General features: G+C 36.9%; 1 protein-coding gene across 1 annotated transcript; it reads left to right on the plus strand.

Moving 5' to 3' along the window:
- Positions 1-25,169: 25,169 nt before the first annotated feature.
- Positions 25,170-28,263, plus strand: LOC101121879 (DNA endonuclease RBBP8-like). The gene is given in 5 exon segments (XM_060399256.1): positions 25,170-26,474; positions 26,476-27,078; positions 27,080-27,693; positions 27,726-27,800; positions 27,898-28,263. Coding segments are annotated over 5 exon segments (2,580 nt in total). The 5' UTR covers positions 25,170-25,433; the 3' UTR covers positions 28,145-28,263.
- The last annotated feature ends 43,826 nt before the right edge of the window (positions 28,264-72,089 follow it).

Here is a 72,089-nt window from a genome sequence, read left to right on the forward strand (position 1 = left end):
CAAGGTTTCCTGCATTGCAGGCAGATTCTAAACCATGAGCCACAATTGCTAAGATTGAATTAAGATTTTGAAATTGAGAGTCAAAATGAAAGGAGGAATAAAGAGTTAAAGATTACTCAGGAGAGGGACTTCCCTAGTGGTCCAGCTGTTAAGAATCCACCTTCCAATGCATGGATTCCTGTCCTTGGTTGGAAAACCAAGGTCCCATATGCTTCCAGACAGCTAAACCCACATGCTGCAACTAGAGAGCCCATGCAGTCTGGAGCTTGCGTGCCACAACTAGAGAGAAGTGTAACAGTAAAGATCCAGCAGGCCACAACTAAGACCCAAGACAGCAAAAAAAAAAAAAAAAAAGTACTCAGAGGAACTGAGTAAAGAAAGCAAAAGGGCAAAAGGTGTTGGTTCTATCTTATCTTTATGAATCAAAGTTGTAAATCATAGTTTCATCACTTTTGACTTTTGTTTTTTACATTGATAAGGGCTTCCCTGGTGGCTCAGATGGTAAAGAATCCTTCTGCAATGTGGGAGACCCAGGGTCAATCCCTGGGTCGGGAAGGTCCTCTGGAGAAGGGAATGGATACCCACTCCAGCATTCTTCCTGGAGACTCCCATCAACACAGGAGTCTGGCGGGCTATAGTCCAGACTCTAGGGTCACAAAGAATCAGACCTCACTGAGCCACTAACACTGTCACTTTCTCTTGTCTACTCTAAGATTCATTTTACTAATCTAAAATGTTGATGAAATATCTACCTAACAAGGTTGGTTGTAATGAGGATTGCATGAGTTAGATTTCCTAAATGGTATATTAAATCATCCACCGATTAATAATTATTCAATAGATGGTAGTTAAAATATTCTTGTCAAAAATTAGCAAGTGAGGGATTCAGGGAAGGAGGAAAAGGGGATGAAAGAGGATGAGATGGCTGGATGGCATCACTGACTCAATGGACATGAGTTTGAGTGAACTCTGGGAGATGGTGATGGACAGGGAAGCCTGGTGTGCTGTGATTCATGGGGTCACAAAGAGTCGGACATGACTGAGTGACTGAACTGAACTGAAGACAAATGTGTGTGTGCATGCCAAGTCACTTTAGTCATGTCTGACTCTTTGTGATGCTGTGGAATGCAGCCTGCTAGGCTTTGTCCATGGGAAGCTCCAGGCAAGAATACTGGAGTGCCCTCCTCCAGGAGATTTTCCCACCCGGAGCTTGGACCCGCATCTCTCAGTTCTCCTGCAGTAGCAGGAGGGTTCTTTACCACTAGCGCCACTTGAGAAACCCTAAGGCAAACAACTTTCCATGAAAGTAATGATTTGTTCATGCCTCATTCATTCTGAATAATATGAAGATTTTTGAGTTAGAATATAGAGCTTTCAATATACTTTAACATCTTAAAAGAGCTTAGTAATGTTATTTATTTTCAGACAATAAGTTACAAGTTATTAAAGCATGTTCAGTTCAGTTGCTCTGTCTTGTCCAACTCTTTGCAACCCTATAAATCGCAGCACGCCAGGCCTCCCTGTACATCATCAACTCCTGGGGTTCACTCAGACTCACGCCCATTGAGTCCGTGATGCCATCCAGCCATCTCATTCTCTGTCATCCCTTCTCCTGCCGTCAATCCCTCCCAGCATCAGTCTTTTCCAATGAGTCAACTCTTCGCATGAGGTGGCCAAAGTACTGGAGTTTCAGCTTTGGCATCATTCCTTCCAAAGAAATCCCAGGGCTGATCGCCTTCAGAATGGACTGGTTGGATCTCCTTGCAGTCCAAGGGACTCTCAAGAGTCTTCTCCAAAACCAAAGTTCAAAAGCATCAATTCCTTGGTGCTCAGCCTTCTTCACAGTCCACCTCTAACATCCATACATGACCACAGGAAAAACCATAGACTTGACTAGATGGACCTTAGTCAACAGAGTAATGTCTCTGCTTTTGAATATGCTATCTAGGTTGGTCATAACTTTTGTTACAAGGAGCAAGTGTCTTTTAATTTAATGGCTGCAATCAGCATCTCCAGCCATTTTTGAGCCCCCCAAAATAAAGTCTGACACACTGTTTCCACTGTTTCCCCAACTATTTCCCATGAAGTGATGGGAGCATATGCCATGACCTTCATTTTCTGAATGTTGAGCTTTAATCCAACTTTTCCACTCTCCACTTTGATAAGAGGCCTTTTAGTTCCTCTTCAGTCTCTGCCATAAGGGTAGTGGCATCTGCATATCTGAGGTTATTGATGTATCTCTTGGCAATTTTGATTCCAGCTTGTGTTTATTCCAGTCCAATGTTTCTCATGATGTACTCTGCATATAGGTTAAATATGCAGGGAGACAATGAACAGCCTTGACATACTCCTATGCCTATTTGAAACCAGTCTGTTGTTCCATGTCCAGTTCTAACTGTTGCTTCCTGACCTCATATAGGTTTCTCAAGAGGCAGGTCAGGTGGTCTGGTATTCCCATCTCTTTCAGAATTTTTCACAGTTTATTGTGATCCACACAGTCAAAAGCTTTGGCATAGTCAATATGGCAGAAATAGATGTTTTTCTGGAACTCTCTTGCTTTCTCCATGACCCAGCAGACGTTGGTAATTTGATCTCTGGTTCATCTGCCCTTTCTAGAACCATCTTGAACATCAGGAAGTTCACGGTTCACGTATTGCTCAAGCCTGGCTTGGAGAATTTTGAGTATTGCATTACTAGCATGTGAGATGAGTGCAACTGTGCAGTAGTGAGTGTGAGCATTCTTTGGCATTGTTTTTTTGGGGGGGTTGGAATGAAAACTGACCTTTTCCAGTCCTATGGCCATTGCTGAGTTTTCCAAATTTGCTGGCATATTGAGTGTAACATTTTCACAGCATCATCTTTCAGGATTTGAAATAGCTCAACTGGAATTCCATCACCTCCACTAGCCTTGTTCGTAGTGATGCTTTCTAAGGCCCACTTGACATCACATTCCAGGATGTCTGGCTCTAGGTGAGTGATGACACCATCGTGATTATCTGTGTTGTGAAACACTTTTTTGTACAGTTCCTCTGTGAATTCTCGCCACCTCTTTTCATATCTTCTGCTTCTGTTAGGTCCATTCTATTTCTGTACTTTATCGAGCCCATCTTTGCATGAAATGTTCCCTTGGCATCTCTAATTTTCTTGAAGAGATCTCTAGTCTTTCCCATTCTGTTGTTTTCCTCGATTTCTTTGCATTGATCACTGAAGAAGGCTTTCTTATCTCTTCTTGCTATTCTCTGGAACTCTGCATTCAGATGCTCGTATCTTTCCTTTTCTCCTTTGCTTTCACCTCTCATCTTTTCACAGCTATTTGTAAGGCCTCCCCAGACAGCCATTTTGCTTTTTTGCATTTCTTTTCCATGGGGATGGTCTTGATCCCTGTCTCTTATACAATGTCACGAACCTCATTCCATAGTTCATCAGGCACTCTATCTATCAGATCTAGGCCCTTAAATCTATTTCTGACTTCCCCTGTATAATCTTAAGGGATTTGATTTAGGTCCTACATGAAACATCTAGTGTTTTTCCCTACTTTCTTTAATTTAAGTCTGAATTTGGAAATAAGGAGTTCATGATCTGAGCCACAGTCAGCTCCTGGTCTGGTTTTTGTTGACTGTATAGAGCTTCTCCATCTTTGGCTGCATAGCATATAATGAATCTTATTTCAGTGTTGATCATCTGGTGATGTCCATGTATAGAGTCTTCTCTTGTGTTGTTGGAAGAGGGTGTTTGCTATGACCAGTGCATTTTCTTGGCAAAACTCAATAAATATTAGCCTTTGTCCTGCTTCATTCCGAATTCCAAGGCCAAATTTGCCTGTTACTCCAGGTGTTTCTTGATTTCCTACTTTCGCATTCCAGTCCCCTATAATGAAAAGGACATCTTTTTTGGGTGTTAGTTCTAAAAGTTGTTGTAGGTCTTCATAGACCCCTTCAACTTCAGCTTCTTCAGCGTTACTGGTGGGCATAGACTTGGATTATTCTGATATTAAATGGTTTGCCTTGGAGACGAACAGAGATCATTCTGTCGTCTTTGAGCTTGCATCCAAGTACTGCATTTCAGACTCTTCTGTTGACCATGACGGCTACTCCATTTCTTCTAAGGGATTCCTGCCCACAGTAGTAGATATAATGGTCATTTGAGTGAAATTCACCCATTCCAGTACATTTTAGTTCACTGATTCCTAGAATGTCGACGTTCACTCTTGCCATCTCTTGTTTGACCACTTCCAATTTGCCTTGATTCATGGACCTGACATTCCAGGTTCCTATGCAATATTGCTCTTTACAGCATCGGACCTTGCTTCTATCTCCAGTCACATCCACAGCTGGGTATTGTTTTTGCTTTGGCTCCATCCCTTCATTCTTTCTGGAGTTATTTCTCCACTGATCTCCAGTAACATATTGGGCACCTACTGACCTGGGGAGTTCCTTTTCAGTATCCTATCATTTTGCCTTTTCATATTGTTCATGGGGTTCTCAAGGCAAGAATACTGAAGTGTTTTGCCATTCCCTTCTCCAGCGGACCACATTCTGTCAGACCTCTCCACCATGTCCCGCCCCTCTTGGGTTGACCCATGGGCATGGACTAGTTTCACTGAGTTAGAAAAGGCTATGGTCCTAGTGTAATTAGATTGACTAGTTTTCCGTGAGTATGATTTCAGTGTGTCTACCCTCTGATGCCCTTTTGCAACACCTACCCTCTTACTTGGATTTCTTTTACCTTGGGCATGGTGTATCTCTTCACATCTACTCCAGCAAAGCACAGCTGCTGCTTCTTACCTTGGATGAAGAGTATCTCCTCACCACCACCCTTCCTTACCTTCAAAGTGGGATAGCTCCTCTAAGCCGTCCTGTGCCCACACAGCCACCACTCCTTCACAAGGACATATTAAAACTAATTTTAAGTGAGGTCAAACAAATAATCCAAATAAAAGCAATTACCCTGGGAGAGAAGTAAGTACCTTCAACAGAATATGTTAACATTGTCATCATTTATTTGTTTAAAGTAAAATTAAGACATATAAAGTAGTTTTTGAATTATTATATAATAGAGAACAAAGGAAAGCTTGAAAGTTATCATTAATGACTATTAACTTATCTATTAAAAGTAATTAATGTGAACGGCAAAATGATGAAAACAATGGATGACCTTTCCAAGTGTGACAAAAGTGAAATTTTGAAGCAACTGTTGCCATGGATACTGTGCTCTTACAAGTCTGCTATTTCTCTAGTACTCAAAAAAGTTGCAACATCTAAAGAGGAAATAGCACTTCAATTGTGACATTCATTACCTTACTCTTGAAATTAAACTTACACATACATGTTCCAAAGGAGAGTAAATATATTGGTTTTTAAAAATATAAATGTATTTATTTTAATTGGAAGCTAATTACTTTACAATATTGTATTGGTTTTGCCATACATCAACATGAATCTTTCATGGGTGTATTGTTTTAATCGCTTTTCCTCTGGGCAATTGAGAGTATTGTAAGAGGCCTAGAAACTGACACACATCTCTTTCAACAGGTAGTTAGCAACTGAAATTTCCTTTCACTACTGGCAATATACAGCTTATCAAGGGCACTTCAGACTTGGTTTCCAAAGAAATCATAAAAGGTATATTTGCTTTGCTTTGTCTTTTCTTAATGCTGAAATATTATATACAGCAAGTACAATAAGGAAGGAAAGTACATAGCTGCTATGTGTATGTGAGCACTTAGTCGCTCAGTGGTGTCCAACTGGGACCCCATAGACTGTAGCCTGCCAGGCTCCTCTGTCCAGGGGATTCTCCAGGCAGGAATATTGGAGGGAATTGCCATTTCCTTCTCCAAGGGATCTTCTCGACTCAGGAACCGAATCTTGATCTCCTGCATTTAACTTCCAATTAAAGTAGGTATTAGGTAGTATCTACAAACTAAGGTTGAGAAAATGTTCATCTATATTTACATATCTTTTACTAGAAGTAAGATCACATATATAATTTCAAAGAATTTTAAAGTATATGTTAACATAAATCAGGATTATTTGCTTTCAGACTAATTCAGATTAGGAAACACAATACAGAAAAGTAACTAGAGTACCATTTGGAAATATTGAAACTCATGCAAATATTCTCTACTGCATAAATGTCATGAGAAAAAATGACAAATATATTATCAATATACTTGTTGGAGTATATTGGATAAAATACCTATATATTTACCATTTATCTACCTATTTATCATCTATCCTTCTATTCACATCCATGTACTTTTTGTATGGGTGCACACAGACTTTCTGCATTGGCTGGAACCTCCAGTAAAATACTGAATGGAAGTATCCTTGCCTTGATCTTGGTCTTAGCAGTAGAATATACAATGTTTTACCACTAAATGTGATTCCAGTTCTAGGTTTTTTGTAGATCCCATTTATCAGGCTGAAGAAGTTGTTTTCTCTTCATAGTTTCCTTAAAGTTTTGTGTACAAAATAGATGTTGAATATTATCAAATGATATTCTACATCAATTCAAATGACTGAAACCATATAGTCAAATTTTAAAAATTTTGTAATAGGTGAATTACTTTGAATTTTTAATGTTAAACAAAATTTGCAAATTGTGGTGAACATTTGCCAATCATGCATTATAATTTTCCTATATTTTTGGATCCAATTTGCTGTCATTTTATTTTCTTCTTCTTCTCTCTCTCTTTTTTTTTTTTTTGAGGTATAGATGACTTACAATGTTTCTGGCATACAGCAAAGTGATTCTGCTTTACATGCATAAATATATAAATTTTATATGTATATATATAGTATACTTACATGTATATATATATATATATATATATATATATAGTAATATAGATATTCTTTGCAGATTCTTTTCCACTAGAGGTTATTAAAAGATATTGAATATATCTTGTTATATGTTAGGTTCCTATGCTATATGTTAGGTTCTTGTTGTCTATTTCATATATAGTAATGTATCTGTTAATATCAATTTCCTAATTTATCTCTGTCCTCCTTCCCCCTTGGTAAAAATAAGTTCTTTTTTTCCTATGTCTGTTAATCTATTTTTGTTTTGTAGTAAAGTTCATTTGTATCTTTTTCTTTAGGTTCCACATATAAGTGCTACTGTATCCTATTTGTCTTTTTCTGTCTGAGTTACTTCACTTAATATAATAATCTTTAGGTTCATCCATGCTGCTGCAGATAGTATTATTCTTTTCTATGTCTGGGTACTGTTCCATTGTATATATGTACTCCTGCTGCTGCTGCTAAGTCGCTTCAGTCATGTCCAACTCTGTGCAACCCCATAGACGGCAGCCCAACAGGCTACCCCATCCCTGGGATTCTCCAGGCAAGAACACTGGAGTAGGTTGCCATTTCCTTCTCCAATGCATAACAGTGAAAAGTGAAAGTGAAGTAACTCAGTCACATACTTCATATTCTTTATCTATTCATCTGTCAATGGACATTTATATTGCTTCCATGTATTGGCTACTGCAAATAACACTGCTGTGAATATTGGGGTCCATACATCCTTTAAAATTAGATTTTCATCTATCTGGACGTATGACCAAAAGTGAGATTTCCAGAGCACATGATAATTCTTGGTGTTTAGTCTCTAAGTCATGTCTGACTTTTTCCAACCCCATGGACTATAGCCCACCAGATTTCTCTTGGATTTCCCAGGCAAGAATACTGGAGTGGTTTGCCTTCCCTTCCTCAGGGGATCTTCCCACTTAGTGACTGAACCCAAGTCTCCAGCATTGGCAGATGTTTTCTTTACCACTGAGCAAACTGGGAACCTCCTGATAACTCTACTTACAGTTTTTAAGAAATTCTATATGCACCAATTACTGATGAGACTATTTTCACCATTGTATTGATATATTCTTGTTTCTATTGCCATAGCTTCATTGACAATAAGTATGTAGATTTACTTCTGGGATTTCTTTTTTTTTTTTCTTTAATCTATGAGTCTGTTTTGGGGGCCAATAAGCAGGAGGCCATAGAGGAGCTACTCCACATTCAAGGTCAGGAGGGGTGGCAGTGAGGAGATACCCCTCATCCAAGGTAAGGAGCAGCGGCTGCGCTTTGCAGGAGCAGCGGCTGCGCTTTGCAGGAGCAGCCATGAAGACATACCCCACGTCCAAGGTAAGAGAAACCCAAGTAAGATGGTAGGCATTGTGAAAGGGCATCGGGAGGCAGACACACTGAAACCATAATCACAGAAACCTAGTCAATCTAATTACACGGACCACAGCCTCGTCCAACTCAATAAAACTAAGCCATGCCCTTTGGGGCCACCCAAGACTGGCAGGTCATGATGGAGAGGTCTGACAGAATGTGATCCACTGGAGAAGGGAGTGGCAAATGACTTCATTATTCTTGCCTTGAGAACACCATGAACAGTATGAAAGTGTAAAATGATAAGATACTGAAAAAGGAACTCCCCTGGTTGGTAGATTCCCAATATGCTACTGGAGATCAGTGGAGAAATAACTCCAGAAAGAATGAAGGGATGGAGCCAAAGCAAAAACAATACCCTGCTATGGATGTGACTGGTGACAGAAGCAAGGTCCAATGCTGTAAAGTGCAATAGTGCTTAGGAACCTGGAATGTCAGGTCCATGAATCAAGGCAAATTGGAAGTAGTCAAACAGAAGATGGCAAGAGTGAATGTCGACATTCTAGGAATCAGTGAACTAAAATGGACTGGAATGGGTGAATTTAACTAGATGACCATTATATCTACTACTGCAGGCAGGAATCCCTCAGAAGGAATGGAGTAGCCATCATGGTCAACAAAAGAGTCTGAAATGCAGTACTTGGATGTAATCTCAAAAACAACAGAATGATCTCTGTTCGTTTCCAAGGCAAATCATTCAATATCACAGCAATCCAAGTCTATGCCCCAACCAGTAACGCTGAAGAAGCTGAAGTTGAAGGGGTCTATGAAGACCTACAAGACCTTTCAAACCCAAAAAAGATGTCCTTTTCATTATAGGGGACTGGAATGCAAAAGTAGGAAGTCAAGAAACACCTGGGGTAACAGGCAAATTTGACCTTGGAATACGAAATGAAGCAGGGCAACTTCTAATATAGTTTTGCCAAAAGAACGCACTGGTCAAAGCAAACACCCTCTTCCAAAAACACAAGAGAAGACTCTACACATGGATATCACCAGATGGTCTACACCAAAATCAGAGAGATTATATTCTTTGCAGCCAAAGATGGAGAAGCTCTATACAGTCAGCAAAAACAAGACCAGGAGCTGACTGTGGCTCAGATCATGAGCTCCTTATTGCCATATTCCGACTTAAGTTGAAGAAAGTAGGAAAACCACTAGACCATTCAGCTATGACATAAATTAAATCCCTTATGAGTATAGAGTGGAAGTGAGAAATAGATTTAAGGTGCTAGATCTGATAGATAGAGTGCCTGATGACCTATGGAATGAGGTTCGTGACATTGCACAGGAGACAGGGATCAAGACCATCCCCATGGAAAAGAAATGCAAGAAAGCAAAATGGCTGTCTGGGGAGGCCTTACAAGTAGCTGTGAAAAGAAGAGAAGTGAAAAGCAAAGGAGAAAAGGAAAGATTTAAGCATCTGAATACAGAGTTCCAAAGAATAGCAAGAAGAGATAAGAAAGCCTTCCTCAGTGATCAATGCAATGAGTAAACAACAGAATGGGAAAGACTAGAGATCTCTTCAAGAAAATTAGAGATACCAAGGGAATATTTCATGCAAAGATGGACACAATAAAGAACAAAATGCTATGGACCTAACAGAAGCAGAAGATATTAAGAAGAAGTGGCAAGGACACTCAGAAAAACTATGCCAGAAAGATCTTCATGAACCAGATAACCATGATGGTGAGATCATCACCTAGAGCCAGACTTCCTGGAATGTGATGTCAAGTGGGCCTTAGAAAGCATCACTACAAACAAAGCTAGTGGAGGTGATGGAATTCCAGTTGAGCTATTTCAAATTCTAGAAGATGATGCGGTGAAACTGCTGCACTCAATCTGGCAGCAGATTTGGAAAACTCAGCAGTGGCAACAGGACTGGAAAAGTTCAGTTTTCATTCCAATCCCAAAGAAAAGCAATGCCAAAGAATGCTCAAACTACCACACAATTGCACTCATTCCACAGGTTAGTAAAGTAATTCTCAAAATTCTCTAAGCCAGGCTTCAGCAATACATGAATTATGAACTTCCAGATGTTCAAGCTGGATTTAGAAAATGCAGAGGAACCAGAGATCAAATTGCCAACATCATCTGGATCATCGAAAAAGCAAGAGAGTTCCAGAAAAACGTTTGTTTCTTCTTTATTGACTATACCAAAGCTTTTGACTGAGTAGATAGCAATAAGCAGTGGAAAATTCTTAAAGGGATGGGAACGTCAGACCATGACCTGCCTTTTGAGAAACCTATATGCAGGACAGGAAGCAACAGTTAGAACTGGACATGGGACAACAAACTGGTTCCAAATAGGAAAAGGAGTACGTCAAGGCTGTATATTGTCACTCTGTTTGTTTAACTAACTTGCAGAGTACATCATGAAAAACGCTGGGCTGGAAGAAGCACAAGCTGGAATCAAGATTGCCGGGAGAAATATCAATAACCTCAGGTATGCAGATGACACCATTCTTATGGCAGAAAGTGAAGAGGAACTAAAAGGCCTCTTGATGAATGTGAAAGAGGAGAGTGAAAAAGTTGGCTTAAATCTCAACATTCAGAAAACTAAGATCATGGCATCTGGTCCCGTCATTTATGGAAAATATTTGGAGAAACAGTGGAAACTGTGTCAGACTTTATTTTGGGGGGCTCCAAAATCACTGCAGATGGTGACTGCAGCCATGAAATTAAAAGATGCTTACTCCTTGGAAGAAAGTTATGACCATCCTAGATAGCATATTCAAAAGCAGAGACATTACTTTGCCAGCAAAGGTCTGTCTAGTCAAGGCTATGTTTTTTTTCCAGTGGTCATGTATGGATGTGAGAGTTGGACTGTGAAGAAAGCTGAGCGCCGAAGAATTGATGCTTTTGAACTGTGGTGTTGGAGAAGACTCTTGAGAGTCCCTTGGACTACAAGGAGATCCAACCAGTCCATTCTGAAGGAGATCAGCCCTGGGTGTTCTTTGGAAGGAATGATGCTAAAGCTGAAACTCCATTACTTTGGCCACTTCCTGCGAAGAGTTGACTCTTTGGAAAAGACTCTGATGCTGGAAGGGATTGTGGGCAGGAGGAGAAGGGGACGCCAGAGGAGGAGATGGCTGGATGGCATCACTGACTGAATGGATGTGAGTTTAAGTGAACTCTGGGCGTTGGTGATGGACAGGGAGGCCTAGCATGCTGAAGTTCATGGGGTCACAGAATCAGACAATAGTGAGCGACTGTACTGAACTGATGTTTTATTTTCCTCTTTATTCAGTTCATAATATATTTTAATTTTTTTATAAATTTTATTTTTATATGTGGGTTATTTTAGAAGCATTTTATTTAGTTTGAAATATTTGGAAAATTTTCAAATAATTTTCTGTTACTAATTTCTAACCATAACTTTCTAATTATGGTCAAACAGCACACTTTGCAGGACTGAAATTATTTTAAATTTATTGAGACCCTTTTATAGTCAACCATATCCTGGGAAATGTTCTAAATGTTGAAGGGAATGTATACTTTATTGTTGTTGGGTGAAATATATTACAGATGATATTTAGTTCAGATTGATTGATAGTCTTATTCAAATTTACTATATACTTATTGATTTTCTCTTCACCTCTTCTATTACTTAGCTAGTAAAACGTGTTAAAGTATTTGATGAAAGTGGTAGATAAGACTCTTTTCCCTTAAATATTTAATGTTTCAACTTATCTTAAATCTCTGTTACTAGGTACATAGATATTCATGATTTTGTCCTTTAGATGAACTGACTCCAGCATCATATTTAAAAGACCTTTTTTTCCTTAGTAACGTTATTTTCTTTGAAATTCATTTTTTTTTTTAGTATCAATGTAGTCATTTCACTTTTCCTTTTGATTAGCATTTCCATGGCTAGTTTGTTTTCTTTCTTTTCCCTAATTTGTGTTTCTTTTTATATTTAAGTGAATTTCTACTGTCTTGATAGTTTGGCTTTGGATTTTTTGTTTTTGCTTTATAAAATGGAATTAGATTCTCTCTCTCCCATTTAATTATTAGGTCATGTATATATCCCTGGAGAAAGGGCAGACCCACTCCAGTATTCTTGCCTGGGAAATCCCATGGACAGAGGAGTTTGACAGGCTACAGTCCATGGAGTTGGAAGAATCAAACATGACTTAGTGACTAAACCACCACCACCACTGACTTACATTTAATGTTATTATTGATATGACTGAATTTAAATCTAATATATGATCTCATTTGCTTTCCATTAGCCCAATTCTTTGTCATTATGATTTTCTTCTTTGGATTTTGATTAAATGTTTGCTTTTGTAACATTATGTCATCTCATCTATTGGGTAATTGAGTTAAAACATTTGCTTTATTGATCCAGTGGTTCCTGAAGTGTTTCTAACAAACATCTTTAACTGAAAATCTACCATCAAGTAATATTATGCTACTTCACACATGGAGTAAGAATTTAAATAGTTTCATTTTTTATTTTAACTTTTATATTGAAGCATAATTGATTTATAATGTTAGTTTCAGGCATACAGCAAAGTAATTCAGTCATATAGGAAAAAGAATGTGTCAAGGCTGTATATTGCCACTCTACTTATTTAACTTATATGCAGAGTACATCATGAGAAACACTGGGCTAGAAGAAGCACAAGCTGGAATAAAGATTGCTGGGAGAAATATCAATAACCTCAGTTATGTGTATGACAGCACCCTTATGGCAGAAAGTGAAGAGGAACTAAAAGGTCTCTTGGTGAAAGTGAAAGAGGAGAGTGAAAAAGTTGGCTTAAAGCTCAACATTCAGAAAACGAAGATCATGGCATCTAGTCCCATCACTTCATGGGAAATAGATGGGGAAAGAGTGGAAACAGTGTCAGACTTAATTTTTCTGGGCTCCAAAATTACTGCAGGTGGTGACTGCAGCCATGAAATTAAAAGACGCTTACTCCTTGGAAGGAAAGTTGTGACCAACCTTGATAGCATATTCAAAAGCAGAGGCATTACTTTGCAAACAAAGGTCTGTCTAGTCAAGGCTATGGTTTTGTATGGATGTGAAGATGTATGCATGTGAGCGTTGGACTGTGAAGAGAGCTGAGCGCTGAAGAACTTATGCTTTTGAACTGTGGTGTTGGAGAAGACTCTTGAGAGTCCCTTGGACTGCAAAGTGATCCAACCAGTCCATTCTAAAGGAGATCAGCCCTGAGTGTTTTTTGGAAGGACTGAGGCTAAGGCTGAAACTCCAGTACTTTGGTCACTTCACGCGAAGAGTTGACTCACTGGAGAAAACTCTGATGCTGGGAGGGATTGGGGGCAGGAGGAGAAGGGGATGACAGAGGATGAGATGGCTGGATGGCATCAGCGACTTGATGTGAGTGAGTCTGAGTGAACTCCGGGAGTTGATGATGGACAGGGAGGCCTAGTGTGCTGCGATTCATGGGGTCACAAAGAGTCGGACACGACTGAGCGACTGAACTGAACTGATATATATATATATATATATATATATATATATATATATATATATATACACACACATATATATATACACACACATAAATAGTTTTATGTATGCATATATCCTTTGTTTCAGTGTTTTTTCCCTTATAGGCAATTACAGAATATTGGTTAGAATTTTCTATACCATACGGAATGGTATACCATAGGTCTTTGCTGATTATTCTAATATATACATATATATATATATATATAAAATATGTGTGTTTGTGTGTGTGTGTATATATATATATATATATATATAATAGTATGTATATATTTATCCCAGACTGCCAATTTCTCATTCTCCCCCACGTTTCCCCTGTGGTAGCCATACTTTTTTCTTAATTTTTATTGAGATATAGTTGTTTACAATTTTGTGATAATTCCAGGTTTACAGCAAAGTGGATCAGTTATAGGTGACATATATCCACTCTATTATTTTAAGATTCCCATAATGGCCATTACACAATATTAAGTAGAGCTCCCAGTGCTATACGTTAGGTTCTTATTGGTTATCTATTTTATATATAGCAAAGTGTATATGTCTTTCCCAATCTCCCAATTTATCCCCCTCCTCCTTATCCCTTGGTAACCAAATTCTGTTTTCTACATCAGTGATTCTACTTCTGCTTTGTAAAAAAATCATTTGTACCTTTTTTTTTTTTTTTTTAGATTCTGTATGTGGATGATATCATGAGACATGTTATTTTTCTCTATCTGACTTACCTCATTCAGTATGACAATCTCTATGTACATCCATGTTGTTTCAAATGGTATTATTTTGTTCTTTTCATGGATGAGTGATATTCCATTGTATTTATGTACTGTGTGCTGTGCTGTGTTTAGTTGCTCAGTTGTGTCCAACTCATTGTAACTCTACGGACTGCAGCCCACCAGGCTTCTCTGTCCATGGGGATTCTCCAGGCAAGAATACGGGAGTGGGTTGCCATGCCCTCCTTCAGGGGATCTTACCAACCTAGGGATGGAACTCAGGCCTCCTGCACTGCAGCAGGATTTTTTACCATGTAAGCCATGAGGGAAGCCCAAGAATACTGAACTGAGTAGCCTATTCCTTCTCCAAGGGAATGTCACAACCCAGGAATTAAACTGGGGTCTCCTGCATTGCAGGTGGATTCCTTACCAACTGAGCCACCCAGGAAACCCCATATATATACTACATCTTCTTTATCTATTCCCCTGTTGAAGGACATATAGGTTGCTTCCACATCTTGGTTATTGTAAATAGTGCCACAATAAACACTAGAGTGCATGTATCTTTTGGAATTATGATTTTCTCCAGGTATATGCTCAGAAGTGGGATTTCTGGGTCATATGGTAGTTGTATTTTTGTTTTGTAAGAAACCCCATACAGTTCTCCGTAGTGGCAGTACCGATTTACATCCCCACCAATAGTATAGGAGGGTTCTTCTTTTTCCACACCCTCCCCAGCATTTATTATTTGAATATTCTTTCATGGTAGCCATTCAAATCAATGTGAAGTGATGCCTTATTGCAGTTTTGATTTATATTTCTCTAATGAATGAAATTGAGACTCTTAATGTTCTCTTTGGCCGTGTCTCTTCTATAAGTGGTGCTGGGAAAATTAGACAGCTACAGGCAGAAGAATCAAATGAGAGTACTCCCTAACACCACACACAAAAATAAACTCAAAATTGATTAAATACCTAGACATAAGGCCAGACACTATAAAACTCTTCTAGGAAAACATTGGCAGAATACTGTTTGATATAAGTCACCACAAGATATTTTTTGATTCACCTCCTAGAGTAAGAAAAATAAAAATAAACAAATGGGACTTAATTAAACTTAGAAGCTTTTGCACAGCAAGGGAAATAAAAAACAAAATGAAAGGACAACCACAGAATGGGAAAAAATATTTGAAAATTAAGCAGCCAACAAGGGATTAACCTTAAAAATATAGAAACAGGTCATACAACTTAATATTTAAAAATAAAAGCAAAAATGAACAGAAAATCTAAATAGATATCTATCCAAAGAAGAGATAATTTAAGTTTGTTCTGAAGGCTGTCTCTTTCTATTTTGAAAATAATTTCATTTGTATCATTTTTTAAGAATCCTCATATATGTGATATCATGTAATATTTACCTTTCTTCATCTGACCTACTTCACTTTGAATGATAATCTCTAGGTCCACTATGTGGCTGCAAATGGCATTGTTTTGTTCATTTTTATAGTTGAATAATATTCCATTGTGTGTATGCCCCCCATCTGCTTTACCACAGTATGCTTTTATTGTCATATGTTTCAAGTAAACATTTTTATAAACCTCATATTACACTATTACTAATTTTGCTTTAGTAGTTAGCCAATTGTCTCTTAAAAAAATTTAAATTATATATTTAAAAAATTTTTTTGGTAACCACATAGTAACCATTTTGTTTTGTTCTTCTTTATTCTGATTTTCACTTTTATCAGTTTTCTTTCTTCCTAAAAACTTTACTATTTCTTAAACTTTGATTCTGCTGGAGATTATTTCCTCTGGATTTCACACATCTGAAGATGTATTACTGGAAATACTTCCTCTATTCAAATATATTTTAACTGCGTACAGAATTCAAGGTTGACAGATTTCTGTTGTTGTTACCTTTTTTTCATCACTTTAAAGATTTTGTTCCATTGTCTTCTGGTTTGTATTGTTTGCAATCAGGAGTTAACTATAATTATTATCTCTTTGACTCTATACATTATGCATTCCCCTTCCTTCTACCCTGTCCTGCACTATTTTAGCCATTGTTTAGATTGTTAATCATTAGTTCTGAGGAATTAGATTATAATATCTCTCAATGTCATTTTTTTCTTATTTTTTGAACTGCTTTGATTTCAAATTTTGAAATTTTTGCTGCTATCTTTGTGGGTTTTTTTCTGTCCTCCTTCACATAACATATTTATTAAGCTGCTTGCTTGCATGTTTTGGTTCACTCACTGATATTCTGTTAACATTTTTTTTTTTTTTTGCTATATTTTTCTCTGGTTTCCCTTTGGGGTTGTTTCTTGCTGTGTATTCAAGAACAATAATCTTTTCTTTTGCAATATCTCATCAGCTATTAATTACCTTCAGTATATTTTCCATCTGACAAATTTCAGTTTTTGCTATGGACTGAAAGTACTTTATGGACTTTAAGAAATTAAAATTCATGTTCTGAAGTCTAATTCATACTGTGATAGTGTTTGGAGGAAGGGTCTTCAGGAAGTGATAAGGTCATGAACATGGAACTCTCATGATAATGCTCACATCACTTTTAAAAGATACCCGAGGGAGCTCACTTGCTCCTTTCTACCATGTGAGAATACAGTGAGAAATGATAGTCATCTATGAACCAGATGTGTATTGGCCAAGCAAAAAATCTACCATTATTTTGCTCTTGGATTTCCTGTCCTCCAGAATTATGATTAATAAATCCTTGTTGTTTAAGCCAGTCAGTCTATGGCATATTCTCTTATAGCAGAAGTATGTAAAATAGTTTTTTTTTTTTTTTACATGGGGACCATGTACTTTGTTGAAAAAATCAATGTATATCATGATGTGAAAATATTTAGCAAGCATATTATGGTAAGGAAAACATGATGATATGTAAGAGAACTAATGTAAGAGAGTTTTTAATTCCTAAAGTTTGAACTGGGTAATTTTTCTATCTTTACATTTAATTTTCTCCTTTGTTCTTAAACTTGTAGAATATAGAGATATAACAACTGTTAATGTTTTTGTCTAATAATTCTAGTTGTAAAACTTCTGAATATCTCTTTCAATCTATTACTTTTTCTTCTCAGTATAGGTTATTTTTTGGGTACTTTTCTACTTATTTGCATGCCTGGTGGTCTTTTTTTTTCTTTTTACTTTCTTAGATGTAAAATATTTTTGTGTTTCTGTAAGCATTATTGAGGATTGTTAAGAAATATAGCTTAATTACTTAGGAATAATATACTTCCTTCTTATCTTTTTGTTATTGTCATTGTTAACTTTTATTTAGACATGATTTTAGATGCACAAAAGACTAGCAGTGTTACTAAGGAGAAATCCTGTTTAGCTCTAACTCATTTTTTACTAACATATTATGTAATTACAGTGCAATTATCAAAATTTAAATTATAATATTTGTAAAATATTATTAACTAAACTATAGAAGTTATTCAAATTTCACCAGTATTGTCACTCTTTTTTTTTTTCCCCCTCTTTCCAGGTACCATTCAGGATGTCTAATTTGTTATTTTAATATTTCTCAGGCAGAGCTGAGCAAGTTTAGTTTAGGGCTAATATTACCCAACTCCTGAGTCAATTGGAAAAGGAAATGACAACCCTCTCCAGTGTTCTTTCCTGAAAATCCCATGGACAGAGGAGCCTGGTGGGATACAGTCAAAAGGGTTGCAAAGAGTCAGACATGACTGAGCGATTAAGCACTGAGTCAATTCTCTTTGCCATCTGAGCCATTAGGGGAGCCTGGGAAATCATCTTAACTGTCTCCTGAGAAACAGGAGTGTCAGGAAGCAGCAGTTAGAATCCTGTATGGAACCACTGGTTGGTTCAATATCAAGTAAGGAGTACAAAAGTGCTGTCTGATGTCACTGTTTGTTTAACCTATATACTGAGCGCATCATGAGAAATGGCCGGCTGGATGAGTTACAAGCTGGAATCAAGATAGGCGGGAGAAATATCAACATCCTCAGATATGAGGATGATACCACTCTAATGGCAGAAAGTGAAGAGAAACTAAAGAGCATTTTGATGAAGGTGAAGGAGGAGAGTGAAAATGCTGGCTTACAACTAAATACTAAAAAAATAAGAACAAAGAAAAAGAAAACCTAACATCATGGCATCCAGCCCCATGACTGCATGGCAAACAGAAGGGGAAATGGTGAAAGTAGTGACAGATTTCCTTTTCTTGGGCTCCAAAATCATTGCAGACAGTGACTCCCACCAGTGAAATCAGAAGACGATTGGATTTGGGCAGGAAAGCTACAACAAACCTAGGCAGTATGTTGAAAAGTACAGACAATACTCTGCCAACAAAAGTACATATTGTCAAGGTTATGGTCTTCCCAGTGGTCACGTGTAGATGTGAGAGCTGGACCGTAAAGAAGGCAGAACACCAAAGAACTGATGCCTTCAAACTGTGGTGCTGGAGAAGACTCCTGAAAGTCCCTTGGACAACAAGGAGATCAAATCAGTCCATTTCAAGGGAAATCAAACCTGAATATTCACTGGAAGGACTGATTCTGAAGCTGAAGCTCCAGTATTTTTGTCATCTGATGCAAACAGACGACTAATTGGAAAAGTCCTTGATGCTCGGAAAAATTGAGGGCCGAAGGAGGAGAGGGCTTCAGAGGATGAGATGACTGGATGGTATCACCAACTCAATGAACATGAACTTGGGCAAATTCTGGGAGATGGTGAAGGACAGGGAGTCCAGGTGTGCTGCCGTCCAGGTCACAAAGAGTCAGACATGGCTGGATGATGAAACAAGAACAAAAATAATCTATAGAGTATTCTGCCCAATAATCCTTGATTTATAAGATTTAGCACACTGGTTGAGGTAAAAAGGAGCTATAATATTCCCTATGTGTGCTTTGGAGTTTGTTTGCTCTAATTGTTTTGAGTTATTTCCTCAGAGTGTAGTAATTTTCTCATATACATATGCTCTACTCAGCTGCAGACACAAGGAGAGCCCTCCTCACATCTCTGGAGCTTTATTTCTAATGCTCTTTTCTTTGAAACTCACCACTATGAAATCTAATCTTGGCCTTTGCATATATCCATCTCATCTAATCACCTTAGTGAGAAGATCAGCTGTCTTGGAATCTTCCCATTTTGTAGCCTGGAAACCCTCCAGGCAGTAACCTTGGGCAATTACAAGTTTCACATTGTGTGTGCATGTATGTGTGTGTGTCCTATCTCTCAATGATCACTGTCTTCCCTACCTAATATCCAATGTCTGTAAAACCATTATTTTGCATATTCTAATTATGTTTTAGGTTTTTTTAAAGGTAGGTTGTTAAATTTGATCTTTATTATTCCGTGTTGTAAAGAAGTAAATGTCTGCTTTAAATTTACATTCATCCAAATGATGCATAGGTCTGCTTCTGTCAGGCACCAAAAGATTATTCAGATTAAATATTAAACTTGCTTTTAGGGGAATATACAGTGTCAAATCAAATTCAAGCGAAGGTGTCTCTTATATCTTCCTCTACAGGAAGGTATACTCAGAATTAAAATGGGAGAGAGTTTAATCTGATATTCCACCCTGCTGGTATCCTAAATTGCCTTCTCACTTTATTTTATTTAATTCTAACTCCACATCTTTTGGGACTGAGAAATTACTAGTGAAATAAATTAATTTTTTCTTATCTATTTTCAAATATAATATTTTGTTTTAGAAGTTGCCATGAACTATCATAAAGCAGATAAGTGATAACAAATAGTGATGTGGCTGTGTAGAAAAGAAAATCCTTTCACTATTGGTGGGATTGTAAATTGGTACAAACACCAAGGAAAATATAGTTTCCTCAAAAATAATATATATATATATATATATATATATATATATATATAAATATATATATATAAATGTCAGATGATCCAGTAACTCCAATTCTAGAAATATATCTAAAGGAAAGAAAAACATTGTGTCAAAGAGATATCTGCACTTCCATTTTCAAAGCAGCAATATTTTCAATAGCCAAGAAATGAAAACAAAGCAAACAAACAAACAAAAACTAAAAATCCAAAGCATCTATAGACAGAAGAACCATTAAAGAAAATGTGGAGTATTATGGAATGAAACATTATTCAACCATAAAAAGGAAATCCTGTTGCTTGTGACAAAATGTTTTGACTTTGAGGGTGTCATACTTAATGAAAGAAGTCAGAAAAAGACAAATACTTTATCAGTACTCTTGTGTGTAGAAGTTTTTTCTTTCTTTTTTTTTTTTTTAAAGAATGAAATAAATAGACTTGTGGCAAGAGATAAGATGTATTATTACCAGATGCAGGGCACGGAAGGAGAAGGAATTAAATGAAGGTGAAAAAAAGGTACAAAATTCCAGTTATAAGATAAATAAGTACTAGGAAAGTAATGTACAAGAGGATGACCATATTTAGCACTTCTTTTTTTTTTTGCAATTAATTTATTTTAGTTGGAGGATAATTGCTTTACAATATTGTGATGGTTTTTGCCATACATAAACATGAATTGGTCACAGGTGTACATGTGTCTCCCCTATTCCCACCCCTCCCATTTCCCTCCATACCTTATCCTTCTGGATTGTCCCAGAACACAATCTTTGGGTGCCTTACTTTACACATCAAACTTGCACTGGTCTTCTACATTACATATGGTAATGCACATGTTTTGGTGCTGTTCTCTCAAATTATCCCACCCTCGCCTTCTCCAACAGAGTTCAAAAGTCTGTTCTTGTATCTGTGTCTCCTTTGCTGCCCTACATGTAGGATCATTGGTACTATCTTTCTAAATTCCATATATATGTTTTAATATACAGTATTTGTCTTTCTTTTTCTGATGTTGCTTTGTATAATAGTCTCCAGGTTCATCCACCTCATTAAAATGGACTCAAACATATTCCTTTTTATAGCTGGGTAATATTCTATTGTGTAGAGTACCACAACTTCCTTATCCATTCATCTGCTGATGGCCATCTAGGTTGCTTCCATGTTCTAGCTGTTGTTTATAGTGCTGCAATGAACATTGGGGTACATGTGTCTCTTTCCATTCTGGTTTCCTCAGTGTGTATGCCTAGCAGTGGGATTGCTGGGTCATAGTGTCAGTTCTGTTTTGAGTCTTTTAAGAAATCTCCACACTGTTCCCCATAGTGGCTATACCAATTTGCATTCCCAGCAACAGTGTAAAAGGGTTCCCTTTTCCTTACACCCTTTCCAGCATTTATTGTTTATAGACTCTTTGATGATGGGCATTCTGACCACTGTAAAATTAATACCTCATTGTAGTTTTGATTTGCATTTCTCTAATAGTAAGTGATGTTGAACATCTTTTCATGTGTTTAATAACCATCTGTACATCTTATTTGGAGAGATTTCTGTATCGGTCTTTTGCCCATTTTTTCATTGGATTGTTTGCTTTTCTGGTATTGAGCTGCATGAGCTGCTTATATATTTTGGATATTAATTCTTTGTCAGTTGTTTCATTTGCTATTATTTTCTCCTATTCTGAAGGCTGTCCTTTCATCTTGCTTATAGTTTCCTTTGTTGTGTAAAATCTCATGCCTGTAATTCCAGCTACCCAGGACGCTGAGGCTGGAGGATCCCTTGAGCTCAGGAGTTCTGGGCTGCAGCACACTATGTTGACTGGATGTCTGCAGTAAGTTTGGCCTCAATATGGTGACCTCCTGGGAGTGCAAGACCATCAGGTTGTCTAAGGAGGGGTGAATGCCTAAGGAGGGGTGAACCAGTCCAGGTTGGAAATGGAGAAGGTAACATCTCTGGTGCTGATCAGCACTGCTTTCTGGTATATGCGAGTTTGAGCAAACTCTGGAAGGTAGTGAAGGACAGGGAAGCCTGGTGTGCTGAAGTTAATAAGATCACAATGAGTAGGACATGACTTAGTGATTGAACAACTGAACAAAAACAATAATTCTGGAGAGAATAAATACTAAGGGTTCACATCATAGGAAAAATATTTTTCTTTCTTTTTTCTTGCACTTACAGGATGAACAGAAATAATGTATTATGATAATCATTTTACAACATATGTAAGTCAAATTATTTTGACTATAACAAACACAAAATGCCATTATAAATTTTATCTCAGCAAAACTGAAAAAATTAAAATAAGTTAGATAGCCATGAAGCAATTAAAAATGCATGTACACAGTATATAACATATACAATATGCATTACATATAAATACATTGCACAATATTATGTACTTTTTATAACATCAATGCAAAGAAAAAGAGGAAAACAAAAGATTGGGAAAGACTAGAGATCACATCAAGAAAATTAGAGATACCAAGGGAAAATTTCATGCAAAGATGGGCTCGATAAAGGACAGAAATGGTATGGATCTAACAGAAGCAGAAGATATTAAGAAGAGGTGGCAAGAAAACACAGAAGAACTGTACAAAAAAGATCTTCACGACCCAGATAATCATGATGATGTGATCACTCATCTAGAGCCAGACATCTTGGGAAGTGAAGTCAACGGGGCCTTAGAAAGCATCACTACAAATGAAGCTAGTGGAGGTGATGGAGTTCCAGTTGAGCTGTTTCAAATCCTGAAAGATGATTCTGTGAAAGTGCTGCACTCAATATGCCAGCAAATTTGGAAAATGCAGCAGTGGCCAGACGACTGGAAAAGGTCAGTTTTCATTCCAATTCCAAAGAAAGGCAATGCCAAAGAATGCTCAAACTACCACACAAGTGCACTCATCTCACACGCTAGTAAAGTAATGATCAAAATTCTCCAAGCCAGGCCTCAGCAATACATGAACTGTGAACTCCCTGATGTTCAAGCTGGTTTTAGAAAAGGCAGAGGAACCAGAGATCAAATTGCCAACATCCACTGGATCAGGGAAAAAGCAAGAGAGTTCCAGAAAAACATCTATTTCTGCTTTATTGACTATGCCAAAGCTTCTGACTATGTGGATCACAATAAACTGTGGAAGATTCTGAAAGAGATGGGAATACAGACCACCTGACCTGCCTCTTGAGAAATCTGTATGCAGGCCAGGAAGCAACAGTTAGAACTGGACATGAAACAACCGACTGGTTCCAAATAGGAAAAGGAGTAATTCAAGGATGTATATTGTCACCCTGCTTATTTAACTTCTATGCAGAGTACATGATGAGAAACACTGGACTGGAAGAAACACAAGCTGGAATCAAGAATGCTGGGAGAAATATCAATAACCTCAGATATGCACATGACACCACCCTTATGGCAGAAAGTAAAGAGGAGCTGAAAAGCCTCTTGATGAAAGTGAAAGAGGAGAGTGAAAAAGTTGGCTTAAAGCTCAACATTCAGAAAGCAAAGATTATGGCATCTGGTCCCATCACTTCATGGGAAATAGATGGGGAAACAGTGGAAATAGTGTCAGACTTTATTTTGGGGGGCTCCAAAATCACTGCAGATGGTGATTGCAGACATGAAATTAAAAGACACTTTCTCCTTGGAAGAAAAGTTTTGACCAACCTAGATAGTATGTTCAAAAGCAGAGACATTACTTTGCCGACTAAGGTCCATCTAGTCAAGGCTATGGTTTTTCCTGTGGTCATGTATGGATGTGAGATTTGGACTGTGAAGAAGGCTGAGCACCGAAAAATTGATGCTTTTGAACTGTGGTGTTGGAGAAGATTCTTGAGAGTCCCTTGGACTGCAAGGAGATCCAATCAGTCCATTCTGAAGGAGATAGACCCTGGGAGTTCTTTGGGAGGAATGATGCTAAAGCTGAGACTCCAGTACTTTGGCCACCTCATGCGAAGAGTTGACTCATTGGAAAAAACTGATGCTGGGAGGATTTGGGGGCAGGAGGAGAAGGGGACGACCCAGGATGAGATGGCTGAATGGCATTACAGACTTGAGGGACGTGAGTCTGAGTGAACTCTGGGAGATGGTGATGAACAGGGAAGCGTGGCATGCTGGGATTCATGGGGTCTCAAAGAGTCGGACATGACTGAGCGACTGAACTGAACTGAATATATCATATATAATCATATAAAATGCATCATCTACATTGCATATATAATATTTTACATGTAAAACACATTATACTACATGTGTGTGTATATAATTTAATTGTGTTCAATATATAATTATTACATACATCTGTTACATATATGTCATATGTGTAGTAGTTCTGGACAAGACGGATTCCCCAAATATTTAATATGTAAAAGAGAAAATCATAAAGCCTTTATATATTTTCTAATGCTAAGATGTCTTAATGGCACCCCACTCTAGTACTCCTGCCTGGAAAATCCCATGGATGGAGGAGCCTGGTAGGCTGCAGTCCATGGGGTCGCTGAGAGTCAGACACGACTGAGTGACTTCACTTTCACTTTTCACTTTCATGCATTGGAGAAGGAAATGGCAACCCACTCCAGTTTCTTGCCTGGATAATCCCAGGGGCAGGAGAGTCTGGTGGGCTGCCGTCTATGGGGTCACACAGAGTCTGACACGACTGAATTGACTTAGCAGCAGTAGCAGCAGCAAGACATCTTTAGTCTCTGGGTGAGAGGTAACAGAACAAATATTGTGGCATGATAATTTATTTTGTTTATATATATTGCTGGTTTTATCATTCTAAAAATTGAATAACTTCTGCATATATTTCTATAACTGAAATTGCTTCTGTCTGATTTTTATAACAATTCATAAAAGATTGGAATAAGTTTATAGTTTTTTTTGCAATCAAATTCAATTAATAAAATGTATAAGATTTTATAAGTTTGGTATAGCTTTTAATTTCAGTCTTAGAAATAATTTTCCTGGGCCCGCCCCCAGCCCGGGAAAGCGCGGGCTGCCCCGAGGGGGCGGCTTGGCCGCCGCCAGTTTGGTAGGTTTAGTCAGGGAGCGAGGAGAAAAGCAAACGGCCGTCTCAGACTTTCCAGTCTCACAGCGTGTCTGCTTCCCAGCTGGGGGCTTTGGAGAATCTCGAGGCCATCTTGTAAGCTATATTTCAACTGGCTAAAGGCAACTTCAGACTTATATAATGTAACAGAAAAGGTCAGGAAACATTAACCAGTAGAAGGGTGGAGCATATTAAACAAGATGAACCTCTCAGGAAGCAGTTATGGAAGGCCTAGTTCTGCAGATGTATCTAATGATTTCAAGGATCTTTGGACAAAACTGAACGAGTATCATGATAAGGAAGTACAAGGTTTACAAGTGAAAGTAACCAAACTGAAAAAGGAACGAATTTTAGATGCACAAAGACTAGAAGAATTCTTCACCAAAAATCAACAGCTGAGAGAGCAACAGAAAGTCCTTCATGAAACCATTAAAGTGTTAGAAGATCGATTAAGAGCAGGATTATGTGATCGCTGTGCAGTAACTGAAGAACATATGCGTAAGAAGCAACAAGAGTTTGAAAATATTCGGCAGCAGAATCTTAAACTTATCACAGAGCTTATGAATGAAAAGAACACTCTACAGGAAGAAAATAAAAAGCTTTCTGAACAGCTGCAGCAGAAAATTGAGAATGATCAACCACATAAAGCAACTGATCTTGAATCTGAGGAAGATGTTATTCCAGATTCACCAATAACAACCTTTTCATTTTCTGGCACTAATCGGCTACGAAGAAAGGAGAACCTCCGTGTCCGATATATAGAGCAAACACATGCTAAACTGGAGCACTCTGGCTGTGCACATGAATTGAGAACAGTACCAAAGTCTTCAGCTCATCCACAACATAAACCTCAGGAAAGTGAAATTCTAGTGGCTGACACTTGTGATCAGAGTCAAGCTCCAGTGGCTAAACCACATGGAAAAAGCAGTTATCCTCCTGATAATTTAGCTACAGTAGTTGCTGAAACACTTGGACTTTGTATTCAAGAAGAATCTGAATCTCGAGGCCCTTGGAGCCCTCTTGGTGATGAGCTCTACCACTGTCTGGAAGGAGATCACAAAAAACAAGCTTTTGAGGAATGTAGAAGAAATAGTGAAGATAATTTAAGGTTTTCAGATTCAAAGACTCCACTTCAAGAAGAATTGACTGCTCGAGTATCATCTCCTGTATTTGGAGCTCCCTCTAACGTGAAAAGTAGTTTAGGTTTGAATACAAGTTTGTCCCCTTCTCTTTTAGAGACTGGGGAAAAAAACCCATCTGAAAACCGTGCCCCTCAGCAATACTTCTGCTTCTGGACCAGAGAAACCTAGATCAAAATCTGAAGATGGAGCCCTTATCACACATCATCTTCTTGGGACTGAAGTGAACAAGATCCCTAGTCAGTCATCTTCTAATAAGCAGATACTTATAAATAAAAATACAAGTGAACCTGTAAGTGAGCAGGATAGTATTGATCACATTAAAGATACTGATACAGATAAATATGTGGTACCACTGAAGTCACTGGGAGGCAGAACCAAAAGGAAGAAAATTGAGGAAGAAAGTGAAGATGAAGTAATCTGTCCCCAAGACTCCTTTGATAAAGAAAATGCTTTTCCTTTTCCACTGGATAGTCATTCTTCCATGAATGGAGACTACGTGATGGATAAACCTCTGGATCTGTCTGATCGATTTTCAGCTATCCAACGTCAAGAGAAAAGCCAAGGAAGTGAGAACTCTAAAATCAGATTTAGGCAAGTGACTCTCTATGAGGCTCTGAAGCCCATTCCAAGGGACTCTTCCTCAAGCCGCAAGGCCTTGAGAGGAAGCTGTGGGCTAACCAGAGACTCCCCGGAAGAACCTTGTTTTACAGGAGTCCCTTTTCCAGTCCTTGAGTAAATCTCCAGATAATAAAACACTGTTACAAATAAAGGAAGAAAACCCAGTATTTAAAATCCCTCTTCGTCCATGTGAAATTTTGGAGACAGAGAATCTTTTTGATGACACAAAGGGCGCTGGTTCTCATGGGCCTATAAAGATGAAAACCAGATCAGTCCATGGAGCATGTGAAGTTGCATCAGTTCTTCAGTTAAATCCATGTAGAATTGCTAAAACAAAATCTCTACAAAACAACCAAGATGTATCCTTTGAAAATATCCAGTGGAGTATAGATCCAGGAGCAGACCTTTCCCAGTATAAAATGGATGTTACTGTAGATGATACAAAGGATGGCAGTCAGTCAAGATTAGCAGGAGAGACAGTGGACATAGACTGTACATTGGTTAGTGAAACCATGCTCTTAAAACTGAAGAAGCAAGAGCAGAAGGGAGAAGAGAGTCCAAATGGAGAAAGAAAGATGAATGATAGCTTGGAAGATATGTTTGATCGGACGACACATGAAGAATATGAGTCCTGTTTGGCAGAGAGCTTCCTGCAGGCAGCAGATGAAGAGAAGGAATTGTCAACTACTACAAAAAAAACAAAAAACAAAAACAAAAACAAAAACAAAAACAAAACACTCCTGGTGATAAACAAGATAAAGTCAAACAGAAAGCATTTGTGGAGCCATATTTTAAAGGTGATGAAAGAGAGACTGAATTACAAAATTTTCCTCATATTGAGGTGGTTCGGAAAAAAGAAGAGAGAAGAAAATTGCTTGGACACACATGTAAGGAATGTGAAATTTATTATGCAGATTTTCCAGCAGAAGAAAGAGAAAAGAAGTCGACTTCCTGCTCAAGACACCGATTTCGCTACATTCCACCTAACACACCAGAGAATTTCTGGGAAGTTGGTTTTCCTTCTACTCAGACATGTATGGAAAGAGGTTACATTAAAGAAGACCTTGATCCTTGTCCTCGTCCAAAAAGACGGCAGCCTTACAATGCAATGTTTTCTCCAAAAGGCAAAGAGCAGAAGACATAAATGTTGAAGCAAAAACAGAAGAGAGGACAATTTTCTTTTTAGTTATTTATAGTTAAAGTTGGTGTTAAACCTTGATTTTTTTTGATCTTCTGTAAACTGGTTTATAAATCATTTTTCTATTGAAAATGTTTTTAAATGTCATTTACTCATCACACAGACAACTATTTAAAAATGTGGATAAGTTTATGTTGTATTTTCTTGCTTTTGCACCTTGAAAATAAGGTGCTTTTATTTTGCACTCTAAATTAAGAGTTGTTTATTACTTTATTTGGTAATGCCTAATTACAATTTTGAAAATATAATTGTTACAGTCTGAAAAAAAAAAAAGAAATAATTTTCCGAGAAACTCTCCTACATAGATTTCTTTTTCCCTATTTAATTTGAGATTAATTGGATTAACTACATTTTAAGAGCAATGCCTTTACTTATACATGTGTATATGTATTCATATAGTATTATAGTATTAACTATCTTAATATACAAGTATTCATATATATATATATATATATATATATATTCTTATATGTTTTCTATATATAATGGAATTACTTAGCCTTACAGTTCTTTCTCTAGATCTCTTTCTCTACACATATATCCCATGTGCACATTATGCATATTCAAAAAGTAAGTATTCTAGAAATATTCACTTTGATCTAGAACAAACATTTTAAAATTAATACAACATTTACTAAACTCATCAACTTAAAATTATCCTTCTACTTTGGGCACAGTAATCTGTATCTTAGAATGTGACACTAATTGCCCAATATAGATATGTAGACATCTCTATCTTTTTCTTCTCTCTCTCCCTCACATGTATACTACTGTTGTCAAATTCTACAAATCAAATTATTTTCCAAATCACAGCCTACAAATTTACAAATCCCTGGCATTTTCTTCATCATCACTACCACTTCTCATAGTTCTAGTGATGCATTTATTAATTTCCAGCTCATTTTTTACAGTATAATTATAGAGACCTCCCAAACTGCCAATTTTATTATATTATTCTCCTCATTAATTTGTTCAGAGCTTTCATATTCCTTTATACAGAATTCTCTATGAAATCTCTTAATTACTTCTCCAGCTATGCCTTCAGCTCAGTAGAGTTCAGTTCAGTCGCTCAGTCATGTCTGACTCTTTTTGACCCCATGAATCACAGTACGTCAGGCCTCCATGTTCATCACCAACTCCCAGAGTTCATTCAGACTCACGTCCATCAAGTCCGTGATGTCATCCAGCCATCTCATCATCGGTCATCGCCTTCTCCTCCTGCCCCTAATTCCTCCCAGCATCAGAGTCTTTTACAATGAGTCAACTCTTCGCATGATGGCCAAGGTACTGGAGTTTCAGCTTTAGCAACATTCCTTCCAAAGAAATCCCAGGGTTGATCTCCTTCAGAATGGGCTGGTTGGATCTCCTTGCAGTCCAAGGGACTCTCAAGCGTCTTCTCCAACACCACAGTTCAAAAGCATCAATTCTTCAGCACTCAGCTTTCTTCACAGTCCAAATCTCACATCCATACATGACCACAGGAAAAACCATAGCCTTGACTAGACGGACCTTAGTCAGGAAAGTAATGTCTCTGCTTTTGAATATGCTATCAGGGTTGGTCATAACTTTTCTTCCAAGGAGTAATCATCTTTTAATTTCATGGCTGTAATCACCATCTGCAGTGATTTTGGAGCACCCCCCCCCCAAAAAAAAAAGTCTGACACTGTTTCCACTGTTTCCCTATCTATTTCCCATGAAGTGATGGGAACAGATGCCATAATCTTTGTTTTCTGAATGTTGAGCTTTATGCCAACTTTTCTGCTATCCTCTTTCACTTTCATCAAGAGGCTTTTTAGCTCCTCTTTACTTTCTGCCATAAGGGTGGTGTCATGTGCATATCTGAGGTTATTGGTATTTCTCCCGGCAATCTTGATTCCAGCTTGTGTTTCTTCAAGTCCAGCGTTTCTCATAATGTACTCTGCATAGAAGTTAAATAAGCAGGGTGACAATATACAGCCTTGACGTACTCCTTTTCCTATTTGGAACCAGTCTGTTGTTCCATGTCCAGTTCTAACTGTTGCTTCCTGACTTGCATACAGATTTCTCAAGAAGCAGATCAGGTGGTCTGGTATTCCCATCTCTTTCAGAATTGTCCACAGTTTATTGTGATCCACACAATCAAAGGCTTTGGCATAGTCAATAAAGCAGAAATAGATGTTTTTCTGGAACTCTCTTGCTTTCTCCATGATCCAGCAGATGTTGGCAATTTGATCTCTGGTTCCTCTGCCTTTTCTAAAACCAGCTTGAACATCTGGAAGTTCACAGTTCACGTATTGCTGAAGCCTGGCTTTCAGAAGTTTGAGCATTACTTTACTAGTGTGTGAGATGAGTGCAATTGTGTGATAGTTTGACCATTCTTTGGCATTGCCTTTCTTTGGAATTGGAATGAAAACTGGCCTTTTCCAGTCCTGTGGCCACTGCAGCATTTTCCAAATTTGCTGGCATAATATGTGTAGCACTTTGACAACATCATCTTTCAGGATTTGAAACAGCTCAATTGGAATTCCATCACCTCCACTAGCTTTGTTCGTAGTGATGCTTTCTAAGGCCCCGTTGACTTCACTTTCCAAGATGTCTGGCTCTAGAAGAGTGATCACATCATCATGATTATCTGGGTCGTGAAGATCTTTTTTGTACAGTTCTTCCGTGTATTCTTGCCACCTCTTCTTAATATCTTCTGCTTCTGTAAGGTCCATACCATTTCTGTCCCTTATCAAGCCCATCTTTGCATGAAATGCTCCCTTGGTATCTCTAATTTTCTTGAAGAGATCTCTAGTCTTTCCCATTCTGTTCTTTTCCTCTATTTCTTTGCATTGATTGCTGAAGAAGGCTTTCTTATCTCTTCCTGCTATTCTTTGGAACTCTGCATTCAGATGCTTATATCTTTATTTTTCTCCTTTGCTTTTTGCCTCTCTTCATTTTACAGCTATTTGTAAGGCCTCCCCAGAGAGCCATTTTGCTTTTTTGCATTTTTTTTCCATAGGGATGGTCTTGATCCCTGTCTCCTGTACAATGTCACAAACCTCATTCCATAGCTCATTAGGCACTCTACCTATCAGATCTAGGCCCTTAAACCTATTTCTCACTCCCACTGTATAATCATAAGGGATTTGATTTAGGTCATACCTGAATGATCTAGCAGTTTTCCCTACTTTCTTCAATTTGAGTCTGAATTTGGCAATAAGGAGTTCATGATCTGAGCCACAGTCAGCTCCTGGTCTGGTTTTTGTTGACTGTATAGAGCTTCTCCATCTTTGGCTGCATAGAATATAATGAATCTGATATCAGTGTTGACCATCTGGTGATGTCCATGTGTAAAGTCTTCTCTTGTGTTGTTGGGAGAGGGTGTTTGCTATGACCAGTGCATTATCTTGGCAAAACTCTATTAGTCTTTGCCCTGCTTCATTCTGCATTTCAAGGCCAAATTTGCCTGTTACTCCAGGTGTTTCTTGACTTCCTACTTTTCACAGGAGGAGACACCCTGAGTTCAAGGTCAGGGGTGGCCGGGAGAAGCCACCTCACACCCGAGGCCAAGGGCAGTGACCCTGAGCCACCCCGACCCTGAGGCCAAGGGCGGCAGCTGGGAGGAGCCATCCACGCCCAAGGCCAGGACTGGCGGCCAGGAGGAGCATTCCGAGGAGCGGTGGCTGTGCAGGCGCAGGAGGGCCTAAAGGAGCCATACCTTGTTGAAGGTCAGGAATAGTGGCGGAAAGGAGATACCCCTTGTCCAAGGTAAGGAGCAGTGGATGTGCTTTGCTGGAGCAGCCTTGAAGAGATACCCCACGCCCAAGGTAAGACAAACCCAAGTAAGATGGTAGGTGCTTCAAGAGGGCATCAGCGTGTGGACACACTGAAACCACACTCACAGAAAACTAGTCAATCTAATCACAGTAGGACCACAGCCTTGTTTAACTCAATGAAACCAAGCCATGCCTGTGGGGCAACCCAAGACGGGCAGGTCATGGTGGAGAGGTCTGACAGAGCGTGGTCCACTGGAGAAGGGAATGGCAAGCCACTTCAATATTCTTGCCTTGAGAACCCCATGAACAGTATTAGCAAAATGATAGGATACCAAAAGAACTCCCTAGGTCATTAGGTGCCCAATATGCTACTAGAGATCAGTGGAGAAATAACTCCAGAAAGAATGAAGGGATGGAGCCAAAGCAATAACAATACCCAGTTGTGGATGTGACTGGTGATAGAAGCAAGATTCGATGCTGTAAAGAGCAATATTGCATAGGAATCTGGAATGTCAGGTCCAGGAATCAAGGCAAATTGGAAGTGGTCAAACAAGAGATGGCAAGAGTGAAAGTCGACATTCTAGGAATTTAACTCAGATAACCATTACTACTGTGGGCAGGAATCCCTCAGAAGAAATGGAGTAGCCATCATGGTCAACAAAAGAGTCCAAAATGCAGTACTTGGATGTAATCTCAAAAACGACAGAATGATCTCTGTTCATTTCCAAGGCAAACCATTCAATATCAGAGTAATCCAAGTCTATGCCCCAACCAGTAATGCTGAAGAAGCTGAAGCTGAATGGTTTTATGAAGACATGCAAGGCCTTTTAGAACTAACACCCAAAAAAGTTGTCCTTTTCATGATAGGGGACTGGAATGCAAAAGTAGGAAGCTATTCCTTACATCTTATAAATTTGCCATGATCTCATCCAAATAAAGCTTCATCTTGAAAGCCAAATCAAGTCTTTCATCAAGTTCTTTCTTCTTCATATACACTATCTCCTCAAATTCTATTTCATCATTCTTTACTTGAGATGTATTCAGACAAGTCTCTCTGGTATTTTATATATAATATGATACTATAGAGGAAAGATGAATTTGTCATGGGGTAATGTTTCAGGAAAGACTTTACAGAGACTGTTTTTAGTTGGGTATTGGGCACTGAATGATAAGTATATTATGAAAATGAGGGCATGTGTAAACCTGGGAAGAGAACTTGTTGTGGTACAAAGTTGGTATAATTTATTCCACTTATGGGAATAAAAAATGGTTTGGCTGGAATGTGAATATTGTAAAAAGAACTAATTGGGGAGAATATATTTGAAAATGATTTTTAATCACATTTAGAAGTTACTGAATAATTAAATGATGAATAGGAATTTTTATGAGCCAGCTGAGAATTTGAGGGAAGAAAATTAAATCATTATCAATTCAAAATACTGATATGAGATTATAAAAGTTCATATATGTGATATATATATATATATATATATATGGTCTAAACATTACCCTTGATTTCTTTTGAGATACAATTTGTAGACCATATTATTCCCAAATTTCTTTGCAAGCATATTCATGTGGGTAATTCAAAAACATGTCTTCTTGACACAGATAATATTCTTTAGAAAAGAAGCTAGTATCCCTCCAACTATAAAATATAAAAAAAAGGTTTGATGTGAAATATAGGAATAATTGGCCAATTCTTCACTGTAGGAATTTTCTCCTTAGTAAGACATAGTCAGAAATTTCAAATTATTTGAACCGTAATTAATAACTTATAGCAGTATAGAGATTTAAAAAAAAAAAAAAAAGAAGAAGCTACCTTAGTGACTTCACTTTTTCTTTGCAAAGCAGTCTTTGGGAAAACAATTATCTAATTAACTCAAATAATGGTTTGCTGGTGCCAGAATCTAAGGCACACAGGCTGTCCTGGGAATCCTCAGAACTCTGTGGAAGCAGCAGTATGCATTTTAACAAAAGCTTTTGAACAGCGGACGTGATATGCAGAACAACATTCACCATAAACACATGGCAAGATGAACAAGATAACTTGAGATCCATCTATCAAGCTGAACATCCTTTGCTATATCTAAATAACGGTACTTGAAAAAATGACTTACAATGGCATCTCTCTATAAAAGTTCAAAATTTGCAGTTCTTCCTTTAAGATTTTTAATCCTACTTCTGAAGAGTTTTGATAAAATTTTGTAGAAATAGTGAACAATAGTGCATCTGCTATGATTCCATTTTAGAAGTTACCCATTTAGAAGAGTTCAAAGGAATTGGGATTTTAGATTGGAAGAATGATATAACTAAAATGTCTGAGAAAGAAAATAACATATATATGTACATATTTTGGAGAAGGAAATGGCAACCCACTTCAGTACTCTTGCCTGGAAAATCCCATGGGTGGAGGAGCCAGGTAGGTTAAAATCCATGGGGTAGCAAAGAGTCAGACACCACTGAACGACTTCACTTCACTCACTTCACTCACTTCATACTTTATCTCTGGAGAAGGAAATGGCAACCCACTCTAGTGTTCTTGCCTGGAGAATCCCATGGACAGAGGAGCCTGGTGGGCCATGGTCCATGGGGTCGCAGAGAGTCGGACATGACTGAAGTGACTGAGCACTGAGCACACATGCACATATTTATATATAAAATGATATTAAATACAAAGTAGTGAATTAGCACTTAAGACACAGAAATATGAATGAAAATGGCTCCCTCAAAGAACTTTAAGTGAGATCAAATGAAAAGATAGTAATTCCTAAAAAATCAAATATCCATAAAATTGTTTCAAAACAATAGCATATTGTATAATATGGTATCTGATTAGTTGCAATGATTCTGGATAAATGAAAAGAAAGCATTTTAATTTTAAGAAAAATGTTCCTCCAGTAATTATTTACATTGATAAACTATTATCTGAGCTACTCTTCAAAAAATATGCCTAGCATGATCTAAAGTACTTACTAATAAGCTGTCATTGTCATGTAGTTAATGTTATCTAATTGTCATTTTCTTTACTTTTATCTTCTTCATTACTTTTGACACCTATTGTATTCTGGTTAGAAAGCAGATTACATATTTATGGATATTCTGAGAGCATTAAAGAATAAGAAAGTAAGAATAAATCAGAAAATTTCTCACTTCTTTGCATCCTTAGTTGCCAGCATGTGCTGTGTTACCATAGCTGCTTCTCTTCTTGGAGAAGGTAAGATACTTGATTTCAGGCCTCTATCTGTGTTTGAAAGAACTGTTTTCCCAGTTCTGAGTATAGAGCCTGGAATATTATTGGGGTTCAACTAATAGTGTTGAATGAATCAAATTTAACACTCCAGGCACGAGTTTATAAGAACCTAGATTACAGTAAGTAAAAAACTAAACAAGGACCAGGCAGTCTTGATAATAAAATCTGATTTCATGCTATATGTTGAGAGAAGGGAATTTACTAAAGAAAATGCTAGATTTAAAATATGAGAAAGTATAAGAAAGATGATGTTATTAAAATTGATATAACAATAAGGAGTAATTAATTTATAGTTTACGGTAGAAAGCTGAAGATAAGTTTCAGCATGTTGATTGGTGAAAAATGGTGTAACATTTAGTGGAAATTCTCTAGACACATCTTACCAAGAGGAACTGGGTTTCAGAAGAGAGGTAAGACTGAAAATACAAATGTAAGCTTATTAGTTTTATTTTTTTTAATATATTAAGGATGTGTGAAGTTAAAAAAAAAAGAGAGATGAAAAGTTGATGAAGAGAGAGTGTGTCAATAGCAATAGTGGCCTTAACATTGAGAAAAGTCTGTATCAAAAGTCTGTATCTGTATGAAGGAAGTAAAGCTTCCCGGATGGCCCTAGCGGTAAAGAACCCACCTGCCAATGCAGGAGACATAAGAGACTCAGGTCTGAACCTTGGCTCTGGAAGATCCCCTGGAGAAGGAAATGGCAATCCACTTTAGTATTCTTGCCTGGAGAATCCAATGAACAGAGGAACCGGTCAGGATACAGTCCATAGGGTTGCAAAGAGTGGGACATGAATGAAGTGAATTAGCATGCACACTCAAAGAAAATAGAAATACTAATGGTGAAAGAATGGAGCAGGTTCAGAGGAGAGTAAAACGTTCTACTTGACTTCTCTGGAAAATGAGGTCAGTTGTATAAAAAGAGAGTCACTGGGTAGAAGGATTTGTATTCAAAAATTCAAATATAATGATTCTAATCGTTCTGCCCTGGGCACAAAATACTTTGTGTCAATATGTGCGGCCTCACAGCCTGTCCGCACTTTTTAAGGCCTAGGAACAGATAAAGCAGGTGAAGAAAAAGAAGGAAAATAATTATAAAAGCTATAGTTTTGTGAACTGAACATAATAACTTTGTTTTGGTTGATCTTGGCATGAAATTTGCATTACTTTTGACTCATTCTATGTCATATCTTTAATCTTAAAATCAATGTGATTTGCAGCCCCCCTGCAGTTCTGATTGCCTTTCCTCTTTTGTACTTTTAAGCTGCTTGACTGTAGGGATTTTGTTTTCAGATAAGCCCCAATTCCTCTAAAATAAACAGTGAATTAGCAGAGGTTTATAAATAATGACATTATAATGTGTTTGAACTTCAGAGGAGGAAACGTTTGATTGTAGAATTTATTAAAAAAAAAAAATCTCTCTAAAAACAGTGAACTGCCATTCAGTCCAAAGTGAAGACTTTTGGTCATTAAATGCTTTTTATGAAAATATTTTTAAAATAATTAAAATAACTACATGCATCATATTTCAAATAAAGCTCTTATGACTGATTTGAATCAAAAGTATAAGTATACAGAATCTTTTGTGTTAAAAAACAAATAATAAAACTTACATTTTTTGAATTACAAATTTTTGCATAGTAAGCATCATAACTCAGTTTTGTGTAAGTATATATTTTTGTAGGGTACTCCAATGAAAAAAGAAGAAAGCAGATGTGCACAGAGGGAGAAATTGAGTTACTAAGAAGTTCCACAGGAAACTCTGGAGCATCATTCCAAATTGAATGCAAGAATCCCAGGTCTTTGTACCCACATCACCCAGTCAAAGGATGTGATTTGTCCCACAGAAGGGTTGACTTTTGAGTAAAGTAAAATTCCCTTGGGAGCAATTTTTGAACAGGAATTCAGCTGTGTGCCAACATAAGGCAGAATTCCCTACAGCAGCAATAATTCTCTCAGTTTTTAAGGTCTCTACATCACAGAATCTCAAGTTAATAATTCTGAATTTCCTGTTTTCAAAATCTTGCCTTGCAAGTCAATTTTTAAAGAAAATTTTCCTTCCTTTTTCTTTCTATGATGGACTAAATAAATAAGGAGCTCACTTTTTTTTTTTTTTTTATGTTTCTCTATCAAGAATTTAGAATATCCCTCTTTTTCAATCTGGGGGTGGCCTCTGACTGCTTCAATCAACAAAATGCAGTGAGTGTTACCCAATGATGGTTCCAGGTCCAGCCTTTAAGAACATGGACAGGTTTTGTCTTGTTCCTTAAACATCTAAGTTGCCATGTGAAAAGTCTGACCTAAGGAAAACCTTAAGGAGGTTCTCTAAACGTAGTCTTAGGACTAAATGAGTGTTTAATTCATAATCTTTTCATGAATTCTCTTTCTGATAGTACTTCAATTCAGTTCATTCGCTCAGTCGTGCCCGACTCTTCACGACCCCATGAATCGCAGCATGCCAGGGCTCCCTGTCCATCACTAATTCCCGGAGTTCACTCAGACTCACGTCCACCAAGTCAGTGATGCCATCCAGCCATCTCCTCCTCCGGCGACCCCTTCTCCTCTTGCCCCCAATCCCTACCAGCATCAGAGTCTTTTCCAATGAGTCAACTCTTCTCATGAGGTGGCCAAAGTACTGGAGTTTCAGCTTTAGGATCATTCCTTCCAAAGAAATCCCAGGGCAGATCTCCTTTAGAATGGACTGGTTGGATCTTCTTGAAGTCCAAGAGACTCTCAAGAGTCTTCTCCAAAACCACAGTTCATTTCAGCAACCACTACTTCTTTCTTAGCAAGAATAGCAAAAATATGTTATAAAGATACATTATGATTATTCCTTATCTGCTCCCATGCTGGCCCTCTTTTCTGCTCACCCAGTAAAATCTATTGCTGAGAACTGTCATTAGTTTTTTACATCAGTTAAACTAGAACCTATTGTGAGAGAGAGAGAGAACCTGTGAGATTGTACACTATTAAAGATATATATAGAGATAGGAAGACAAATTGTATTCAGAAACTCATTTCATTTGCTGACTCTTATTTATCTCAATTTAATTTATGTGCTATATGCATGGTCTGGCACTACACAGCCATGTCCTCCAGAATCACATTGAAGTTCATTTTGTTTTCAAGTTTTCATTTTACATAATGTTATCATAAACCTTAGGAGAAGGCAGTGGCACCCCACTCCAGTACTCTTGCCTGGAAAATCCTAAGGATGGAGGAGCCTGGTAGGCTGCAGTCCATGGGGTCGCTAAGAGTTGGACACGACTGAGCAACTTCACTTTCACTTTTCACTTTCCTGCATTGGAGCAGGAAATGGCAACCCCCTCCAGTGTTCTTGCCTGGAGAATCTCAGGGACTGCGGAGCTTGGTGGGCTGCCGTCTATGGGTCGCACAGAGTTGGACATGACTGAAGTGACTTAGCTGCAGCAGCAGCATCATAAACCTTAGTGTGCAAGTGCAGTGGTATTTCAAGTAAATTGTTACACAACAAGGTTTTTTCTCTTCTCCATTTCACAAAGTTGTTCTCGTCACAGTGTCTAGTCATTCAGTGTCCTATTCCTGCAGTTTCTCCAGTCAGATTTACCACTGGCTCCTGACTGGCATGAAACAGGGCTGTCCCAATGTCTTTGGACTGAAAGCCACCTCTTAAGTGTCAGAGACAAGAAAAAGAAAACTCACTATAAGAAGTATTTTATTATATCATCTTTTAAAGATTTGAATATCTGATGGCAAAATTTGATGTGTCAAATATTACTTGAGATTATATTATTAATGCTGTCAATAATTTGCATCCATCAAAATAATTTGTGTGAAAGACCATTTAAAATTTACTTTAGAAAATTGTATTTAAACATTTTGTTATGGAAAATTTCAATCACATACATACAGAGAAAGATTAGGTTAATGAACTTCCATGTACATATCCCAAAGATTTCATAATCATCAAATTCAGCCATTCTTTCTCCTTTTAATCCCTATCTTTCCTTCCTGGCTCAAATTATTTTGAAGAAAATCCAACACTTCACATCATTGCATACACAAATATTACCATATGCATATCTAAAAATCTTTCTTACTTAAAATTATAGCCATGATATCATTAACATGCACAAAATAACTATATCATGCAATACTAGGCAGTACTCATAATTTCTTGTTATCACATAAATGCTGTATTTTTGAAAGTTTAATTGAGACATGATTCAAATATTTTAAATATATCTTGTCTTTAAATCTGCAAATATGTCTTCTCTTTCTCTTGTGGTTTACCTGTTGAAAAATTCAGTTGATTTCATAAAAGGACAACTTCTCTCCTAGAGGGAAAAAATGAATATGATCTAATAAGTTTATATTCCAATCATCCATCCTTTCATCTCTCCATATATTCATTCAAAACTTAATATGTTCATATATCTCTGTCCATCTATTTATCTTCTTTAGCTATGGTGTATCAATTAATGTTTCAGCATGATTACACAGAAAATCATGATATGACTCTAAAGACAATGGCATATTATGTTCTGATGATATGGTGAGGTTTGTGTTTTTGATCATTTATAATGTAAATATTCCTAGACTTTCCATTAACCATGCCAACCTAAAAGGTTCTGTCTTTGATTACTTGATATTTTTCTTATTTCTCAAATGTTGAGAACAATTACCCTTGACAATTTTCTGAAAGGAGTTTTTCTGATGCAGAAAATGGAAGAAATGATAAAGTGTAAAATTAAAGTGTTTAAAATCTAAGGATGGTACCAAGGTAGTCCAAGGCATGGATTATAGGTTTTGCAGTAAGTTAGAAAATTATTAAATGCTGTTGGAAGCTAATATACAGTGATAAATTGGTGAATAAATACTTCCTTCAGTAAGTTTGAAGGACATTTTTGGTGGGGATAAGACATTAATAGTCTGAAAGAATGTAAGTGTATGGATAAATACCATTTTAAAATTCTAGTATATGAAGAAGAGCACTTCTGTATGATAACAAAATATAGATTAAATGTGCATTTGAAAGATTTAAATAGAAAGAATTTGAAGATCCTATAATTTGAGCAAGTCAAAGACCTTGAGCTTCTGCTGAATGAAGCATCCTTGGAGGAACAAAGTCTCCAGCCATGGTGCATGAGCCAAGGATATAAATGAGACAGAAGTTGCACAGTAAATGATATGAGAGAACAAAACAAATAAACAACAACCACAAAATGTGTGCAGGTTTAGGACAACGGATTATAAAAGGGATGACAAAATAAGAAAAGTTGACTATATTCTTGCTTCTGAAAGACGTTAAGTGTAGGAGTGTCAATGGATTGCACCTAAATTGGGGTTTCAGAAGAGCCTGTTGCTTTACACTAAAGGCAAGATTCAACTAAGGTGAGTGACAACTAAGGTGAGTGATTATAAGAAGAAACAATTAAGATATCAAAGATACAATTAAATTTATAATGCGAAAGGGAAAGTGTTTATCACTGTCATGTGCAACTCTTTGTGACCCCCAAGAACTATAGACCACCATACTCCTCAGAGGTCCACGGAATTCTCCAGGCAGGAACACTGGTGCTGGTTGCCATTGCCTTCTCCAATGGGTCTTCCCAACCCAGGAATAGACACCAGGTCCCCTGCATTGCAGGCAGATTCTTTAGTGTTTGTGCTACCAGGTTAGCAAATTTATAATAGGAGAATCTTAAATCTCATTCCTCCCGCTATCATTCCGACTCTAGTATTTAAATGATAAGCTCTGGCTATTGTCACTTCAGTAGAATAGTGTTCTCCACTTTTGCTATACATTGGAATCATCTGATGATGTCTGATTTGCAACCTCAGATTCTGGTTTTAATTTACCTTGTGTACAGCCTGAATCTCAGAATCATTGAACCACTGTGTGTATTCCTAGTGACTAACATACTTACTGAAGATCTAATATCAGCCTAGAATAAAATAATCATTAAATACACATGTGCTTTTGAAATTATTATAGAAAACTTACCTAGATGAAACCCTGGATCTAGTATGTACTGAGAAACCAATAGTTATCATGATGAATGAGATTATTACTTTCTCTTTTGGATTATATTGGGTTGATTTAAGAGAAACTTTTGGTCTATCATTACACAGTTTTAAAATATTGCACTGAAAAAATCTACTTGTTTCTACCAAAAACTAAAAAATCGGTTTTAGCTCTTCAGCTTTTGACATTTTGTAAGATGCACATTGATTATAACAGGATTTGACAGAAAAAAAAATGTTCATAGAATTTCAATCCATAAACTATAATGTTCTAAATTGGATATAATTATCACCAAATTCCACAAAATATAAAGCTTATTATATGAAATCTCTTATTATAGATTTAGATTAAAACATAGTGGTTAGCAAAATACTAAGAATATAGATTTTAGAGTCAGACAACTTTATGTAAATTCAGTTGTGTTACTTTCCAGTGAGAAGTATATATCATATCTACATCTTTTTCCTCACTTGTAAAATGACACTATGAATTTATCATTCATTTAATTGTTATGAAAGCTAAATGATATATGTAAAGCAAATTAGTATCATGATTAATAAGTATTCTATGCTCAACATTAAATATATATACAAAAAATGTTAAACTCTAAGTGCAAGTAGCATAGAATGACTATTTCCCAAAGCGTTTCTGATTAACTCCAGAAATATTTATAAAGTGCTTACACAAAATGCTTTGCTTTCATGAAGCTACACCCTAGTGGAGAACACAGAAAGTAACCGTAAAATTGTAAAAACACAAACATAATTAAATGTTAAGTGAACAACCTTGATGCAAGCAAAACAAAAGAATTTCCATAATAGAAAGTAGCAAAAGAACCTGAATTTAACTATGTGTGGATGAGTCAAAGTTTTTCCCCAGGAGACAAAGTTCAAATTAAAATATAGAATTGAATAAGAGCTCAATAAATAACCGACTGATGGATGTGTATGTGTGTGTGTGTGCACCCACACACACATGCGTTTTCCAGAAAGTACTTGAGTCTTGTTTTCTGAAAAATAACTTTTTGTAATCCACATAGTCTCAAAAATAAAGTTGAGGAATCCTCAATTTTCAAATGTCCTATCTGAGTCATTTTCAATATTCATAGGAAAAGAGGGATAAAATAACAATTGGGAAATGGAAAGTCTAACTGGAAAAGAATTGAGAACATTAACAAAGACAAGATTATGTGAATCTGAAGATAAATATGAGGAGAAAAAAATAAATGGTATTCACATTTGGAAAATACAAGTTACTATATAAGCTGCTGCACTGTGCTTAGTTGATCAGTTGTGTCCAACTTTTTGCAATCCCATGGACAGTAGCCTTCCAGGCTCCTGTGTCCATGGCTTCTGTGTCTAGCCTGAGATACTCCAAGCTAGAATACTGGAGTGGGTTGCCATGCCCTGAACTTCCCAAGCCAGAGATCAAACTCAGGTCTCCTGCATTGCAGGTGGATTCTTTACCGTTTAAGCCACCAGGGAAGCCCTGAGGTGGTTTTATTTTTTTATTTTATTTTATTTTTTTAAATTTTTACTTTAGTTTACTTTACAATACTGTATCGGTTTTGCCATACATTGACATGAATCCACCGCGGGTGTACCTGCGTTTCCAAACATGAACCCCCCTCCCATCTCCTTCCCCACAACATCCCTCTGGGTCATCCCCGTGCACCAGCCCCAAGCATGCTGTATCCTGCATCGGACATAGACTGGCGATTTGATTCTTACATGATAGTATACATGTTTTAATGCCAGTCTCCCAAATCATCCCACCCTCTCTCTCTCCCTCTGAGTCCAAAAGTCTGCTATACACATCTGTGTCTTTTTTGCTGTCTTACTGTAATGAATTCTTCCAAAGTGATGGAAATGAAAACCTAAATACTAGGCAAGACTTATAACATTGATTCTTTATGACTTGAGCATGAATATCTTTGCCTGTTGTAACGTGGACCCGGTCATCATCTTCATCAAAACTTCACCTATGTTTCTGAAAAAAAAAAAAAAAAAAATTCCCCTACTTGTTGTTCAGTCACTAAGTCGTGTTCAACTCTTTGTGACCCCCATGGACTAGAGCACACCAGGCTTCCCTGTCCTTCACTATCTCCCAAAGTTTGCCGAAATTCATGTCCATTGAGTCAGTGATGCTATCTAACCATTTCATCCTCTTCTGCTCTCAATCTTTCCCAGCATCAGGGTCTTTTCCAATAAGTCAGCTCTTTGCATCAGGGGGCCAAATTATTGTAGCTTCAGCATCAGTCCTTCCAGTGAATATTCAGGGTTAATTTCCTTTATGGTTGAGTGGTTTGATGTCCTTGCAGCCCAAGGGACTCTCAAGAGTCTTCTCCAGCACCACAATACAAAAGCATCAATTCTTTGGTTGCTCAGCCTTCATTATGTGAGCTCAGCCTTCGTTATGATCACATCCATACATGACTACTGCAAAAGCCATAGCTTGAACTATACTGACCTTTGTCAGCAAAGTAATGTCTCTACTTTTTAATACACTGTCTAGGTTTGTCATAACTTTTCTTCTAAGGAAATTAACACTAACTTAGAAGTTGTAGATTCTGTATAAAAAGATTGTCTGATATGCGTATATTTTTGATAATAGTATTGATTTCTATTAAATCTTTGAACAAATAAAGAAAAGAGGGCATTTTATTCATCACAAAACTGAAACCATCACTGGGATAGCATGTAGCAGCTGCCTAACAGCTCTGCAGTCTGGAAACAACAGGGAGAAATTTGGCAGGTGGAATGCAATTACCCAAACTGGACCTCATCCAGATGTACAGGGCAAACACCCTTTCACTTTTACAGGTTGCTTTCAAATCTTTAAGGGTCATAAAAAATTAGTGATTTCATATTTTATATCTCACTCAAAATATACCTAGCTTTGTCACATTAAAATAAAATTAAAATCAACTGTCTTTTGCCAAAAAGCAAGTCTAATAACACTATTTCACTGTTGGAGTGCACTCATATAATAAAGTGTAGATGTGTTTTGTGCTTTTAATTAAATGCTGAATTTTGCTCTCATTCCACATTTCCATCATATGCTGAAAACAGTATATGATGAATGGCAAACAAATTTCTTTTCTTTATGAGACTGAAACATAATCTATTCAAATGAAGTCACTCCCCACAAGAAGTATATTTTTTTTTACCTGAGATTAATAGCAAACAAATGTGTTAAAATTTTACATATATTTATTTTATAGTGGTTCATATCTTAACAATTAATTCTCTCTTCTTCTATATCATTACTTATTTAATTCTAACTCAGAAAAAAATATGTGATATCTGGATTTTGGAAAAAAAAAAAAAAACACCGACAAATCTTGGTTTTGATCAGCGTTTGTTATATGATTTTGGAGCAGATTTTTCAGATTTCCTGTCTACTTTACTATGCTACCTCCTAAAAAATTCTAGACCCTCTCATTTTATGTTCTAAATATCATTATTTGCTACTTTCAGGGGGACATTAATCAATATTTTTTGGTTTATGTTGATTTGGTGAACAATAGTAAACAAATACTTCTGTTCAACAAGTTTTTCAGTTAACCTTAGATATTAAAATAAATAAAGATTTAATACAGATATTGGTCTCTATTTCGATTTAAAATCAGGTGGTCCACTTTTATTTCACAAATGGGAAAAAGCCTCATTTTTCTGATCATATCTCACTTAGATTTCTTTAGACATTGTCCTGTCTAACATTTGACCTTTATTTTATGCTTACTTAAAATTTTATTTCACTGAATACACTAACTTGTACTTTTCCAATGTGAGTTTCATTTTGTTTCTCTCTACTCATATTTGATACATTTAGCTACATTATATTCCTGTCTGTGTCAGTGTTTTCAATTCTTCTCTTTTTATTATTATATGGAATTTCATAATTTTAAGTACAGATTTGATATTATCAAATCAGCAACTTATTAAAATTTTCCTAAATTGACTTCATGTATAGAATTTTTTACTTCTGCTAGAGTTTTTAATCAGTCTCCTTCTCTAAGGGTACTATATATGAAGTAGATGTTATTTTAACATCTAGAATGGCAATGCTTACAGCAATTGTATTACAGTATATATTAATCTGTTAATATCACCACCAACAGAGATTATTCCCTATTAAAAGTGAAATTAATTGCAGTTATCTTTCCTCTCAAGTTATGCTTCATTCTGAGTTTGCAAATTTTCATCAGAACAGCATTAAGTGGTTCAGGACATTTTGTTCTTGTTCAGTCACTAATTCATGTTAGACTCTTTGAGACCCCATTGGCTGCAGCACACCAGTCTCCCCTGTCCTTCACTATCTCCCAGAGTTTGCTCAAATTCATGTCCATTGACTCGGGGATGCCATCCAACCATTTCATTTTCTGTTGACCTCTTCTCCTCTTGCCCTTAATCTTTCCCAGCATCAGGGTCTTTTCCAATGAGTCAACTTTTCTCATTAGGTGGCCAAAGAATTGGAGCTTCAGCTTCAGCATCAGTCCTTCCAGTGAATATTCAGGATTTATTTCCTTTAAGATTGACTGGTTTTATTTCCTTGCAATCCAAGGGACCTTCAAGAGTCTTCTGTAGCACCACAATTTGAAAACATCAATTCCTAAGCACTCAACCTTCTTTATGGGCCAACACTCAGACTCATACATGAGTAATTGAGAAATCACAGTTTTGGCTATATGGAACTTTGTCAATAAAGTGATGTCTTTGCTTTTTAATATGCTGTTTGGCTTTGTCATAACTTTCCTTCCAAGGAGCAAGCGTCTTATGATTTCAAGGCTTCAGTCATCATGCACAGTAATTTTGGAGCTTCCCAAAATAAAATTTGTCACTGTTTCCACCTTTTCCCTCTCTATTTGCCATGAAATGATGGGACCAAATGCTATGATCTTAGTTTTTTAATGTTGAGTTTAAGCTAGCTTTTACACTCTTCTCTTTCATGCTCATCAAGAGAAACTGAAAGAAAGAATTGAAAGAACTTGAAGAAAACACAAACAAATGGAAAAATACCTTGTATTCATGGATCAGAATTAAAATGTTCATAAACCCAAAGCCATCAGTATATTTAATTCAACACATCAAATTTTCAATTATTTTTAAACAGAAATAGATTTTTTAAAAAAGTTATACAATTTATACAAAGTTGTAGGGTTTGGTCAATTAATGTACAAAAAAATGAAGCAAGACGATGCAAGGAGAAAAGACAGTCTCTTCCACAAGTGAGGAAAAGTGGACAGCTGCATGTAGAACAACACAATTAGAACATGTCTCCATGTCACTTAAAAAACAAACAAATTAATTACCTAAGGGTAAAATTTCAAACCATAAAATTCTTAGAAGAGAACATACCCAGAATATGTTTTAACATAAATTGTAGCAATAGTTTTTTGGATCTGTCTCCTAAGTTAAATGAAATAAAAGTAAAAAAAAAAAAATAAACAATGGGACCTAATAAAGCTAAGAAGGTTAAGCCTAATTAAAGCTAATTAAACTTTGAACAGCAAATCAAACAATCCACAAAAAGGAAAGACAACTTATAGAGTGGGAGAAAATATTTGCAAGTGGAAACTCTTTGGGACCCAGTGGACTGTACAGTCCATGGAATTCTCCAGGCCAGAATATTGGAGTGGGTAGCCTTTTGTTTCTCCAGGGGACTTCCCAACCCAGGGACTGAACCCAGGCTTCCTGCATTGCAGGCAGATTCTTTACCAGATGAGCCACAAGAGAAGCCCAAGAATATTGGAGTGGGTAGTCTCTCCCTTCTCCAGGGATCTTACAATCCCAGTAATAAAACCATTGTCTCCTGCATTACAGGCAGATTCTTTACCAACTGAACTATCAGGAAAGCCCTATAACTGACTAGAGATTAATAACCAAAATATGAGAAAAGTTCATACAACACAATACGAAGAAAAACAAAAATGAGCAAATAACCTGAATAGAGATTTTTTTCCCCAAAATAAGACATATAAATGGTAAACAGGCACAGGAAAATATTATCAGCATTCTTATTTATTAGAGAAATGCAAAACAAATCCCCAATGTGATATATCCTCACATCAGTCAGAATGGCTGCCATCGAGAAAATATCTACAAATAACAAAATGTCGGTAATATTATGTTGAAAAGGCAACCCTTGTACACTTTGTGGGAATGTAAAACAGTGCTGTCAGTATGGAAAACATAGGATGGTTCCTAAACAAACTAAGAATATAACTGCCATATGATTCAGTGCTCCTACTCCTGGGTATATAACCAGAAAAATGAAAACACTAATTCAAAAAGATGCACGTACTTTAATGTTTATAGCAGCACTATTTACAATAGCCAAGATATGGAAGCAATCTATGTATCCATCATCAGAAGGATTAATAAAGAAAAACATATGAATTATATACAAATATATGCAATGGATTATTAACTATCTATAAAAATGGAAATCTTATATTTTCAGGAATGTGGATGAATCTAGAGAATATTATGCTTAGTGAAATAAGTTAGAGAAAGAAAAATGCTGTATAGTATCACTTATACTTGGAACCTAAAAAAATAGTACAAAGAAATTATATTAAAAAAACAGAAACAGCTTCACAGATATAGAAAAGAAGCTAATAGTTACCAGAGAAGAGAGGGAAGAGGGGAGGGTCAAGTTAATGGAATATGAAAGTACAAACTGCTATGAATGAAATAGATAAACCACAAGGATATATTGTATGGCACAGGGAATTGCTGCAATTACCTTGTAATAATTTTTAATGAAGATACTCTACAAAAATACTGAATCACTATGTTGTACACTTGAAAATAATATAATATTGTAAATCAACTATATTTCAATAAAGAGAGCTATGTAAAGAAATAATCTTTAAAGGTAAAAGACAAAAAATTGAAAAGTTGGAGGCCTGACTAAAGGGCTAATGGTGATTACCTAATATACAAACCAACAATCTAACATTTTTGATAAATTGTTTTCTTGCCTGGAGAAGTGGGATAAAACCTTTCATAGGTTATAGAGAGAGTAGAGCAAAATGAACTCTAATGCTGCATTATTAGTCTTTTGAACCTGATAACCAATTCTATTTCCCCCACCTTTTACCTTCTCAGTGTTGTGTATAGCAACACAGAAGATCCCACTGAAAAACTCTACAAAAACCCTTCACTTGCTACTAGTTCATTATTCATGACCTCAATATAGTTATTGAATTACTTCCCCTTTATCCCTGAGCTACCATATTTATTGTATTTCACCAATCATTCCTAACCCCAAGAATGATCTATAGATTGTTGATTGACTTTGGAAACTACAACTTAAACCTTGACACTTCTGGAAATGTTACATTTTATTACTGAGTTCAGGAGAACACAATCTTTCCCTCCTTTCTTTCATCTCTTCCTCTGCCTTCCTTGTTTCTCTCCACTTCGTCTATCTTTTCTCTGTCTTATCTTTGCTTTTCAAGCTGAGAGAATAAAGTTAACTGTAAGGGAGTGATTTAAAAAGTTTGAATATAATAGGACTCTGAGAAAAATTGAGATTTTTTTCCTGTAAGTCTGTCAAACTACAGCCAGGGGAGTAATAGACTCCAAGCTCTCCTATTTTTTATTTTTATTTTTAACTGTATAGCCATTTTCTGATTGAGCTAATGGAGACTTTAGAGTGATGACTTGTCAGGTGAGCATATCCCTGCTGTATGTCACTTCATTTTTCTTTTCAAAAAATGCTACAGATCAGTCATGCAGGTTCAATTGTAAAATAAGTGAAAAGAGGAATGGTGATAATATTGATTCATATAAAGAGAAAATGTTATAAATATTTAATATAGCAGAATGTGAAATGTCCTCAAAAAGACAAATACTGTGAATATGAAACAGTCAGATTAAGATTAAAATAGATTAATTTCAACCATATTAAATAAAGGTGCAATATATAAGGATATTTTTTAACATGATATCTGTTTCTCTGTGTGTAATATTTTCCACAGGATTGTGCCTTGTTTCAAATTCTCCCTCAGTGTATAATTTTTTAAAGAATAGTTCTGAAGATTAAGCAAGTGTAAATAATTAGCTCACCTCCTAAGGCATCAATGTGGAAAAGTCTCCTTAAGATATCCAAGTATAACAATTTAAAAAATATATTTTGTGAGTTCAATCCAAGATATAAGTTAGCATTAATTTATGAATATTCTTTAATTAAACCTAGTTTCAGTGAATTCTTATCAATCTGGATAAATAAACAGTCTATGCAGATAAGTCTACATGCAACAACTAAAAGTTTCACTGTACTGTCCCCTTCTCCTACTCCCCATAAACTGTGCCCCAAATTGGCTAGTGATTTCATATCACACCCCTTCTTTTACCTGTCCTGGGTGCTCTCAAGAGGGGTTACACTGTTTCTTATGGTAAATAAGTTAACTATCTTGCATCCATGTTTTCAGCCTTGTTTACCAACATTTACTAAAATTCCAAAGTCACTTCCACAAATAAAGAAAAAAAATTAAAATCACCAATATACTCCAAAACACTCACTTGAATATAGGCAACACAATTTTATTCCATGTAACATATTTATTGTGGTCTAACATTCATAGTTAACTCTTCACTTGTGCACTAAATTTATTCACTATTCATATGCCATAAAACATATATTAATATTGATGTGTCATAGATAAGAATATACAATTGCATGGCAAATGGAATCATAATCTTCTGCTTCTGAATGAAGAGTTTAGAAACAAATAGAGAGCAAGTCATTAAATGAGCAGCATAAGTCATGCTGTTACTTTTCCATGTAAAATTATCCCATCTAACATTGATAAAATGTACATGTCTAGTAGGCCACTAAATATGACACTCCTTTTGGATGGAAAAGAAAATTGTATTCTTTGAGTGCACAAATTCTGTAACTCATTTTTCCTGGTAAACCAGTGAATGATTAAAATTCAGAAACCATCATACCTGGGGTGTGTATTAGTACTGCCCTAGGGTAGCTCCTAGGTAAAAGTCCATGAACATGCAGGCATGCTAAGTCACTTCAGTTATGTCTGACTCTGTGTGACCTCTGAACTGTAGCTTGCCAGCTGTCCATGGAATTCCCTAGGCAAGAATACCGGAGTGGCTTGCCATTTCCTTCTCCAGGGGATCTTCCCAAGCCAGGGATTGAACCTGCATCTATTATGTCTCCTGTATTGACAGGTATGTTCTTTACTGCTAGCACCACCTGGGAAGTCCATAAAAGTCTGAGACAATACAAAAAGTCAAAAATTAAAAAGTCAAAAATTCTAAATAATCACCACAAATATTAACAAGAGAGATAAGTAAATCATAGGTCATGAATCTTGACTAGTAGCCAGAGAATCAGGTCAAGCAAGATGTCAGCAGTGGAGATGGAATTGTAGCAAACATCAATTTAGAACATTGAAAAGTGTGAACAAGCAGAGAAAGAACGGAGTACTGGTGAGTTCAGTAACAACCAAACTATCTTTATAGTTGAAGTACCTTGCATCAGTTCAGTTCAGTTCAGTTGCTCAGTCGTGTCCGACTCTTTGCGACCCCATGAATTGCAGCACACCACGCCTCCCTGTCCATCAAAATCTCCCGGGAGTTCACCCAGACTCACTAATCGGTGTCCATCGAGTCTGTGATGCCATCCAGCCATCTCATCCTCTGTCATCCCCTTCTCCTCCTGGCTCCAATCCCTCCCAGCACCAGAGTCTTTTCCAACGAGTCAACTCTTGGCATGAGGTGGCCAAAGTACTGGAGCTTCAGCTTTAGCATCATTCCTTCCAAATAAATCCCAGGGTTGATCTCCTTCAGAATGGACTGGTTGGATCTCCTTGCGGTCCAAGGGACTCTCAAGAGTCTTCTCCAACACCACAGTTCAAAAGCATCAATTCTTCGGTGCTCAGCCTTCTTCACAGTCCAACTCTCACATCCATACATGACCACAGGAGAAACCTTAGCCTTGACTAGATGAACCTTACTTGGCAATGTCTCTGCTTTTGAATATACTATCTAGGTTGGTCATAACTTTTCTTCCAAGGAGTAAGTGTCTTTTAATTTCATAGCTGCAGTCACTATCTGCAGTAATTTTGGAGCCCCCCAAAATAAAGTCTGACACTGTTTCCACTGTTTCCCCTTCTATTTGCCATGAAGTGATGGGACCAGATGCCATGATCTTCATTTTCTGAATGTTGAGCTTTAAGCCAACTTTTTCACTCTCCTCTTTCACTTTCATCAAGAGGCTTTTTAGCTCCTCTTCACTTTCTGCCATAAGGGTGCACCTTGCATAGTCCTTATCAAAAAGCTTCCACTATTGAATATGTTCGGTCTACATGTACTGAGCATACCTACACAGGTCAGACTCACTATAAGAAAATATGCAAAAAAAAATCATAGGACATAATAGGTTATGATGCTTGCTTGTCCTTGTGATTATTAAAACATAAGTTATAGAAATGAGATGCATGGAAAACAAATGTTACAAGTATGTAATATGTTTAAGGAATTTCAAAAGAGTATTAATCTCTTCCAAGTAATCAGAAATTCATCCTAAGTATGCCCCTTTAAAATCACTTTTAAATTTTTACATCTGTGTCTCTTTTGCTGTCTTGCATACAGGGTTATTGTTACCATCTTTCTAAATTCCATATATATGCATTAGTATACTGTATTGGTTTTTTTTCTTTCTGGCTTACTTCACTCTGTACAGTCGGCTCCAGTTTCATCCACCTCATTAAAACTGATTCAAATGTATTCTTTTTAATGGCTTAGTAATAGTCCATTGTGTATATGTAGTGGAGTAGGGTATTATCTTTAGCCCAGAACCCTGCAAACATCTGGTGGGCCAGCTTCTTCAGCAACAGTCACTACATGAGAACGTATCAGCCTTAAGTATGAGAAGCTTAAGTACATTCCTCTCAATTGCGCTGTGAACTGAAAACAGGTATAAAATTAAAATTTTATTGGAAAAAAATGAACAGGGTATAGGCTATAAAGAAGTAAAGCAAAAGACTATTGTTCTATGAACAGAGACAAACAATGTACAGGAGAAAGAGGAATAAGTATCATATAAGAAACTGATTTAAGTGCAATGTTTACCTTAAGAAATACTGAAACTTAATGGACTGCCCTTCTTTGGAATGTCAATTATTGTGATAAAAGAGATGGTACCTCACTGTCAACCCTGTTTCTCAAGAAACAAATAAAAACTAAAATACTTAGCTATAATAATAAGTGTCTGCCAAAGGCCTACACAATCATCTTTGCATTCAAGAATGAAACAGTGTGCTAATAAAATCAGTTACAAAATTCATAAAATACTTGGTACTAATCATTAAAAATTGCTGCTAACAGGTTTTTAGTCTATAGATAGTTTATGGAGCCAATTTTTTTCTTTTATAATTTTTTAAACTATAGCTAGGATACCATCTGTATAGCAAGGAAAATATTTAATGAGGGATGAGAAAAAGCAAATATTAGCCATAGCCACATGTACATCTATCTGTTCTGCTTTGGCAGCAAGTGACATTTGAATCCTCTCTATTCAACAGCAGCAGTATATTAATCTATGTATGTATGCTTTTCCAGAAAAATATTTCTTTCAGTTTAAGAAATAAACAGTACTTTAAGATCTTCTAGAACACAATGATCTTTTAATTCTAGATTTAGAATTTATATCATAGAAATAGAAGACGAGAGAGAGAGAGAGAGAAAGATTGTTTTGATCATTTTAAACTGTTGTCTAAGAACGTCTAATCCAAGGGTTGGAAGAAATGGACTTGGTCAATTGTGTGTGTGTGTCTGTGTGTGTACACACATGCTTTCAAAATGCTGAAAAAGGTGTCAAGCTAGTATTTCCTAGAAAAATATTGAAGTGTTCTAGTCAATAGACGCTAATGAGCCTAACAGGAAAAAACTATTTTATTGACAGCTGTGATTCCTTCAAGGAAGTAGCTCAACTAAACACACTAGTGAGTGAGGCCCATTACTTTGATATACTTGACATATTCACACAAAGCTTTCATCCAAGTATAAGCAGACATTTGAAAAACAGCAGTAAGTTGAAAAAGAGAGAATAAGAAACAAACATGGTAGGGGAAAGAAAGAATGTGGTGGAAATTGAAGTATAGGAGCAGAATGGATGGAGGAAACGATATGTCTTCTTCCTTGAGATATATGCAAAGTGGGAATGCTGAAAATATCTCCTTCAAAAACAGAGCTAAATATTTTAGATATAATAATAGGAAACACGTGTTTGAAAAAATAGATGACTTCCAAGAAAGTAAGCAAAATTATTTGAGGTTAAGGAAAGAGAAGGAATAAGATATCTAGAAATTTTCAGATGTTTAAGAGAAAATGGAAATTATGTGACTGGAGATTCCCTAGATTCTATATCCTGTGTCTTATGTTACTATGTCTCAGCTTTCAGAGAGTAAAGCTTTTATATAAAAAAATTCTCCATGAAAACAAAATGTAGAACAGAATATGCTTTCAGTTCAGTTCAGTTCAGTTCAGTCCAGTCGCTCAGTCGTGTCCAATTCTTTGCGACCCCATGAATCGCAGCACACCAGGCCTCCCTGTCCATCACCAACTCCTGGAGTTCACTCAGACTCACGTCCTTTGAGTCAGTGATGCCATCCAGCCATCTCATCCTCTGTCATCCCCTTCTCCTCCTGACCCCAATCCCTCCCAGCATCAGAGTCTTTTCCAGTGAGTCAACTCTTCGCATGATGTGGCCAAAGTACTGGAGTTTCAGCTTTAGCATCATTCCTTCCAAAGAAATCCCAGGGCTGATCCCCTTCAGAATGGACTGGTTGGATCTCCTTGGGAGAGTCTCCAAGGGACTCTCAAGAGTCTTCTCCAATACCACAGTCCAAAAGCATCAATTCTTCAGCACTCAGCCTTCTTCACAGTCCAACTCTCACATCCATACATAACCACTGGGAAAACCATAGCCTTGACTAGACGGACCTTAGTCGGCAAAGAAATGTCTCTGTTTTGGAATATGATTTCTAGGTTGATCATAACTTTTCTTCCAAGGAGTAAGCACCTTTTAATTTCATGGCTGCAGTCACCATCTGCAGTAATTTTGGAGCCCCCCAAAATAAAGTCTGACACTGTTTCCACTGTTTCCCCATCTATTTCCCATGAAGTGATGGGACCAGATGCCATGATCTTTGTTTTCTGAATGCTGAACTTTAAGCCAACTTTTTCACTCTCCACTTTCACTTTCATCAAGAGGCTTTTAGTTCCTCTTCACTTTCTGCCATAAGGGTGGTGTCATCTGCATATCTGAGGTTATTGATATTTCTCCCGGCAATCTTGATTTCAGCTTGTGTTTCTTCCAGTCCAGCGTTTCTCATCATGCACTCTGCATATAGTTTAAATAAGCAGGATAACAATATACAGTGTTAATGTGCTCCTTTTCCTATTTGGAACCAGTCTGTTGTTCCATGTCCAGTTCTAACTGTTGCTTCCTGACTTGCATATAGATTTCTCAAGAGGCAGGTCAGATGGTCTGGTATTCCTGTCTCTTTCAGAATTGTCCACAGTTTATTGTAATCCACACAGTCAAAGGCTTTGGCATAGTCAATAAAGCAGAAATAGATGTTTTTCTGGAACTCTCTTTCTTTTCCATGATCCAGCGGATGTTGGCAATTTGATCTCTGGTTCCTCTGCCTTCTAGAATACTATGAAATAGAGGCAAAGTATTCCATAGAAAGGACTACAAAGAACATGTTCTATCTTGAGTTTGCTTCTTAGAAAGGCTATGAAAGATGTTTTTCATAACTATTCATTAATACAGAGGACTATGTAGGTATGCTTGAAATTGTCTACAAAAATTTAAAATGAAATAAATAAAAGGAAAGCTATGACAAACCATTGTAGTGTATTAAAAAGCAGACATCACTTAGTCAACAACGGTCTATATAGTCAAAGCTATGGTTAATCCAGTAGTCAGATATGGATGTGACAGTTGGACCAAAAAGAAAGCAGAGTGCCAAATAATTGATTCTTTTCAACTGTGATGTTGGAGAAGACTCTTGAGAGTCTCTTGGACTACAAGGAGATCCAACCAATTAATCCTAAAGGAAATCAGTCCTGAATATTCACTGGACGGACATATGCTGAAACTCCAAAATTTGATCACATGATGTGAAGAACTGACTCATTGGAAAAGACCCAGATGCTGGGAAAGATTGAAAGCGAAAGGAGAAGTGGTGGCAGAATTTGAGATGGTTGAATAGCTTCACCAACTCAATGGACATGACTGAGCAAAATCTGTGAGATAGTGAAGGAAATGGAATGCTGCAGTCCATAGTGTCACAAAGCATGAGACATGACTTAGTGACTGAACAACAAAAACATTTGTACCAACATGTAAAAAATCAATAATTGATTATAAAAGGGAAAAAAAGTCCTAATATTTGCTCAGTGTGACATCTATTCATTTTTTAGAAGAATTTTCTTGGAGTGTAGTTGATTTGCAATGTTATATTAGTTTCGGGTTTATAGCAAAGTGAATCAGTTATACATATACATATGTTGACCCTTTCTTAGATCCTTTTCCCATATAGGTCATTACAAAGTACTGTGTAGAGTTCCCTGTGCTATCAGTAAGTCTTTATAATATATCTATCTTATATATGATACTATGTTTATGTCAATCCCAATCTCCCAATTTATCCCTACCCTCTTCCCCTTCCTTTCTTAATAAAAATTCTTAGCAAACTAGCAAGTAAAGAAAATGTCCTTAATCTCATAAAAGTTTTCTCTGAAGCAAAAAACTTGATTCTTAATGATGAAATATCAAAGTATTTCCCTGAGATAAGAAAAGAAACTTGTCAACTCTCACAGCTTCTATTAACAATGTACTTGGGATCTGAATCAGTGAAAGAAATCTCCATTATGACTTTGACTTAGGTAATGATAGCTTAAATGGAACACATGTATTCTTATACAGCTAAATAAATATATATGAAGAATTAAAAATAAGAGATAAAAATCATATTATTTAAAGATGACATTATCCTATGCATTGAAATATAAAAGGAATGCCCAAAAAAACCATTCAAATTAATAAATATACCTATCAAAGTAAATGACAGCAAGTCATATTTTTTTCCAGTTTTATTGATATGTAATTGACATAAGCACTGTATATTTTAAGGTATACAGCATATTTTAAGGGGATGACAGAGGATGAGATGGTTGGATGGCAACACTGATTCAATGGACATGAGTTTGAGCAAGTTTCAGAAGCTGGTATTGGACAGGGAGGGCTGGCATGCTGCAGTCCATGTAGTCACAAAGAGTTGGACACAATTGAGTGACTGAACTGAGCTAATATAGCATAATGATCTGACATACATACATCATGAAATTATTACCACAATAAATTTATTGGACATCTATTATTTCATATAGATAAAAAATTAAGTATGAAAAATATAGTTTCTTTTTGTTGAGAGCTCAAATCTTACAATCTTAACTTTTGTATGTAATATACACTGTTAGTCACGTTTATGATGATGTACATTGTATAATATATTTTGTTGTTGTACTCATTTATCTTAGAATTGGAAGTTTCTAATTTTCGACTATCTTCCTCTAATCCTCCATCCTCTCACCTCCGTTAATCACAAGTATGATTTCTTTTTCTATGAGTTTGTTTTAAAAGTATAGTAACCCTAAAACACTGTTAGTTCCTGTTATACAACATAGTGATTGGATATTGCTACACAGTTCAAAATGGTCACACGATAAGCTTTGTTACCATATGTCACCATACAAAGTTATTACATAGATATTGACTACACTCATCATGGGTACATTTCATACTCACGACTCAGTTCATTTTTTTGCAATTGAAAATTGTGCCTCCTTTGATGAAACTGGAGCCTATTATCCATAGTGAAGTAAGTCAGAAAGAGAAACATTAATATAGTATGTTAAAACATATATAGGGAACTTAGAAAGATGGTAACTGGGATCCTATATGCAAGGCAGCAAAAGAGACACAGATATAAAGAACAGACTTTCAAACTCTGTGGGAGAAGGCAAAGGTAGGATGATTTGAGAAAATAGCATTGAAACATGTATATTACCATATTTAAAATAAACGACCAGTTTTAGTTCAATGCATCATGAAGCAGGGCACTCAAAGCAGGTGCTCTGGGACAACCCAGAGGGATGAGGGGGGAGGGTAGTCGGAGGGGGGTTCAGGATGGGGAGACACATGTGCACCCATGGGTGATTCATGTCGATGTATGGCAAAAACCACCACAATACTGTAAAGACATTATCCTCTAATTAAAATTAATAAATTAATTTAAAAAAATTGTACCTCTTAATCTTCCTCAACTATTGTGAAATTCATTTTGAAAAAGGATTTGTAGTTCTTCATATAAGCAGCAAACCTTTATAAAACAATTTATACAGAATATGTGCTTCAGTCTTGTCTGACTCTGTGTGAACCTATGGATGGTAGCCCGCTAGAATTCTCTGTCCATGGGATTCTCCAGGCAAGAATACTGGAGTGTGTTGCTATGCCCTTCTCCAGGGGATCTTCCTCACCCAAGGATCAACCCACACCTCCTACCTCTCTTGCATATCAGCAGCATTATCTTTTATGCATCTAAGAATAAATTAAATATCTAGTAGAAATATACTGAAGACTTCTTTGAAGGATTAAAATAGCCACAAATTAGTTGATTCTTTTCTCACTTAATTGAGTTCCTGTCTCTTTGCCATCACCTTGGGTAACTGCTTTGACTAATGTAAAATGGTAGAAGTAACACTTTTACCAGTTTCTAGACCTAGGTCTTAAAGACTGGTAACTTCTAGTTCTTGTCTCATGGAATACTTGCTCTTGGAAAGTAGCTATCATGCTGAGAGAAAGACCAAGCATCCCAGTGGAGGGGGCCCAACCACACTCTCAGCTGTTAGACATCAACAATTAGAAAGCAGTGTGATCAAGCTACTTTGGAATTGGCCCAGATAGGGCTATCTTGAGGAACAGCAAGCTCACTTTACAAGTTCAATTCAGTTCAGTTGCTCAGGTGTTTTTGACTCTTTGTGACCCCATGGACTGCTGCAAGTCAGGCTTCCATGTCTATCACCAATGCCCAGAGCTTACTCAAATTCATATCGATCAAGTCAGTGATGCCATTCAGCCACCTCATCCTCTATTGCCCCATTCCTCTCTTGCCTTTAACTTTCCCAGCATCAGGGTCTTTACCAATGAGTCCGTTCTACACATCAGGTAGCAAAATATTGGAGTTTCAGCTTCAGCATCAGTCCTTCCAATGAATATTTGGGACTGATTTTCTTTAAGACAGACTGGTTGGATCTCCTTGAAGCCCAAGGGACTCTTAAGAGTCTTCTCCAACGCTACAGTTCAAAAGCATCAATTCTTTAGTGTTCATCTTTCTTTATAGTCCAACTCTCACATCCATGCATGACTACTGGAAAAACCATAGCTTTGGCTAGATGGACCATTGTTGGCAAAGTAATGATTCTGCTTTTTAATGTACTGTCCAGGTTGGTTATAACTTTTATTCCAAGGTGCAAGTCTGTTTTAATTTCATGGCTCAAGTCAACATCTGCAGTGATTTTGGAGCCCCATCCCTCCAAATAAAATCCATCACTGTTTCTATTGCTTCTCTTCTATTTGCCATGAAGTGTCGGGACAAGATGCCATGGTCTTAGTTTTCTGAATGTTGAGTTTTAAGCCAACTTTTTCAGTTTCCTCTTTCACTTTCATCAAGAGGCTCTTTAGTTCTTCACTTTCTGCCATAAGTGTGGTGTGTCTGCATATCTGAGATTATTGATATTCATCCGAGCGATCTTGAGTCCAGCTTGTGCTTCATCCAGCCCAGCATTTTGCATGATATAATCTGTATATGTTATATAAGCAGGGTGACAATATGCTGTCTTGACGTACTCCTTTTCCTATTTGGAACCAGTCTGTTGTTCCATGTCCAGTCCTAACTGTTGCTTCCTGACCTGCATATAGGTTCCTCAGGAGACAAGTCAGGTGATCTGGTATTCCCATGTCTTTAAGAATTTTGCACAGTTTGTTGTGATCCACAATTCAAAAGCTTTGGAATACTTAATAAACCAGAAGTAGATGTTTTTCTGGAACTGTCTTTCTTTTTGATGATTCAATGGATATTGTCAACTTGATTTCTGGTTTCTCTGCCTTCTCTAAATCCAGCTTGAACATCTGGAAGTTCACAGATATTCACAGAATTGTTGAAGCCTGGCCTGGAGAATTTAGAGCAGTGCTTTGCTAGAGTATGAAATGAGTGCAAATGTGCAGTAGTTTGAGCATTCTCTGACACTGCCTTTCTTTGGGATTGGAAGGAAAACTGAGCTGTTCCAGTACTGTGGCCACTTCTGAGTTTTCCAAATTTGCTGACATATTGAGTGCAGCACTTTCACAGTATCATCTTTTAGGATTTGAAATAGCTCAACTGGAATTCCGTCATCTCCAGTAGCTTTAGTCTTTATATGTTTATTATTTAAGGTGAGTTATACCTACAGAATTACTTTGATGAGAACAGCTGATTCACTGGAAAAAGCTCTGATGCAGGTAAAGATAAAACACAGAAGAAGAGGGCAAACAAAGGATGAGATGGTTGGATGGCATCACCAATTCAATGGGCATGAACTTGAACAAACTCTGAAAGATGGTGAGGGACAGGGAGACATGGCATGCTTTAGTCCATGGGGTCACAAAGAGCTGGACACAACTTGGCAACTAAGCAAAAACCACAAAAACACCAACAATTAGATTATTTATTAGAAAGGTTTGTAGTTTCTTTTCTACATATTTTTGCAATATTTCTACTACTAAGATTTATCAATTGCATAAATATTTTATTCAATTCAGTTTATCACTACATAGAAAATATTGTTTTAGGAAATTTTGCTTAACTTCAAATATGAATTTCCACAGGAGGCAGCAAAGCAGACTAAGTGGATTAAATATATTCCCAAATAAAATAATAATGCATTCTAAACCCATTACTGAAAATCTGTGTCCCTATTGAGTTAGGTTTAAACAGAAAGGACAGAGAAAATAAAGTGCAAAATATCTGTGCATTTGTTAAAACCTATAGAACTTTACAATACAGACTGAATCTTAATTTAAGAAAGGCAATGGCAAACAATGCTCAAACTACCACATGATTGCACTCATCTCACATGCTAGCAAAGTGATGCTCAAAATTCTCTAAGCCAGGATTCAACAGTAGGTGAACCATGAACTTCCAGATGTTCAAGCTGGATTTAGAAAAGCCAGAAGAAAAAGAGATCAAATTGCCAACATCTGCTGGATAATCAAAAAAGCAGGAGAGTTCCAGAAAAACATCTACCTCTGCTTTATTGACTATGCCAAAGCCTTTGACTGTATCACCACAAACAGTGGAACATTCTTCAAGAGATGGGAATACCAGACCACCTAACTTTTCTCCTGAGAAATCTGTATGCAGGTCAAAAAGCAACACTTAGAACTGGACGTGGGACAACAGACTGGTTCCAATTTGGGAAAGGAGTATGTCAAGGCTGCATATTGTCACCTTGCTTATTTAACTTATATGCTCAGTACATCATGCAAAATGCTGGGCTGGATGAAGCACAAGCTGGAATCAAGACTGCTGGGAGAAATATCAATGACCTCAGATATATAGATGACATCACCCTTATGGTAGAAAGTGAACAAGATCTAAAGAGCCTCTTGATGAAAGTGAAAGAGGAGAGTGAATGTGTTGGCTTAAACTCAATATTCTGAGAACTATGATTTTGATATCCAGTTCTATCACATCATGGCAAATAGATGGGGAAACAGTGGAAATAGTGACAGACTTTATTTTGGGGGGCTCCAAAATCACTGCAGATTGTGACTGCAGCCATGAAATTAAGAGACACTTGTTCCTTGGAAAAAAGCTACGAGCAACCTAAACAGCCTAGACATTGCTTTTCTAACAGAGGTCCATCTGGTAAAAGCTATGGTTTTTCCAGTAGTCATGTATGGATGTGAGAGTTGGACTATAAAGAATACTGAGCACCAGAGAATTGATACTTTTGAACTGTGGTGTTGGAGAAGACTCTTGAGAGTCCCTTAGACAGCAAGGAGATCCAACCAGTCTATCCTAAAGGAAATCTATCCTGGGTTATCATTGGCAGGACTAATGCTGAAACTGAAACTCCAATTCTTTGGCCACCTGATGCGAGGAAGTGACTCATTGAAAAAGACCCTGATGCTAGGAAAGATTGAAGGCGGGAGGATAAGTGGATGGTAGAGGATGAGATGGTTGGATGGCATCACCAACTTGAAGGACACAAGTTTGAGTAATCTCTGGAAGTTTGTGATGGACAGGGAACCCTGGTGTGCTGCAGTTCATGAGGTGGTAAAGAGTTGGCAATGACTGAGCACCTGAATTGAACTGAACTGAGTTGAATTTAAAAAAAGGAAGAAAAAAAAAAAACTGAAAAGAGTTCAATGTATCCTAGGATACAATGTGGAATGTTTACATGTGTGTGAAATAAAGTAACTGAAGGCATTCAGGAAAAATAGTACCACATTAACTAACTCTAGATAATTGTGTAATCTACTTCACATTTCTTTTCCAAGGGAGTAAGGGTTCATAGTTCTAATACACATTCATGAATACTGAAATTAAACAGTTAGGTAAATGGGTAGTGTTTAGGTAAATGAATGGATTAAGATTTTAAAATAAGCAAGGGGAGAAAGCTCAAATGATCCATGTGAAAGTAGATTGCAGTTAAGGACATTACTAGTCATGTTTAGCTTTAGAAAGATACATGTGACCTTGTATGACATATTTATGATATGTGTGTGTACCCAAGTTAATAAACATCATATATGTCCTTGCCCAGTTAGCTTAGCAGGCCTAGAAATGATATCTCAGTGTGTTCATTTCCAAGGCAAACCATTCAATATCATGGTAATCCAATTCTATGCCCCAAGCAATAACGCTCAAGAAGCTGAAGTTGAATGGTTCTATGAAGACCTACAACACCTTTTAGAACTAACATCCAAAAGTTGTCCTTTTCATTATAGGGGACTGGAATGCAAAAGTAGGAAGACAAGAAACACCTGGAGTAACAGGCAAATTTGGCCTTGGAATGTGGAGTGAAGCAGGGAAAAGGCTAACAGAGTTTTGCCAAAAAAGTGCACTGGTTATAGCAGAAAATGCACTGGTCATAGCAAACACCCTCTTCCAACAACACAAGAGAAGACTCTACACACAGATATTGCCAGATGGTCAACACTGAAACCAGATTGCTTATATTCTTTGCAGCCAAAGATGGAAAAGCTCTATACAGTCAACAAAAACAAGACCAGGAGCTGACTGTGGCTCAGATCATGAACTCCTTATTACCAAATTCAGAATTAAATTGAAGAAAGTAGGGAAAACCGCTAGACCATTCAGGTATGCTGTTGCTGCTACTGCTGCTGCTAAGTCACTTCAGTCATGTCTGACTCTGTGCGACCCCATAGACGGTAGCCGACCAGGCTCCACCGTCCATGGGATTCTCCAGGCAAGAACAATGGAGTGGGTTGCCATTTTCTTCTCCAATGCATGAAAGTGAAAAGTGAAAGTGAAGTCATTGAGTCATAGCAAACTCTCAGCGACCCCATGGACTGTAGCCAACCAGGCTCCTCCATCCATGGGATTTTCCAGGCAAGAGTACTGGAGTGGGGTGACATTGCCTTCTCCAGACCATTCAGTTATGACCTAAGTCAAATCCCTTATGATTATACAGTGGAAGTGAGAAATAGATTTAAGGGCCTAGATCTGATAGAGTGCCTGATGAACTATGGAATGAGGTTCATGACATTGTACAGGAGACAGGGATCAAGACCATCCCCATGGAAAAGAAATGCAAAAAAGGAAAATGGCTGTCTGGGGAAGCCTTACAAATAGCTGTGAAAAGAAGAGAGGCAAAAAGCAAAGGAGAAAAGGAAAGATATAAGCATCTGAATGTAGAGTTCCAAAGAATAGCAAGAAGAGATAAGAAAGCCTTCTTTAGCAATTAGTGCAAAGAAATAGAGGAAAAGAACAGAATGGGAAAGACTAGAGATCTCTTCAAGAAAATTAGAGACATCAAGGGAATATTTCATGCAAAGATGGGCTCGATAAAGGACAGAAATGGTATGGACCTAACAGAAGCAGAAGATATTAAGAAGAGGTGGCAAGAATACACAGAACTGTACAAAAAAACAAACAAACAAACAAACAAACAAAACCTTCACGACCCAGATAATCATGATGATGTGATCACTCATCTAGAGCCAGACATCCTGGAATGTGAAAGTCAAGTGGGCCTTAGAAAGCATCACTATGAATAAAGCTAGAGGAGGTGATGGAATTCCAGTTGAGCTATTTCAAATCCTGAAAGATGATGCTCTGAAAGTGCTGTACTCAATACACCAACAAATTTGGAAAACTCAGCAGTGTCCAAAGGACTGGAAAAGATCAGTTTTCATTCCAATCCCAAAGAAAGGCAATGCCAAAGAATGATCAAACTACTGCACAATTGCACTCATCTCACATGCTACTAAAGTGATGCTCAAAATTCTCCAAGCCAGGTTTAAGCAATACGTGAACTGTAAATTTCCTGATGTTCAAGTTGGTATTAGAAAAGGCAGAGGAACCAGAGATCAAGTTGCCAACATCAGCTGGATCATGGAAAAAGCAAGAGAGTTTCAGAAAAACATTTATTTCTGCTTTATTGACTATGCCAAAGCCTTTGACTGTGTGGATCACAAGATACTGTGGAAAATTCTGAGAGAGATGGGAATCCCAGACCTCCCCACTTAACCTAACCTGCCTCTTGAGAAATCTGTATGCAGGCCAGGAAGCAACAGTTAGAACTGGACATGGAACAACAGACTGGTTCCAAATAGGAAAAGGAGTACATCAAGGCGGTATATTGTCACCCTGCTTATTTAACTTCTATGCAGAGTCCATCATGAGAAACCCTGAACTGGAAGAAACACAAGCTGGAATCAAGATTGCCGGGAGAAATATCAATAACCTCAGATATGCAGATGACACCACCCTTATGGCAGAAAGTGAAGAGGAACTAAAAAGCCTCTTGAGAAAAGTGAAAGCGGAGAGTGAAAATGTTGGCTTAAAGCTCAGCATTCAGAAAACGAAGATCATGGCATCTGGCCCCATCACTTCATGGGGAATAGATGGGGAAACAGTGGAAACAGTGTCAGACTTTATTTTGGGGGGCTCCAAAATCACTGAAGATGGTGACTGCTGCCATGAAATTAAAAGACGCTTACTCCTTGGAAGAAAAGTAATGAGCAACCTAGATAACATATTCAAAAGCAGAGACATTTCTTTGCCGACTAAGGTCCATCTAGTCAAGGCTATGGTTTCCCCAGTGGTCATCTGTGGATGTGAGAGTTGGACTGTGAAGAAGGCTGAGTGCTGAAAAATTGATGCTTTTGAACTGCGGTGTTGGAGAAGACTCTTGAGAATCCCTTGGACTGCAAGGAGATCCAATCAGTCCATTCTGACATCAACCCTGGGATTTCTTTGGAAGGAATGAAGCTAAAGCTGAAGCTCCAGTACTTTGGCCACCTCATGCGAAGAGTTGACTCACTGGAAAAGACTCTGATGCTGGGAGCGATTGGGGGCAGGAGGGGAAGGGGACGATCCAGGATGAGATGGCTGGATGGCATCACTGACTCAATGGACGTGAATCTGAATGATCTCTGGGAGTTGGTGATGGACACGGAGGCCTGGAGTGCTGTGATTCATGGGGTCGCAGAGTCGGACACAACCTAGCAACTGATCTGAACAGTTCTGTGTTTCAAGTAATGATTTCATTCCAAACAATTCAGTATGTCAAGGATAAAAAAATTTTTTACAGTGAAGAAACCTGAGAAATACTACCTCAGGCAAATTGTCAAGTTTCACATCCACAATGATAAATCCTATAAGATTAGGTACATTAGACAAGATGTGATGAAAATGACACTTTATCTTTGCCACCTTCTTCCCCCAAATATATAACCCCAGTGTAAGCTTGAGAAAAATATCAGACAAATAACAACGGAGGCACATTTTACAAAATATCTAACAGTATTTCTTAAAACTGTCAAAATCAAGCAAAGCAAGGTAACGCTAAGAAAGTATTACAGCTAAGAGGAATCTAAGGAGAGATGATGAATATGCATAATGTGGTATCTTGGATGGGATCCTGAAAAATAAAAAGAGCATCAGGTTAAAATTAAAAGAAAAAAAAGGAAATCTAAATAAAATAATATATAGAATTTGTTTAAAAATAAGTTATTAATTTTGGTCTGTTGATTGTTATAAATGCACATACTAAAGCAAGATATTAATACTAAAGAGAATTGTTTATAGCATAATTGAAAACTCTGGAACTTTGCACCTTTTTTAAAATCTAAAACTGCTCTAAGATGTTTTAAATTTAATTTATGTCTCTTTTTAAAATAAATAATGTTTTAGGGCTTAATCAGTTAATGATTATATATAATTACAAATATGTGAAGAAAAGTAACATCCACTTGCTCATAAACCAAACTAATTTCTAGAAGATTTATTGTCATGAATCAAATCTCCAAAACAACTTTGCAAAAATAGATAAAACTATAATATGTATTGAGTATTGATATTCTATATACATAAAAACTATTCTAAATGATATATATACACCATTTCACTTATTTCTCATAACTCTATGAAGTGTATCTTATATATTTGCTAATGAAGCTATTGACACTCTGAAAGCTTAAAGAAACAACACTATAAAATGGGCAAATACTTGTGCATAATTCAAACAACGCTGTCTAATTTCCCTTTATTCTTAAAATTTGTGCAATACTATCTAATTTAATCCTATGGCAGTCCTTTGATTTAGAAATTAATTTTATCCACAATAATTTTTATATAGATCTACAGAAAAGTGAATTTTTCAAGAACACAGTCAGTTAGAGGGAGAAACTGTTTGGTTCTAAAATCTTGACTTATTTTTTCCCTACTATTCTTGCCTGAACCATTACAGAGAAGGCAGATTTCTGTAATCTACAAAATTATCTGGTATATACATTTAGGACAAAGATATATACCAGTCATAGATTTTGCACTACTGAAATGTGTGTGTTACATACTACATCTATATATCAGTTATAATTAAGTTTATTTACAAATGATGCAACCACAAATGGTAGAGAAATAAACAAAATAGATGTTTAATCACTCTTAAATAGAAGAGATAAAAATAAACAATGAAGAACTTAATGACCTTCAATAGTGCGAGAGTTATAGCTTTTTCCCATCTTTTCTCTCATATTCACCTAATAGTCTTATATAACTATTTTGGCTCAAGCACTTACATTTCAAATTCCAATGAATAAAACTTAGGAACAGAAATAGAAAAGCACAATGCTTTTATTTAAACATATATGGTGAGTTCGAGATGATTATAGTGTATTTTTGTGGCAGTAGTTAAGAGTTAGGACGGCCCAAGAAATAGGTTAGGACTAGAAACATAGATGTTAGAGCTGAGGCTAAGTTTCAGGCATTAGTAAGAAGTCCATTAAATAGAAAAGACCCTAAACTAAACAGTTAAGCTAGATGGTTGTTGTGCAGTCGCAAAGTAGTGTCCCACTCCTTGCGACACCATGAACGGCAGCATGCCAGCATTCTCTGCCCTTCACTATCTCCTGGAGTTTGCTCAAAATCATGTCCTTTGCAACAGTGATGCTATCTAACAATCTCATCCTCTGCCACTCCCTTCTCCTTTTGCCTTCCATATTTGCCATCATCAAGGTCTTTTCCAATGAGTGGGCTCTTCTCATCAGTTCCAAAGTATTGGAACTTCAGCTTCAGCATCAGTCCTTCCAATAAATATTCAGGGTTAATCTCCTTTAGGGTTGATTTGTTTGATTTCCTTGGGGTCAAAAGACTTTCAAGACTCTTCTTAAGCACCACGATTCAAAAGATTCAATCCTTTATGGTCCAAAAACTAGACAGAAACACTATTAATTTCTATACATCTGTGTCTCTTTTGCTGTCTCGCATACAGGGTTATTGTTACCATCTTTGTAAATTTCATATATATGTGTTAGTACACTGTATTGGTGTTTTTCTTTCTGGCTTACTTCACTCTGTATAATTGGCTCCAGTTTCGTCCACCTCATTAGAACTGATTCAAATGTATTCTTTTTAATGGCTGAGTAACAGTCCATTGTGTATATGTACCACTGCTTTCTTATTCATTCATCTGATGATGGACATCTAGGTTGCTTCCATGTCCTGGCTATTAAAAACAGTGCTGCGATGAACATTAGGGTACATGTATCTCTTTCAATTCTGGTTTCCTCCGTGTGTATGCCCAGCAGTGTGATTGCTGGGTCATAAGGCAGTTCTATTTCCAGTTCTGTGTGGATCACAATTAACTGTGGAAAATTCTGAAAGAGATGAGAATACCAGACCAACTGACCTGCCTCTTGAGAAATCTGTATGCAGGCCAGGAAGCAACAGTTAGAACTGGACATGGAACAACAGACTGTTTCCAAATAGGAAAAGGAGTACATCAAGGCTGTATATTGTCACCCTGCTTATTTAATCTATGTGCAGAGTACATCATGAGAAACGCTGAACTGGAAGAAATACAAGCTGGTATCAAGAATGCCGGGAGAAATATCAATAAGCTGATATGCAGATGACACCACCCTTATGGCAGAAAATGAAGAGGAACTAAAAAGCCTCTTGATGAAAGTGAAAGAGAAGAGTGAAAAATTTGGCTTAAAGCTCAACATTCAGAAAACTAAGATCATGGCATCCAGTACCATCACTTCATGGGAAATAGATGGGGAAACAGTGGAAACAGTGTCAGATTTTATTTTTTTGGGCTCCAAAATCACTGAAGATGGTGACTGCTGCCATGAAAATAAAAGACGCTTACTCCTTGGAAGAAAAGTTTTGAGCAACCTAGATAGTATTTTCAAAAGCAGAGACATTACTTGGCCGACTAAAGTCCGTCTAGTCAAGGCTATGATTTTTCCAGTGGTCATGTATGGATGTGGGAGTTGGACTGTGAAGAAGGCTGAGCGCCAAAGAATTGATGCTTTTGAACTGTGGTGATGGAGAAGACTCTTGAGAGTCCCTTGGATTGCAAGGAGATACAACCAGTCCATTCTGAAGGAGATCAGCCCTGGGATTTCTTTGGAAGGAATGATGCTAAAGCTGAAACTCCAGTACTTTGGCCACCTCATGCAAAGATTGACTCATTGGAAAAGACTCTGATGCTGGGAGTGATTGGGGGTAGGAGGACAAGGGGACGGCTGAGGATGAAATGGCTGGATGGCGTCACTGACTCGATGGATGTGAGTCTGAGTGAACTCCGGGAGATGGTGCTGGACAGGGAGGCCTGGCGTGCTGCGATTCATCGGATCGCAAAGAGTCGGACACGGCTGAGCAACTAAACTGAACTGAAGGCATCTCCACACTGTTCTCCAGAGTGGGTGTACTAGTTTTCATTCCCACCAACAGTGTAAGAGGGTTCCCTTTTCTCTACACCCTCTCCAGCATTTGTTGTTTGTAGACTTTTGGGAACTCATATACACCCATGGCGGATTCAAGTTGATGTATGGCAAAACCAATACAGTATTGAAAAGTAAAATAAAGTAAAATAAAATAAAATAAACAGTGTTAGTTTAACATGGATTAGAGTTAGAATTTTAAAAATACAGTAAAACTTTTAGAACTTTGAGACCTAATATGATTGGTGATTTAAATGGGATCTGCAAGCTTCTATCAGAGTGAGAGGACACAGCCTAAAGAACCTAGTGTTAATCAAATTGACTGAGATTTATTGATCCCAGCCATTTTTATTATTTTCCAACTTTTTTTTTTGCCTACTATGTGCAGATCATATTATATGTACTAGAAATATAAACATGAAAAGACTGTAAAAAATCTAGAAAAAGATAAATTAAAATCACTAGATCAATAAAATGGTATTTGCAGTTTATTATAAGAACAGTTAGCAAACTGGGAGCTTTCAAATTCAAAACTGACATGAATGTGAAAGGCATAACGTTACAGAATGGCTTAGGAAGTGAAATTCTGGAAACTTTTGTTTTTACAATTGGTTGGTGCAATGGGGGTTTCCAGATGACCAGGGATAGATTAAAAATGGTCATCTTATACCACTTCTGAATCATGACTGAAGTTTCTTTTAAGGTTATGAGAGTTTCTTACAAAATATAACCTAAGTTAAACTTCACTCATATTCATGACATCAGCTAGATTTAGTTTTACTTATGTGGTTTAAGTGATTTCATCTATTTAGGATATTTTCAAGTCCAGCCTCCATTTTGTATTTAATGTTAGCAATTTAAATAATCCCTAATTTTTAATGTTTTTGTTCTTCAAGGTACAGAGGCATAGTGGACTGTGGGGCTAATGAGAATCAGTAGCTTATTAATAACCACAAAGTGACCAGACTTAGTATAATCTTCATCTTACAATAGATTTTTTTATTGTTTAGGTCTGCCAAGCACATATCAGGCTGCAGGCTTCCTTGACTTTTTCAATGTCAAGATCCAGAGAAAGAAAAGAAACTTAAATTATTCTCATAATATTAAGAAGCTATTCCTTTGAAAACCCTAGTATACTTTTACCTGTATCACATAGATCCTACCTAGCTCAGTACCCACATACATAAAGAGCAACTGGAGAGAATTGCATATAGTTTTGATAAACTCAGAGAAAATCTTGATTTTAACTTAGAATGAAGTCAAATACTCATAAATTGTGGATTCATATCAGAAATTATATTTAAACTACAGGAGAAGAAGGAATTTCTATTGTGACAGCAAAAATAATGCTCATTATCAATGGTGAGTGAAGGTTCTCAGAAGAGGTGACACAAAAGTTGAGATCCTGATTAAAAGAAGGAGTTATGTAAATAAAGATCAATTGGAATAATCAGAAAGAAGAGTTCTCACTACCAGTAAGGTAGGGAAGCACTTGGTGTTTTGAAGCAACTAGTAAAGAGCAGCATTGTGAATAAAGGAGAAAACCTTCGGAAGTAAGAAATGAGGTTGAATACGAAGGAAAAGATAAAACAAGTAAGCCAATGCAACAAGTTGTGATTTTTATTCTCATTGTAATAAGAAGCTATTGGAAAATTTCAAGCAGGATAATAACAGAATCAAGAGATCATGTTAGTTACCCATGTTGGAAATACCGACAAGTCCCAAATGGTATATATTGCATAAGAGGTGAAACAATTATCTGAAGAGTGACCATATTTTGAAAGCAGAATATTTTTAATGCTGCCTCAAATGTTTTTCTTTTATTTTTGTCCTTTTTATCATTTTTTCATTTAAGTTGTCAGCACTTAACCTCACTCCATACAAAATTATTGTTAACAAATAAGTATAGTAAGTCCCCTCCATACGTACCTTCAAGTTGCAAGCTTTCAAAGCTATGAACATATGTTCACATGTCCAATCACTTAAGTTAGTTTATGTGTCTGGCATATATTGTCATGTACATACATCCCCTACAAGCAGTTGCCCTTTTATGTACTTTACTGCTCAGTACTATATATAGTATAACACTATCTTTATTTCAAGCCCAGGATGTCCAGAAGCAAATGCAAAAGCAATGGTGATGTAGTTGGGATCATTGTAATTTTCAAGGTACTGTACTATGAGCTTAAAAATGTTTTATTTTTTGTGGTGTTTCTTTTTTTGTGTATTATTTGTATGAAAAGTATTACAAACCTATTACAGTAAAGTATTATATAGCTGACTGTTCTAGTTAGATACTACCTAGACCAACTTTGTTGAACTTACTAACAAATTGGACCTATGAACATATTCTTGGAAAGAAATGCATTTGTATGTAGGGATTTACTATTAGAGGATGTGGTGTTGACAACCTAAGCATATAAGTCTCCACTTATTTTCATCATAAGCCTAGCTTTTTCTTAGATTTTTAAAAAATCTCCCTTTTTCCATGCCTCAGCATATGCAGTCATATGTAATCCACACAATATAATATAATGAAAATGGAAGCAACTGCCTCATATCATGCACTGGAATTCATTTTAGGTTTTATTTTTTCTTAAACATTTTGGAACAAGAATAAAATTTCGAATAAAAATCCATGGAAATTGCTTTAAAGTCATCTTGTCAAAGTAAGAGCAAATACAAACAGCCTACCAATTAGACATTTACCATACATTTGGCAGTGATGGTAAATTAGTTCAATGTAACTTGATTTTTCTCCAGGCTCTCAACCAGATATCTAAAAGAGATAAACCATCAAACAGAAAAGAGCTTTCTCCTAAAAATATTCAGTGCTTTGTTGGTTGAAAATAAGACAATGAAAGCTAGGTCACTTTGAGGACTTTTTTTGACTTTTAAAAACAGATTTAAGACTTTGACAAGATAGAATTTTGTTGTAAATGTGTAGATCTCAAGATCATTATGCATGGAGTTAACTCACAGGAAACTCATGCACTTATAGTAGTTGTTTATTGATAGAAAATACATGATTCAGATTACAGATCCACATATATCCTGAAACATGTTATAACTGGTCATGTATGAAGATCCCTTTCTTAAGTATAGAAATCATTAATAATTTTAACTCTCATTATTATTACAAAATTATTATTATATTATGATAATAATATAACTTTAGATAACCAAAATAAAATGCTTTATAAATCTAACTGGAAATAACTAAATGAGCTAGGTGGTAATGTTTTAACTTACATTAATGGAATACAAAATGGTTTAAGTATAATGAAATATTCCAGTTAAATCTTTCTTAAAGTGGCTTTTTATTTAAAAATAT

This window comes from Ovis aries, chromosome 15 (genome assembly GCF_016772045.2).
Source record: "Ovis aries strain OAR_USU_Benz2616 breed Rambouillet chromosome 15, ARS-UI_Ramb_v3.0, whole genome shotgun sequence".
NCBI classification, from domain to species: Eukaryota; Metazoa; Chordata; class Mammalia; order Artiodactyla; family Bovidae; genus Ovis; species Ovis aries.